The sequence below is a fragment of the Gastrolobium bilobum genome, unplaced genomic scaffold (assembly GCF_033153095.1).
Source record: "Gastrolobium bilobum isolate Gb01-03AN ecotype WA unplaced genomic scaffold, APGP_CSIRO_Gbil_v1 utg2408, whole genome shotgun sequence".
NCBI classification, from domain to species: domain Eukaryota; kingdom Viridiplantae; phylum Streptophyta; class Magnoliopsida; order Fabales; family Fabaceae; genus Gastrolobium; species Gastrolobium bilobum.
Genome location: NW_026899693.1, coordinates 395,032 through 467,120, shown reverse-complemented (window position 1 = coordinate 467,120; position 72,089 = coordinate 395,032). Strand labels below are relative to the sequence as shown.

General features: G+C 32.4%; 4 protein-coding genes across 5 annotated transcripts; 2 read left to right on the top strand and 2 right to left on the bottom strand.

Moving 5' to 3' along the window:
• Positions 1-11,278: 11,278 nt before the first annotated feature.
• On the top strand, positions 11,279-13,892 carry LOC133292656 (auxin response factor 18-like). The gene is made up of 2 exons (XM_061491102.1): positions 11,279-12,352; positions 13,149-13,892. Exons 1-2 carry the CDS (start codon positions 11,279-11,281, stop codon positions 13,890-13,892), a joined length of 1,818 nt encoding a protein of 605 aa, XP_061347086.1.
• Positions 13,893-21,487: 7,595 nt separating this feature from the next.
• LOC133292608 (uncharacterized) lies at positions 21,488-31,074 on the top strand. Of its 2 annotated transcripts, XM_061491031.1 has the most exons (18): positions 21,553-21,619; positions 22,013-22,231; positions 22,514-22,580; positions 23,492-23,675; positions 24,152-24,204; positions 25,656-25,744; positions 26,683-26,919; positions 27,146-27,210; positions 28,190-28,250; positions 28,329-28,446; positions 28,525-28,606; positions 28,706-28,778; positions 28,928-28,989; positions 29,320-29,415; positions 29,825-29,979; positions 30,056-30,152; positions 30,380-30,457; positions 30,548-31,074. In XM_061491031.1, exons 1-18 carry the CDS (start codon positions 21,613-21,615, stop codon positions 30,656-30,658), a joined length of 1,854 nt encoding a protein of 617 aa, XP_061347015.1. In that variant the 5' UTR covers positions 21,553-21,612; the 3' UTR covers positions 30,659-31,074. The 2 variants fall into 2 exon arrangements, with proteins under 2 accessions (XP_061347016.1, XP_061347015.1); XM_061491032.1 differs by lacking the exon at positions 22,013-22,231 and having other exon boundaries at positions 21,488-21,619; positions 30,548-31,066.
• Positions 31,075-31,172: 98 nt separating this feature from the next.
• Positions 31,173-33,434, bottom strand: LOC133292609 (GCN5-related N-acetyltransferase 4, chloroplastic). Its single transcript, XM_061491033.1, has 3 exons — positions 33,163-33,434; positions 32,329-32,725; positions 31,173-31,668 (listed from the first exon to the last, which is right to left on the bottom strand). The coding sequence occupies exons 1-3, from the start codon at positions 33,317-33,319 to the stop codon at positions 31,371-31,373; spliced, it is 852 nt and encodes a 283-aa protein (XP_061347017.1). The 5' UTR covers positions 33,320-33,434; the 3' UTR covers positions 31,173-31,370.
• Positions 33,435-34,799: 1,365 nt separating this feature from the next.
• Positions 34,800-53,588, bottom strand: LOC133292626 (uncharacterized). Its single transcript, XM_061491053.1, has 14 exons — positions 53,442-53,588; positions 52,620-52,981; positions 51,235-51,473; positions 50,189-50,345; positions 48,241-48,318; positions 46,664-46,738; positions 46,432-46,551; positions 44,238-44,402; positions 43,536-44,058; positions 43,300-43,456; positions 39,710-39,819; positions 38,048-38,160; positions 35,713-36,070; positions 34,800-35,406 (listed from the first exon to the last, which is right to left on the bottom strand). Exons 2-14 carry the CDS (start codon positions 52,953-52,955, stop codon positions 35,105-35,107), a joined length of 2,733 nt encoding a protein of 910 aa, XP_061347037.1. The 5' UTR covers positions 52,956-52,981; positions 53,442-53,588; the 3' UTR covers positions 34,800-35,104.
• Positions 53,589-72,089: the final 18,501 nt, after the last annotated feature.

Here is a 72,089-nt window from a genome sequence, read left to right as displayed (position 1 = left end):
TTTTTTATTTTATTTTTAGAACAAAAAATAAAAAAACCTGTTTGATAAGATCTATTTTGTAAAAATAGTTCTAAAAAGTATAACTATGTTTTAATTTTTAGAATTAAATTAAGAGAACTTATAAAAATTGTTTTTGTTTTATGTTTTGACTTTTAATTTTCAAAATAAAAAAAGGATTCGCTTTTTCTACGGTCAGTGTAGATAACTTATATACATTGAGCTCAAAACGACGCCCAAAATGACGTCGTTTTGAGGCGAAAATCAAGGTATTTTTATAATTATAATTTATTTTAGGGTTATAATAGTCTTTTTAATTATAATTTTTTTATCCAAAATGACGTCGTTTTGGGAGTGAATGTAGATAACTGATCTATATTCATTATATAAACATTAAAACAATAAAAAAAATACAAAATTATGTATAAAAAATACAAAAAACACATGTTTTATTAACTATTCTCCAAAACAGTCTTAAGAACAAAAAAAAAATGAAAAACAATCAAACAAGCCCATAATTTCTAATTTAAATTCTAAAACATTGTATTGAGAAATTATCTAGTAGAGGTGTCAAAATGTGCTGAAGCCCGCGGGTCAAATTTTTTTCTTAATCAAAATTTTTATTACTTAAAAATCAAAAAATTATATAAATTCAAGTATTTATAAATGTAAAATAAATTATAAACATAATATAGTTAAAAATTATTGTGAATTTGATGGAGAATATAAGAGAAAGTGAAATATGAAAGAAAAAAAATTAAAGTGTAGAAAAAAATCAAAGAAAGAATAAGACAAGAACAAGTATGAGCTCTTGAAAGTAAGGAAATATTATCATATTATGAATTTATCAAGTACCACTTTTTCCATCCAAGATATGTACTTATATAGGACTCTAAATATAATTAGGGGAATAATTACAATTCTACGCAGTGTGATGATTGTAGAATACATTAAACATTATAAAAAAAAAGTCATATATTATGAACAATGTTAAAAGTCTTCCATAATATTTTACAATGCTCTCCTTTTGACGTGTTTTATAATTCAATACACTATTGATATAATGGTTATAGAATACATCATAAATCATAAAAAATAAAGAATCGCATATTATGAATTATGTGAAAAGTACTCTATCATACATGTGGAAGATTTATAACATTGTATTCAGTTACTCGCACAATTTCTAATTCAAATTCTAAAACATTGTATTCAGTCACTCTCTAGGCCATATATCTTTTGGGCCATAATGGGGCTCCCATTGCCGAAATGTGCTCTGGCAAGGAATGATTTTGCCGAAACGTCCAAAAGGGAACATATTTTTCCTAAAAAGTTTATAAAAATCAACAAAAATGTTGAAATCGATACCCAACCAAAAATACTATGGCTTAAGCATCTTCGGGGTCTAATTCTGTGGAAACGTCTGTCAGCCAATAATGAAACGCCTATGAAATTTTACTAATTAAAATCTTGCTTGAGAGAAAATCACTATATTTTCTTTACTAAATTTTCTCTCAAAACTTAAATAGAAACAATTTTATGTTAGAATTATTATTTTTAGATTACCAAAAAAAAAATATTTTTAAATAAAAAAGAAACTTAAGTTAATAAAATAATGGATAAAAAACTGATTTTCAAAAATGAAATGAAAAAGAATAGAACAAAAGGAGCCTGTTCAGGCTGAGGAAACATTTTTTGGTTTCAGTTTCGGTTTCATATTTTTGAAAATTTTAGAAACAGTTTGATTGATATACTTTTTACTATAATTAAAAAATTGCTACCACCTTTTCAATTTCCTTCTTCCAGAATCGATGGAAAAATCCTTTTTGTGGTTTTCAGATTTTGTCGAATTTTAAGAAATGTTGCCCAAAAAACAGTTCCTTAAAATTCAAATAAGCACCTTTTTAAACATGAAAAAACACAAACCAAAGAAGCTATATAATAGTATATAGGTTTTATACATATCATGTTGCATGACATTCTTAGTGTCATGTTACTCTCACATGACAAATGAGACCCACATTGTTTTTTTTTTTTTTCCTTTTTGAATGAGACCCACATCAAATGTATTAGAGTAACATGACACTAAAAATATCCTACAACGTAAGATATGTAAAACCCATAATATATATTGCTCTAATGTTTCGAGGAAATCATGGACCACCATGCTTGAATAGCCCAAAACAATGTAGTAACCAGACCATTATAAAGTCCAATATAATTAGATTAACACAACTCCAATTAAACAGAAAAGGTTAATCATGATTGGGAGATCGAACCAGTTCAGTCCATTTCTATCTCCAACTCAATTAAAGGCCCAATAATCATGGCTAATGCAGTCCAAACAAGCTGCTCATATACATTAGAGTCCATGGCCACTGTCCAATTTGACATTCTAATTTTATTTTTAATACAATTTTATCACCTTGGACCTTTTTTTTTTTTTTTTTTTTGCTATTTGGTTGTCATCTCCTATTTTTACGAGTTAATGTGTATGCTACTAAGGTCAGGTCTAGTCTATTATCCCCCTTAAACTTAAATACTTAATTAATTATAAACTGTCACCTGAGATGGATTTGATAAAAAAATATAAACGACACTAGGATTATTCAAAAACAATTAGAAGATCGAAAGATCAAGAAAAATATATTAATATATAAATACTATATTCCCATTTAATATTTTTGTTAATTTTAATTAAATTTGGTTTACTTAGCATGTTTTTGTCTTATTAACTGGTAGTTTAGGTTATTTATGTAATATTAGGGTTTGGAGTGTGGTAAAAAGGAACAACTTCAGTACTTTAAAAGTAAGATTAGCCAATCTCAAAAGAGAGAGAGAGAGAGAGATTAGACTTTATATTCCAATGGTATGAAAAACATCGCAAAAAAAAGCCATATATATTGCTGAAATAAATTCCAAAAATTATAACTATAAACAAAATTCGAAGGGGAAGGATATTGTAACAACCCAAGTTGTGTTACTACCATGTTACTATCAATCAATCTCACTGTTATATCAATTATGTTGATCCAACGGTTATATTTATTTTCACCTTTGTATGGTTATGATTTTTCATATTTAAACATAGGGAATCATAACCATACAAAGGTGGAAATAAATATAAAGTATTAAATTTGGAAAAACATGACCATACAAAGATAAAAATAAATATAATCATTGGATTAACATAATCAATCTAACGGTGAGATTGATTGGTAGTAACTTGATAATAACACATCTTGATTGTTACAATATCATTCCCCAAACTCGAATACATATATATTTACAAGCCGGACTAAGCTGAAGTAAAGGATTTAATCCTCCATAGAATATAATAACTTGTCACTTTTCCCGATTTAAAGAACAGAGAAGCGAGAGCGACGGCCACGGCCAAAGGATTGGCACTGGAGGAGCCTCCGGCGGCGTATTATCACGTGCAGCATTAATCAACCATTCATGGTCATCATTGCATGAAGATTTCATTCAATATTATTGGCTACTCCCCCCTCCTCGTTCTCATTAATTTATTAATCTATGCATGTATGCCATGGCTAAAACCTTTGTACGTCACTCTAAAGTACATAATTTAAAACACAACTAATTAAGGTTGAGTTGTGTATCAACTTTTTAACCCCTACACAGCTAAGGTTTAGTTGGATGGAACCATAATTGGGATTCTATTCAATTTTATTTTAAAAAGAAACATTTTTAAAGTGGAGGCTAAAATTTTATAACTGAGGTGAGGATGCTAAACAAAAAAACAAATAACCTACAAGAACTATTTGCATGGAGAATGAATTTTATTATGTGTAAATATCATATGATTTTCTTTCTTTATATATATTCACAAATTAATGTTGATAGAGCGTTATTTATTTAATGTTTGTAAGAAAAAAAGATAGATATAAATTTTTAACATTAATTTTTTTATCCAATACTTTCGGTATTCAAAAGTCGCTTTAGATTCATTAATTCAAGCCGAGCAAAATAGCAAAATACTTTCGATGTTTATGTAAACTTAAAAAAAAAAACAAATCTTTAGTACCCGAACTGTAGATATTGGTGGTAGAAACATTGTTTGGTGCATGATCAAGATGAAAATAAAAGAAAATTATATTAATTAATTTTTTTGGAAATATTTCATCGGTTCATCGTTTCGCGATTAGTTCGATTCGGGGCGGGTCCAGGATTAAGGCTTTAAACCCCTCCAAAAGGTGGTACTGGGGAGATTCGAAAATTATATTAATTAATTGACTCTCATCTACGAAAATATCTTTAATATTCCCTTGATATAGAGAACAATTAATACTTTATTTACTAAAAATGGGAAAACTAATATACATAATATATTTATTCAGCTCAGTGCTCGCCTCTTTTATGGTTAATGTTACATCTGTCCCACTTTTTACAACTTAAAATAAAGAGTAAACACCTTTTTTAGTCCCTGGCAATATCTACGAAGTCTTTTTCAGTTCCTAGCAATAAAAAAGGACCAAATTGGTCTCTGAAAGTACAAGAAAAGGGCCACTCTAAATATTTGGGAGTTGACATAAGGACTAACATGACTCTTTTTTTTGTAATTTCAGGGATCAATTTGGTCCTTTTTTATTGTCAGGGACTAAAAATGACTTCATAGATATTGATAGAGACTAAAAAGGGTGCTTACTCTAAAATAAAATAAATGAGCAGTGAAAATATGCTCTTACCTATATCAAAGGCAGACTTGAATCCTTTGCTTCCTTATCGTTTCAGGTTCATTAAAACTAAAAATGGGTCAACAATTAAAGTTTGTTGTACACCAATTTGATGCTATTTGATTATCTCTTGGTCTTTTTGGGTTCATCCCTTCTGGTTGTAGTGCTTTTCTCTAAATATTGTTCCAGTGGTTGCAATTTAATATACAATTGAACATAAAATATAAAAATGAAGAAAAAGATCAATGTTCAAACCAATAAAATTTAATTAAACTAATCCGACAATGCTTGATCTCATTTTAATTTATTTATCCCATTTAATTTTTGGTCCAAATGCTATTATATTTTAGTTCATATATATATCAAATGGAAAATCTGTCTGTCTTTTCGCCCTCTTGTGAATGTGGTGCAATCAATATAACTCTATAATATTATTTGCTTCAATAGCTAAAATATTATTATCAATTCAAAAAAATCAGTTTTAAGTATATTTTTAGGGTTTGTTTTTTTTAAAGTTACTTTAGATAACTTTATCTAATGTTCATCGAAACGACGTCGTTTTGAGACAAAAATTATGGTATTTTTGTAATTTTAATTTATTTCAGAGTTATAAAAATCTTTATCATTTTAATTTTTAAATTTTTCAACGCCAAAATAACATCGTTTCGATGAATATTAGGCAAAGTTGTCTAAAGTAACATTGTATACTTTTTTTCCTATATTTTTATTGCACAATTCTTCTACATTTTTCAATATTACACACTACAAGAAAAAGTGTTCAACGTATATATTAAAAAAAAATAGTTTCGTGTTCCTCTTGTAATTAATTTTTGTTTTTATATTTTATTATCTTATTAGTTCAAATATATGATTGAAATTCATTATCTAATCAAAGTATTTGAAAAAAAATATCTATTAAATTTTAGTCAAATATTTTATCTTAACCCTTAAATCTATGTAATAATCTTTTTCACTTTTCTCTTTCTTTCATGTTGCTTCGGTTTCTTTCTTGATGGCATTAGAATACACATAGGTAGTAACAGGTAATGCTATATTTTGTTGCACAAGTTATGGCAAATCATTACATGAAAGCGTAGTTGGTATTAGGTAAAATTATGAGGAGCGCATCTACAGTGGACCGGGGGCGGATGGTCCCTTCCAGAAATGAAAAATAAAAGGAGATAGAGATAAAAATATACGAAAAGAGAGGGGTATAAAATTATTATTTTTTACCCAAAAAGGAAAACGACCACAATTTTTTTTTATACTCTTGGAGTATATTAAAAAAAATCCAATTATGAGATATACATCCTTTGGTGATCATAGCATAGCATGTAGGGTGTAAATGAATTAGATCACTCTACGGCCTAGCCTATATTAGGTGAGACTTGATCTATTACAAATAGTAAAATAGAAAAAGCTTGGATTTTTAAAAAAAATTATTTAGAAAATAGGCTATAGGTTTTTTTTTACATCTATGAGCTTACAGGTCGACCTATGTCATATTATTTATTTTAAATAAAATGAATAAAGTTATTATTTTAATAATTTTGAATAATAAAGCAATATTATTTTTGTGATTCTTTTAATTATTGAATGTTTAATGGGAAAAACTATTCTCATGTTACATGATATAAATTTTTCTTCCTACATATCCTTCGATAACTGTGTCATTTTTTTTTTTCAAGTGATGGAGCTCACAAGTTTGTCTTTATGACATGAGATAACTTATCTCCTTTAATATGAGATTAATAAAACTCTTGTTTAATAAGCTTAAACAGGCTAACAGGTCTAGATTAAGACTTTTATTTTTTACATATAGATCAGACCATGTTTGTAATTTAGCGTCTACATAAACTAACATGTCATATCCGACCTAATATTTTTAACACAAATCTAACTTATTTGAGTGAAATCCTAACCTAATTTATTTACATAGCTAATAACATGCCACTTTTACAAATTGAGCATAGCCTGCCTACATTTTCCCATGATATCTTAAACAAGTTCCACTATTAAAAAAAGCATTGTCCCTTTTTTCCCACTTTTTTTTGGGGGAAACAAAGCAGCATCGTTGTCTTTATAACCAGACCCACTCGAGTTACAAACCGTATACATTTTGTCTCTTCTCCAAGCAACTGTAGTTGGTGTGTCTTACGAACATTGTAGGCTTTCAACGTCCTCATACTGTACCTCATTTTTAGTACCGTAATCTACAAACATCAAAATCAGTATAATTAATGCCTGCAATTCATGGTTAGTAACCTGAATCTGTAGTTTAGATATTTTTTAACCCATTTTCATTTTATAAATCTCACAGCACTAACTTTTAAAAATGATAGAATATCCAGCTGTTAAAACTTGTTTATCGATTTATTATCGTTAAGAATAACGAACACATTAGATGCATCTTTAAATTTTAAGTTTGAAAACAAAAAAAATTATAAAATCAAAATAATAAAAAAAGTGAAAAAAATAATTTATTTTGGACCTGCTACACAAAATCCAGCTCATTGGCCGATTGATAAAGTTCACACAAAGGGTTATACTTATTTTCCTATTCGGTGATCATTAAGGAAGCGTTTGGTTGAAGAAATTTTTTTGGAATAGTAGAAAAATATTATAGATAAAGAAATGATTGGAAAGATAGATAAAGTGAGATAGGTAGAAAAATGTAAAAAAAAATTGTTTGGTGGGAAAAAACTTTACTGGGAAAATTAGGTAACTTTATGAAATCAACAGTGCATTAAAAGTCAGATAACCGGTTTTTCGAAAAATTCCACCTTCAAATTGGGTTTATAAACAGTGCGGATATCTATGTTTCTCATAAATCCATACAAATTGGATAGATGGATTTTTGGTAAAAATACGTTGAAACAAACATGGTGTTTTTAAAAGCCATACTTGAGAAACATAGATATCCGCTGAAAAGCTCTCAACCAAACACCATATAAGAAAATATCATACATAACATCTGATTCAATCATACTTGTATGTTTTATAATTAGCTTATTAGATTTATGAATAAAATGAAAATAATATTCAGAACTTATTCAATCATATTAATGTATAAGTGTGTAATTATATAATCTATTGTCATCTTATCCCTACATATATATATTATTATAATATGAACTTGTCTTGTACTAAAAAAATCACAAGTGCGACAACCTAGCAGTGGTGTTGACTATTTTCCATGTTAATTAAGTCTTGTCACGCTCCTCATCTTATGGGTTTCCCCAAATCATGCTTAGGGCCAAAGAGTGAGAGCCTCGGGCACCATGAAGTTGACTATGGTTAATGCATCACTTTTGACTCGCCTTAATTTCAGCACTGCCTCATCAAAACAAGGGTGTTTTCCATATCTCTAGATATTTCCTCCGGTTTTTAATGATAATTTTAACTAGATATGAACAAAAATATATACCTGCATTTAATTTAATTATTTTTTATTAAAATATTATCATTACTCTAATGATTTTTTAAAATTCAAAAAATATTAATTAATGCTTTACGAGATAAGATACAAAAAGTAATTAGGGCTGAGTTAATGGGGTTAGATATGTGTTCGATTCCCGCTGAATGGATTCTTGGGGAGGGGACTGAACCTTTAGCCATCACTGTTCCCCCGTACTCCGGATTAGTCCCATAGCCGGCTCAAAGAGTCGAAGCTCGTGGGGATACCGGAGGGAGCCAACTCGTCTCAAAGAGATAATTAGGATTGGGTAACTCCAAAAAAAAAAAATAATAATAAAAAATTGAGCGGGGTATTTTTTTTAAGGATATGAATAATTTAAAATTCTTTTAAATCATTTTTTAATAATTTACCTAAGTACTAAGTCAAGAAGCATTTAGTACTTTTTATGTTTTCATTTTTTCATTTGATTTTTCTTTGGCAAAAATATGTACCACAGTCATTTTAGTTAAAATTATTATTATTATTTAATATTTAAATTAAAAAAATATCTCACTTTCTCCCATAATAATTTATTAATTTCTATCATGTAACTGTTTTTCTTATCATAAAACACTCTAATTTTAATTAAAATAATATAATTTTATATACTTTAAAAGGACAAATATTATTCTTTATTTTATTATGTTGTAAGAAAATTATTAAATTTTTTTTTATAAAGATATAACAAAACTCTTAAAATTTGTATCCTTAGATAGAAAAATATGAAAAAATAAATAAATTTTTTAATATGTTAAATAAGGATTGGTGTTTGTTCTTCAAAAAATATATAAAATTATGTCATTTTAAGTGAGAGAAAAAAATACGTAATGAAAATCATAAGAAAGAAAGTGAGTGATTTTTTTAATTTAAATTTTATATAAAAAGCATCAATTTTAACTAAAATGATCATCTTTAAAATTAGGACAACTATTTTTCTTTAAATAATGCTTGTTTTATTTAATATTTTGATTTTTGATTTTTCAACTAATACCTTAAGACACTTGTTAGAAAGCTTACGTTTTAATCAGCATTATGTAATCAATCGCCTTGGTAATATTAAATGTAAGTACACAACTTCTCGGATGTTTCTGTTCTCTGATGTTTGCTGACATGCTGTAATATAGTTTTCTCGTGTCCCGTGGGAGGAGGTGCGTCCCTTTTGACCTCATAATTACTCTTTATTGCAAATTGTAAGTTTCTCCTATTCTTTGATAAGTGTTACCATTAAATATAAGTACTAATATTAACATTTGGAACTTAAATTTATATGTTAATTACATTTGCACGTGGTTTCTTTTCGTGGTAGGAGCGTGTGATTTATTATTCCATCCTTGTAGTTATCTGTACTTCACAAAATAAGCAAGTGCATCATTATTTATTATACAATCGAAGTTCCAAGTTGTATTTTTTTTTTTTCTGTTTAATGTTTGATGTGTTATTTTATTTGTTAGTAATTGCTGGAACGTAAGCATGATATTTCCAAAACAATGTCAACGACAAAACTAAAAATGAAAAAAAAAAAAAATCATAACAAAAACAAGGGTTCGATGAAATTAAATAATACTCGGTTTGTATAAATTAAATAATACTAATTTACTATGTTTTAACGATTTGAATGTAAAATATGCTATAGCTGTTAAAAAAAATTATTCACACCAACTTTAGTGTAATAATTTTAAAATTTCACAACTTGCAATCATCAAGTTCTAAAAGTTTATGTACTATCTTGACGTATTCTTGAGTAACACCGCGAGTTATCAATCTGTTTTTATTAAAAAAAAAATAAAAAATTGCGATGAAATTTACTAGAGATTTTTGGTTTGTACCCAATTTAGTATTTTTTTTTATTTTTTGAATAAATTATTTCAATATTTTTTATAATGGTATTAAATATAGTCCTTTTAAAAGACATAATTTGTGTCATTCTAGTCAGTTTATACTATGTCTTATCCGTAAAACATAATTATTCTACGAAAAATTATTTTATTTTCTCTTCAGTCACTGTGAAAAGTGAAAAAAATAAAATTTTCGTATTATAACTATGTGTTACTGATCAAATATAGTGTAAAGCTACTAAAATGAGACCAGTTGTGTCCTTTAAAAGGATATTTACTTAACCCATAAAATTAATTTATATTATTATTCAATCTATATGAATAATATATATATATATATATATATATATAAATTTTTTTAATTTAAATTAGAAGATAATAAACAATTTGATAATAATAATAAATAAAAATAAGGAAAATTCCTTATTATATTTTTACAAACATTTCTATTTACACCGACTCTATCAATTTGTAACCATTTTTTTTTATCAAATAATAAGATGATAAGGAAAAAAATTGTAACTATAAGCTCTTTCTATAAAAATTAAAGATATATTTTTTTGGTGAATAAAATTTACGATATATTAATTAAGGGGTTAATATTTTTTATATTATTAAAAATAATTTTATTCCACATAATATAAAAGGGTGAGACTCAATTTTTTCATTTTTTCTTTTTCTATTCACATGTGCCATGACCCATATGAAGGCAACAATTTTATATGTGTATAAAACATGAAAAATATTAATCACTTTAATTAATTTATTTCAAAATTATGTGTCTTGTGAACTGTAATGTTGATTTTGAGTTTGTTGATGTCTGTCAAATTCACATTCTGGTCGGCAAGACAGAGAACCTTAGACGCGTGAGAGAGAACAGTGTGTGTCTTTATGTGCTTAAAACTTGGAACTCTCTCTCTCTCTCTCTCTCTCTCTCTCTCTCGCACTCACCAAATCTTCATTTGTCTTCCACATCACTCTCACTCTCTCCCCTTTTTCTCATCCACCAATCAACACTCTCACTTTCCCCTCTTTGTAACTTCTTCTTCTTCTTCTTTTTCTCTGTACAACCATCACATTCTGATCACCTTCTTCTTCTTCTTCTTCTCTCATTGATACCCGGCAATTAACCCTTTTCTCCTTTTGCAATTCTATCCTTTCTATTTGGCTTCACCACAAAAAGATACCTCATTTCCTTCAAATCTTTTCTGGGTTATCTCAAAATTCACCTGTTGTGGTTCATCAATTTTAAGAATCAGAAAAGCAAGGTTTTTTCTTCTTCTTACATTGAGATGTTTGTGGTTATGGATTCCATGGAGAAGAGCACAGAAAGGTGCTTAGATTCTCAACTATGGCATGCCTGTGCTGGTGCCATGGTTCAAATGCCACCTCTCAACACAAAAGTCTTCTACTTTCCTCAGGGCCACGCTGAGCACGCCCATGGGAAAGTAGATTTTGGACAAAACCGTGTTCCACCACTCATCCCTTGCAGGGTCTCTGCTATGAAATACCTTGCTGACCCTGACACAGATGAGGTCTACGTGAAAATGAGGTTGACCCCTTTGAGAGAACATGAATTGGATTTTGAAGATGATTGTTTCATGGGGAACAGTGGAACGGAGGGTCAAGAAAAACCTACCTCCTTTTCCAAGACACTGACACAATCTGATGCCAACAATGGAGGAGGCTTCTCTGTGCCTCGTTACTGTGCAGAGACAATCTTCCCAAAGTTGGATTATTCTGCAGAACCTCCAATCCAAACCATCATTGCTAAGGATGTGCATGGACAGTGCTGGAAGTTTAGGCATATCTATAGAGGGACACCGAGGAGGCATCTTTTGACCACTGGATGGAGCAATTTTGTGAACCAGAAGAAGCTTGTTGCTGGGGATTCTATTGTGTTTCTGAGGGCAGATAATGGAGATCTTTGTGTTGGGATAAGGAGGGCTAAGAAGGGGATTGGTGGTGGGATTGAGTTCTCTTCTGGTTGGAACCAGATAGCCCCTATGTTTGGTGGGGGTTCTGGTTTCTTGTGTGGGAATGAGAACAAGTTTGTTAGTAGAAAAGGTGGTGATGAGTTTATGTTAAAAGTGGCAGCTGAATCTGTTGTTGAGGCTGTAACTTGTGCTGTTAATGGCAGGCCTTTTGAGGTTGTGTACTACCCAAGGGCTAGCACCCCTGAGTTTTTTGTTAAGGCTTCTTCTGTGAGGGTTGCAATGCAAACACAATGGTGTTCTGGGATGAGATTCAAAATGCCCTTTGAAACTGAGGATTCTTCTAGGATCAGCTGGTTCATGGGAACCATATCTTCTGTTCAGGTTGCAGATCCCATTCGTTGGCCAGATTCTCCTTGGCGTCTTCTGCAGGTACACACTCAAGTTTAGATTTTCATTTATTGCCCCCCAAGATTCAATAGCTTGAATTTCGTTATTTGGTGATTTCCTTTAACTATTATTGTAATATATTCAGATTCCCTTCCTCAACTTCCCTTTGTTCAGAGGCTAATAAGTTTATTCTCTGCAGAATACTGCTTTTGACTTTAATTGTTAACTATTTCTTGGGTTTCTTATGTCACTTTTTTTCCCCATCATCTAAATAGTTTGTTTATAGTGTATTGTTCAATGCTTCAAAAAGATGGAACAGGGTTTACTGTTTGTCAGATTGGGATGATTTTTCTGATACAAAATTTTTGTTTATCTTCCTCATTTTTTGTGGCCTTCCCTATTAAATATAAATAGTTACTGCATGATATTGACTTCTGGTGATAAGCTATAAAGCAACAATTAAATTTACCGTATATTTGTTGCTATAAATAGAATTTTTAATGTTTTGGGTTCGTTTGATGAAAAGAATAACGGTTAATGGTATTAACTGTTGAACTACAATAAAGTAGCAAAGCATCATTTCAAGTGTCTGTTTAGTGCTGACAATTGTGCCTGCTAAGTACCTAAGTTGCTTGAATTGGGTACTGTTCTTGACAGAGTTATTGAGTGGGACTCTTGATTGAATTTTGATTATGGAAGGTCAAAGAACCTTTTAGCAGTACTATGGCTGCATATTTTTTCTTAAATTTTTTTAGTTGGTGCCTATTTGGCTTCAAGTTTGCTTAAAATAATATATCTAGATTGTTCTAAATATCTTCTCTGTGATATCATGTTTCAGGTGGTGTGGGATGAACCAGATTTGCTTCAAAATGTCAAGTGTGTAAACCCTTGGTTGGTTGAACTAGTCTCAACCATACCCTCTTTCCATCTCTCTCCATTCTCACCTCCAAGAAAGAAACAACGGTTTCTACAGGACCCATATTTTCACCTCATAAACCAAATTCCTATGCCATCATTCTCCAGCAATCTTCACAATTATACTAACTCTCTATGTAACATTCAAGACAATGATAGTTCTGCAGGCATACAGGGAGCCAGGCATGCTCAATTAGGACTAACTCCATCTGATCTTCCCTTCAACAAGCTGCAACCAGACATGCTTTTTGGTGGGTTCTCAAGGCTTGAGGAACATGAAGCCCAACCTGTTACTGTTAGGCCTCCTTGTGGAACCTACAATAGCAGCACTAAGAACAATGTTGATATATCTTGCTTGTTGACTGTGGGAAATCCTGGCCTGAGTTTCAAGGAATCCAATGAAGCTAAAGGACCCCACATCTTGTTATTTGGAAAACTCATTCGCACTGAGCAGAAGAGTTCAAACAATTGCTCTGCTAGTACAACTGCTAATAGTGTATCTGAAGGGACTTCCCTGAAGACATCAAATGCTTCTGATGGCATAGGTTCTGCTTTGAATCAAAATAGTTCAGTTGATAATTCTTCTGATGGAGGGTCTCCCTGGTACAAGGATCAACACAAGTCTGATCTTGGAACCGAAAACGTTAACACATTATGTATGGCTTAAGAACAAAGAGGCTAACTATTCTTGCAGATTTTAGTAGCACTAGTATTTCATTTGTTGTATAGTTGCTGAATTTCCTTAGGAATAATTCTATTTATGTGCAAGTTAACAAAAATATTCCTCATTTGGTTCAGAAAAATATTTTATAAAATAATAACTATTATGTTCTACATCTGAATAATCGCTTTGATGAAATGAACTAAGGGGGTAATATTTTCGTTAACTTGCACTTGACTGAATTTTTCTATCCTGGTTGATTTCTTTAAGATATTGAGGGAGAATCCCTCATCCAATTATGGGATGATGTAATGTAACTCATGAATTTCTATCAGGGAATATTATCCTAGACATTGTCTTTGTTTCTTGATTCAATATTAAAGTTTCTCTAACTTCTTAACGTGAGCTTTAACCGAAAATCAATTATTCCTCTCCTTGCCGACTCTTTTACTATGTCAAAAGATGGGAGTTCTTAAACAAAGTAGTGCTACTACGAAAACTGAGGGCTGCAACAGTCAATAACATTATAAATGTCATTATTGTAGTCTGACAAGTTCAAGTGAAACAAGATGTATTTAAATGGGATGAAGAATATCTTAGACAGGTGTAAGATATATTTAGCTGCTTTAATTTTATAATTACATGAATTGATGGATACAAATAAATTAATGACAATTCTTATACTGATATAAAAATATCCGTCCTATTTAATAAAGGGCCCTAGTAATGTAAATAGTGGCTAGCTTTCACTATGCAAAAACAAAAAATGGTCACCTATTTCCTATGTAGTACAGATATCGACACGTGACACGACACTCTGATACGTTAATTCTAAAAAATGTTAGATTTCGACACGTTAGGACACGTTTTGATATTAAATAATATTTTTAATTTATGTAGTGTATATTATATTTAATATTCAATAATTTAACAAAAAAGTAATTCTAAACTTATAATATTCATAAATTTTACAAAGAAACATAACATATCCCAAATATTTATATTAAATTCAATAAAATGATAATCGTAATCCAACGAATCTAATAGTTAGAACTAAAAACTCAATGTAAATCAACTTTTGAACCTTTTTTTGAATTTCTATAACGCGTGTTGGAGTGTCGGAGAGTGTCACAGTGTCGGACACAACACGTCAGAGTTTTTAAAGTGTCGGTGCTTCATAACCTATTACTATAAAATTTTCAGTAGTTCAGGATCATTAAGCACTGGGTTATTTTTTTAAAAGATTTGGGATTTAAATAAAAATATAAATGAGTAAAGTGGAAGAATTTTTTTTCATTTCCAGAAAAGGACTATCTAATTGTTGGTATTCTTGTAACACCGAAAATATTTTCCAATTATTACTATCCATTTTTATAGTTGCCGTAGGAGACAGTCAACTATTCAGCAACTGCTGTCCCAAATAAAACAAATAACTTTTTTTCTTCTTCGAATTTCAAAGAGGTATGGCCCACGTATTGGTGATCTCAGGGTCGGAGGGATACACATACACTGCAAACGAAGTTTTCTAGGACAATGGAGCATTAAGACAAAGGATATCAATTTTGAATATAAGATGGGGCATACAGAGATTGGGTGAATAAGTGAATATCTTATTAAGTTGAAGTTGATAATAACAATGCAGGCAACATCATCAGACTCAGTCACTTTAGTTCTTAAGGATTTAGCTATCAACTATATAGCAGGGTTTCAAGTGGGCAACAACTACTACTTCTTGTAGACTCCGTTGGCCGTTACACCCACAATTGGACAATCAACCGTGTGCCCTAGTAGGAAGGTATCTAGTTTGAGAAGATTCTCCACAAATCCTTGTCCCCCCAAAAAAATTAAAATAAAATGATGGTGCTATATAATAACAACTACCAAATATTGCCAACATCAATATTATGTTAGGTATGAATAAAAAGAAAGACAGTTAGTTGTCTCTTGTGATGATTTTTACTCAGTTGATTTGTATGTTCACAAGGTAGCATGTTAAAAACATTAGTAAATGAAACAAAACAAAAAAGCATCAGAGTTTAATTTTAATGCTAAGCGTGAATTTATTTTATATCATTATTCAGTAGCATCATTGAAGGAGTTTAAATCTATAATTATCTTCTTTTGTGCTATAAAAAAAAGTTAATTTAACTAATCAAAAAATCAACTTCATTAACTTTATTGTTTGTGATGCACTAGGGGATTCAGTGATTCGCAATCACAGATCTAATAAATGCAAGCTTTTTCAACAAAGCAACATTGCCAGAATTGGCTACACAACTACTGCCTCCATTGTTGTCAACGTTAAGTACTTTCCATGACCATTATTGTAATTGGATTCCCCTCCACACAGTTCATTCCCTTCTCAACATGGATGACACATGCCATTACCCAATTCCTACAATAGTGGTTGTGCATGGTTGAAAGATTAGCTTCTGATTATAAGCCAAGGAAGATATTTATGTGTTGAAGTCGTTAAGTGTGAAAGCGAAGTATATATGTGAATTTCATTAATAATAAAATTCAATCTATTCAGGATAATGTGAACTCAAAGCTTCATCTATATATATATGAAGAAAATATGCACGTGATTTTTTTATTTCTATGGTTTTTTGACAAAAAAGTTTAGATGGAGGGAAGGTTTTCTAATTCCAAAGGTAGGACAGGTCTTACTATTGAATGTCCACCAATCAATTATAAGTTTCATTTTTGCACATGGCTTAATTAATTACGTCCATCAACAATAATGTATTAATATACATGACAATTTGAATTAAAAGTAACATCTTAACTGGTAAATAATATAAGGCGACGTCCTAAAATATTTTCGTCTAGCTAGTAGCTAATAAAAATCATATAACATGTACACTTTTATTAAGAATAAATTACCTGGTATTGTAAAAATGTCATAAGAATTAGACCAAACTTGGTTATATAAATCAAGGATTTAATAATCTATTTATATTTGAATTATTTCACCTATACTAATTAATTGTGATCATATTGTAAGGAATATCTTTGTAAATATTTAAATCTCGAGAGTTAAATTAGTCAAAATGCACACAAGTTTATCTAAACATTTACTATAATAAAAAAAAATTAGAGCAATTACAAGGATATTAAAGTTGGCTTGGGATATTTTAGTTAATGAAATTTAAATTCATTTAAATTATATTTTTATATTTGAAAATTCACTTTCACTATTGATTAACACAACTGTTCAAGAGATTTAATATAAAAATCATTGATTGATCCTTCACTTACTGCCATAAGCTTTTAGGTGATATGGTTACTTTTTCACATAATATCAAAGCGAAGAAAAAATCATTGATTGAGCCTTCACTTACTTACTTAAGCACTTAGATGATACAATTTGTAAAGAATCAATTCAACTTAAAAGATTAAGCTAATAGATAAGACTACATTAATAATTTTATATATCTCTAATGATTTTATATTTCTCTAACACAATTGTTACAAATGTAGATGATAAATTCATAAAATAAAATAAAATTAAGCAATAGTTTTTAATATGGTTAATGTAAAGAATACAATTGGTATGTACCAATGGCTCGACCAATTATCCTGCAAACACGTACACATTTTATGGTTATGTAAGAAAGTTGTTCTTAAAAAATGGAAACAAAGCAAAGAAGAAGAAGAAGCAGCATACACATGACGCTACAATAAATGCTAACGCAACTAAAAGCTACTCTTGCGCCTAAGGAATCGCGGGGACGAATAGCTTTGTAATCCACATTCCGATCCCCAAGTATGCCGCAGTTACAGGAATAGAGTAAATGATCCCTTGGGATCTCAGTTATATCTTTTTTTCTTTTTCTTTTTTGCTAACACGAAGTTCAGATTATTATGACCAGTCAGTCATGTTAATTTATATATAAAAATGTGTGTGTGTTTGTGTGTGAAACGTTATTATTATAATATAAACAGCTCAAAAAGTGATATACATACAAAGGTCAAGAAACACAGCTCAATTCAGCTATTTCATTCCTCCAACAACGGCACAAGTTGTGTTTTTGTGTTGGACAAAGATTATGTACACTTGTTTAATACTTTAATATGAAGTTATAAGGTTTGCATGTGAATGTTAATGCTGATTTATTATAAGGGCTGGAATTAGTTGGCTAAACCTGCCATGTTAATTATTTTTGGGATCCCGAGGGGTTTCAAGGACATCTTCACAAGTCAACTAAAGATATCAGATTTCCCACATTGGGATTGGTGATTGTCAATTGTCAATTGTCAATTTCAACTGGTTCTATATCTGCTCGATCAAGTATTCATTTTTAATTGATAAAAAAAATAAAATAAAATAAAATAGTATAGACATGGAACATCGAAATGAACAAGCTGTTCATATTGGTTAAGTCATAAGTAGGCACCCCAAAAATAAAAGTCAAAAGTAACAGTTTCAAACATGGATGTGAATTTGCTCTAGGTTGTCATCTGGCTGTGGAGTTGACTGTCTGTAAGCAATTAATTCAGAGATAGAATTGTGAATATAACTCATATGAAGAACTTCAATTCTTGCAAAACTGGCTTGATGCAATTTTTTCTACGCTGACTTGAGAAGTTCAAAGTATGATCCAGAGTTTAATTCATCTTCTATAAGTTACATTATCAATAAATGACCGATAAAATTATTAGAATGCTTTAAAAAGTTTACTTGCAATAAAATATCAGTATTGATTTTTTTAAATAAATGATATCATATAATAATAAATTAACAATGCATATCTAACACAAAATAAATATCCTTAAAGAAGTCTATGACCTTAATACTTATTGGACTATGGGCTAAGCCAACGGTAAATTATCACTAATAAAAGATAAATATTTGCTTTAAAGTCTTTGTTTGTCACGGTAATATGAGAGATAGACAACAGTGATGTGAAATTTATCTCTATCCCTAAAATGTTACCGTTATTACTCGTTTTTAGAATTGTCGGTCCATAAAATACGAATACACGAAAAATAAACACAACATAAAATTTTTGGAGGTTAACATGATACGACACAAACTACATGCAAACTATGAGTCAAAACAATAATTGACCAAAAAAATTAAAAAAATGTGTCAAAATTTTAAAAATAATTAAAAAAACACGGGTCGACATGAATTTAACACTATACGACACGACACAAATTTTTGCAGGTCATTTTTTTCAACATGAATTTTCGTATCGTGTCGCGAGTCGACCCGCTTGTCATAACCTGTTTTGACATCCCTACTCGTTTTTGTTTTTTGTTTTTTTGGGCAGGTGATTTTTCCTTAGCTCATTAATGGGCTTCATATGTAAACGGAGCCCAAAAAGTCAAATTGGTCAGGGTGCATTATCTTAAGTCCAAGATTGTTGTTTACCTAAAAAAGTCCATGATTGCCATCTGGGCTGGCCTTTTGTTTGACATCGATATGTATTCTTTACCAAAGCAGGAGCAGCCCAAGAGTTCACAGGCCATGGGCCTCAACAAGTGGAAGCAAAATATAAGACTTAAGTGGCGTTTGACGCAAGGTAAAACAGCATAAAAAGGTTATGTTTCAACTGCCAAAAAAAAAAGTTATGTTTCATTTTTTCTTGATTTTATTTCTTTTAATGAAATTAAAATGCAAGTTTTTTTATTCTTATGTCCCATTCTATTCTATTTTCAAAATGTACCAAACAAAGAATATAATTTATAAAATTTAATCCGCATGGCCATTTCAATTCCTAACCGTTTATTTATTAATGGACCATTGAGAGAGCATCATCTTATGTCTTATGTTAATATGATCATGTTGTGTGCTAAAATATTATTCATCCATTATTTTTATTAATAAATCATTGATCAAGAATTGAAATGACCATTTTCTCTTCTTTGTTTTATTATATTCGTAATTATATTTTATTAAACTCATAATTATGATATATTTAAAGAAAAGTTGGACAAAGGAAGCAAACAATATAAAAAAGGAAATATCTATTTGATCATACCAAATACAATATGGAATAGCCAAAGTGTATTGAGTCAAATCACACACGGTTGAAGTGAGAAAGATTTTAGGTAATTTATATTATGGACTGGTGAATGTTGATGTTGATGATGATAAGACTTTGGTTCTCCTTCGGCGCGGTGAGCTTGACTGGGGATATCTGCAATGACACTCCGACGCTCAAGTCAGTATCAATGTCAGATTTATGTGTATTTTTAATGAATTATATGATAATACCTGGGCATGTACCCTCTGTTTATATAGTGGTTCTGATGTTACCTTAGAAAGACGGTATGACCTCTGATTGGCTGTTCAAGGGCTGCAGGTTCTGATAATGCCTTAATAGCCTTATCTCTTGATGTCAGTCTACCTTGATAAAGTGGTGGCAAGCTGGATCTGTCTTCTGTTTACTTGTTCAAAGGCGCGGTGGACCTTTATTAGTTCTTGAGCTTGCTTCCCTATCTCTGAAGTTATGTAAAAAGGAGGTTACATGTGCGATGGTGGCCTCGCGCCATATTATGCGCGATATAAGCCATCGCGCCCCACTCTGGGCCTTTGTTATATGTATTTGAGCTTCGGATGGATCTATCATATTTTATCTCAATCACTATTTAAATTACTTATGTTAATTTATTATGGAAAATATGATTAAATTATAAAAACAGACGAGAAGATAACCTTAGACATAATCCATGCAAATGACGGAACAAGTCCAAGTTGGTCTATCCCTAATATGAGAAGCCACCAGCTTTGTCCTATATTGTACAAACTGGCCTTCGAATGTTCTTGGATATTCTCAATTCTCAACTGCAAACAAAAGACAAATAGAGATAAGTGCAGTCTAATGCATCAATACAAAAGTCCCATGCAGGTCTACCATTTCAAGTCAAACAAATACGAATTCAGTTCACGAATAAAAAATAACCTGAAAGTTGAAATCCTAAACAAAAATAAAATGAAAAAGAAAAAGTGTTTATTCTTTTAAATGGCATAACTTGTGTCATTTCACTCTTATAAAGAGATGAGACCTACACTTTTATATTTTTTGTTAACTCTTTTTTCTCCTTTATCTATCTCTTTCTCTCTATCTTAAAATGACATAACTTTATATCCTTTAAAATAAAATGATACACACTTTTTCCAAATAAAAATGAAGAACACAAATAAGAATAAAGAATCAACCAAATGTCTGGCATACTTAGAAGGGTTTTATAAGAGTTATGTCGTAGAAATAATGAGGTGTAATGTTATAGAGATTCGTTTTGCGTGCTTTAATTTTTTTTTTTTTTGTTTTAAAAAGTACGGGCCCCACAATATAGTATGTGTGTAAGAAATCTTTTTGTGTCATGTTAAAGGACAAACTACAACATTAGGGTATTTCAAGAAGGAAACTTTTCGTATTTCAAGATTAGGGTAAATGTTGAGGAGAAGGTGGATCGTAATTTCATTGGCTTGAGCGCATACTATTAAAAATTCAATAAATTCGATGCATAATCATCCTGTTAATAACACGAAGTGTTACATTATCCGACAAAAATAAGGTTGTGACAATCACGTGGGTGTAAGTGTAACACGTGCAAGAGTTGTAGCATGGTTGAGTTGGTGGAAGGAAGGTTGTAGAAAAAAGTAAAAACAAAACATAGTTAGGCACAACACAACCACACCACACCAACTCACTCTAGTTGTTCCACTTTCCATCTCAACTTCTCCGTCAACTCACTCTGCAACTTGGATCACATGGCAGGTCAATTTCCATTTCCTTTCTTTCTTCCCTTCTTAACTTTGCCATCTCTATTCTATTTGTGCCTTCAATCACATGCTATGATTGTTAAAATTATGTTTTCTTTTTTCCCCATTTTTCGTTCCCGTATAACATATTTTTCTTAAAAAATAAATCTTATCATTTAAGAAGGGTTTAAAAGACTAATCATTGTTAAAGGAATGATAAAAGCCATTTTGATTGAAAAATTGTTGAAATTGGAAGTGTTGGGGGGTGCTACTGCTGCTAGAAGTTTCATGAAATGAGAGAAAGATAGCATTGATGGAAAAATTGTTAGATAGGAAAATGAGAGAAAGAAAGAGATTTTATGAAGCTGGAAATGTGGAATCTGATAAAGGTGTAAATGTTTATATGCAGCAACATCAGGGAAGATTGTCCAAAATGTTTTTGTGTCACAACAGTGCTACCAACAGAATAGAAAGTTCGGTTCACAGAGTCGAAGGGACTATTTTGACCCTTATATGCGCAACTTGCTTCCCTCTCCACTAGGGAAGTTGGCATGGAATGGCATGCAATTGCGCACTTTATCAAAACCCCTGAATGATTTTATTATCCAGAGAAATATTCACTGCAATGGTCTGTTCTTGACTCCCATTATACAGGTTGATATTATGAAGTGAAAAATAAAATAATAAAAAAATCATGTATTTTAAACACATTCAAAATATTGCTCTCTTCCACCCTTCCTTCCCAAGCTTTTTACACGAACAACATGTACTAATATATCAGTAGTTGTATATAGGCATTCATTTCATATGTATTCAAACAGAATTGGTTTTATTCTTTACCTTTTTGCAGCTTTTAACTACTTCATTTCCTAATGGATGTTTTTGTCTTCCGTTTGGACCTTTGTTGCAGCTTCTGCATCTGCTACTGCAGTACCATATCTAGACAAGGTTGATTTTCTAAGGCTTCAAAATGGCAGGTCAGAACCACTTGACTACTAGCAGGCTAATAAGTTTACATTGCTAACTATTCTAATCCTCCAGTGGCATATTTTTTCTTGTTTGTTTTCCGCTTTTCTTTATCTTATTTTACCATGATTGACAATCTTCATCTTAATAGAAATTTGCTCGTGCCTTGTGGTTTTCCATAACTTATTTTGCTCAAAGGATGGTGTGTCTCTGTTATATATGTAGAGAAAGAGAAAGACTGAGTGAAAAAGGAAACAAATATACTCCGTAAAAGTTCTCATTGGTAAAAGTGGAAACAAGCTGGACATGGCATAAAGTATAAACCTCTTTGCTTCTTTCCTTCCCAATACCTTGTTAATCACTGTACCCAATCTATATGGTGCATGATAGCATTTAGACAAAAGAGTTGATAAAATAAAACAAATCGTATTCTACTTTATTCTGAAGAATGTACTTTCTTTACCACTAAACACAAAATTAAAAGATTAACCATTTCATGGACAATTCATTGATAATGGCGTTATAGGGCCTGTTTGATTGTGTTATGGATTTTTGTTTTGAAAGTTAAAAACCAAAACAGAAAACAAAAACAACCCAGACATGTTCTCTAAATTTGATTCTAAAAACAAAAAAAACAGTTACAGCTTTTTATTTTTGTTTTACAAAACAGGCCTTACCAAACGGGTTTTTTTTGTTCTGAAAATCAAAAAACTGTTTTTGAAAACTGATTTCAATCAAGCCCATAATCTTTTTGCTTTCACTGCAATAATGACTGTATATAGTAGAGAGTAATTTTAGGAAAGCGTTCAGCTGCATAAGCCCATCCTTTGTTCCTTTTTATTTAGATGGTCAGCATGTATTGGTTCTTACTTCCTGCATGCTAAACTTGGGTATAACTTATAAATGATATTGATTTAAACAGTGACATACGCGGTGTGGCTGTTGATGGTGTTGAGGGAGAGCCATTGAACCTCGCTGAACCTGTTGCTGAAGCAATAGGAGCTGCTTTTGCTGCATGGTTAGGGGAGAAAAAGAAAGCAGATGCTTCTCAGAATTTGAGAGTTTCTATTGGCCATGATTCCCGAATATCAGCCAAATTATTGCAGGTCTATATCATTCCTTATATCATTTGGTTAAGTTTTTTTACAGTCTACCTTTAATATATAAAAAGGCTTTGTTTACTGTGTGTAAATTTTATAATGGTTTTGAAACTAAATACAATTTAATAGAAGTCCATTGCCTTAATGAAATGCATACTTTTTGATAGCATGAAAGTTGGAATGAACAATATGAATTTGAAAATCTGTTGCTTTATATTACTAGAAGTCAATCTTTTGGATTGAAACTTGAAAGAGGTTGGACACTTCATTCTAACTTTTATTTCCTTCTTTGGAGACTTTGCATAACAGAAACTTAATTTTATTTTTCAAAGATTTTGTAATTTGAAGTGAATGGAAAGTATTCATAAAAGGATCTTTCTATAAAACTTTCCTAGTTTGAGAGCATGCATGTATTTAAATAGCTTGCTATTTGATCCTTTGTCTATAGCTGACTACTTGGTTATCAACTTATCAAATTTCAGAATGCGATTTCTCGAGGTCTTGCTAGTGCTGGACTAGAAGTTATCCAATATGGGTGGGTGATATTTATGATTTTAGCATCAATTATTTATATGTTTTTGATTTGCACGAGGACTTGTAAAGTCATTGGTTTTGAACCCTAATTACAACAGTCACCTGGCCAAACAGATGCCTTTAATTTGACTCTGATTTTTAAGATCTATGTATTCTACCATGGGTTATTAATCTCATCAAATATAGCATAAAGTTTTGGTTTGAAGGTGGAAACTTTGGCATCATCCGTGTATGGTTTAAATAAATTTTGTTCTAGTGTTATAGTTTTATTAAAATGTAGTATTTAATGTAATTATTTATTTATGTATTTATTATTATTATTTTTTTTGAAGTTGAATCTTGTGAACAAGGGAGAAATTATTGAAGAAGGTGAACAATGAGCACTTAGCATAGGGAATGGATCCTCTCATGTTAAAATTTTGAAAGTCATGTGAAAATTTTGTTTCTTTTACTCTCTTTATCTTTATAAGCATTGAATAGGCAGGGTCTTATTAAAATTTGTGAATATTTATAAAGTGAAAGATACAAAAATTTTCACATGACAAGGTCATGTGAAATTTAACATGATACGTTCCATTCCAACTTAGTATATTAGAATTAGAATTAGATTTTGAGGATGGTAGTGGTGATGGGTTTACTTTAATTGTCGAGAAAAACTAAAATTGGTAAGGTACATGCTAGATATTACATTGGGTTTGTACTGGAGTGTAATTTGTTTTTAAATTGGTGAGGTGTTATTTGTTTCTCAGTTGGAAAGTTTTTCACCTGGGGATAGGAGATTTGAGTCTACAACTAAAGAAAAAAACTTGAAACGGTCTACTATATTAGGAGAAGTGGGAAAATGGAAATCTAAATCAAAATAGAAAATCTGCATTGGTTTGGGGTTGGCATTTCTACTCTTCGTATTAGTTTTATAGATGTCATACACGGAAAATAAAATTTATTTGATGATTATTTTTGTGAGCAAATGGTCTGTAACTCTGTATCTCTCTGGAAATATTTGTTGATATATGTGGAAAGAGTTTTTGATTGGAAGTATACTTGCTTGATTACAACAATTTTAGACAAATATGTGCCGGGTAATTGGACAAATATTGGGTCATTTTGAATTTGCTTCTAGATTATTGTTGAGCCTGTTTTTCACTTAACTATTTGGTTATAGCTCATGTCTAATCACCTCCATATGGAAAACTCTTGAGTTTATAATCTAAGACTATTAAACGGTTACTGTTATTTTCATACTATATGATTATTGGTAATGCTGAAGTTTAGCTGTCTCTTGATTGGATCTTTTGTTGATAGCCATTTGATTAATTCAGTGGGTCAAATATGATACTACTTCCTTGTGTTTCTGTTTTAGTAAATGTGACATTCATTTGACATTACTGTGGATACTTACTATCCTGACTATTTTGATGGCCTGATGAATAAATACTATTGTTATCTTTATAGATTAGCATCAACACCAGCCATGTTCAATAGCACACTCACGAAAGATGAAGCATTTTTGTGTCCTGTTGATGGGGCTATTATGATAACAGGTACATTATGAAGTTGTAGCTAAATGACATTATTCTAACCTTTAAAACGTCGTAGTTGTTGAAAATCTTGTCTTAATTTCATCCTAGAAGCTATAGCTTTTTTGTTTAACATGCTGTTTTATGCAAAAGCTCTCTTAGATTGATTTGTAGTAGACCATGGCCATAATGATGAGATCAATTTCTATACACTAAATTGCTTCATATTTAACCTCCTCGAGTCTCTTTATGCTGAATTAAGTGATATTAATCACAATTTGGGAAAGTTGAGCTGAATTGGGCCATGTTGGAATTTATTTTTAACTTAACAAAATTCAAAATTTCTCAAACTTTCTGTGTAATTTGAGCATAACTTGTGAATATCCTATTGATGTCGTCTTGGTCTTTTTGGAAATTTGACAAATTTACAACTTCCCAACGCAAAGTTATGCTAAAAATACATATATTGTTTGAGAAATTTTGAATTTTGCTTAGTTAAACAAAAAATTTCAACATGTTCCAATTGAGCTCAATTTCCCTAAATTAGCATCAATCAGTTAAGCATAAAAGAGTCTCAAAGAGGTTAAGTATAAGGCAATTTAGTGTATAAAAATTGGTCTCATCACATAGCACAGCCTCCTGATTAAAACTGTAGTGAATCATGGAGAATGTGGCTAGCAGGGATCAAACACAACCAATTTGCACATGAAAGCTGACATAGTATGTCAAGGAACTTTCTATACCAAAATCTTAAGTTGTTAGGTTGAGTGGTTCTCTCTTTTAGCTGTACATTGTTCATGTATTGTTTATTATTTCTTGTTTGTTGATGTCCATCGGTTGTGAATGAAAATTTTAAGTGAATTTCAATTTGATTCTGATAATTATAAAATTAATTTGATGGATAAATAAATGTGGATACTAATTCATCTATTAAATTTTAATTGTCTCATTCTGGTGAGTAGCGAGTCATCTGCCTTTCAACCGGAATGGATTCAAGTTTTTCACCAATGATGGTGGGCTTGGGAAGGCTGACATCAAAGATATCTTAGAGCGAGCTGCAGACATATACAATCAATTTACAGAAGAAAGTTTAATGAATTCAGAGAGAAAGGCTTCATTATCTATTAAGAGAGTTGATTACATGACTGTGTATACATCTGATCTAGTAAAGGCAGTTCGCGTAGCAGCTGGAAACATAGGTATGACTTCGCTGAAGTGTTGTTATGATAATCAATATATTTGGAGATATAATTAATGAGCTGTTCTTTAAATGAAGGGGAACAAACAAGGGAATTGTAATTGAAAGACGTGATGTCTTTATGATTCATTTTTTCTTGTAGAATATATAGTTCTTCCTTTTGTCTTTGATTTTCTGAATGTTTTGATCTTGTTTGCTAATTTTTGTATTGCATTGACTGTCCACAGAGAAGCCATTAGAGGGTTTCCATATAGTTGTTGATGCAGGCAACGGAGCAGGAGGATTTTTTGCAGTAAGTGGCCATTATAATCTCCTTAACTTTTTTTCTTAAATAAATTTTTAGTACAAGGCATTTTCACTTGACCTATCTATCAAAAAGATTATGTATCAGTATACCAGAGGAACAAAATCTTAATTGATTTTTGTTTGGTAAGAAATGAAAAATCTCAAGTGTTAGCAACTCTTTTCTTCAACTTAATAATTACGTAAAAATTGACTTTTAGATATAGATTCATGTGTTTTTATTATATCGCAACACCATGTGAAGTGCAGTATCTGTACTTAGAGTTGAACAGTGTTGCCCTATATTAAGACAGTTCTAGTTAATTTAATTATGTATGTGTTTGATCTTTCTGTAAAACATAAGTTACAAGTATATGATTTACAAACCTTCAATAGACCAAATTATAAAACTAAAATGCACACTATTTGAAACTGATCTAGAACGGAGAACCTATAGTGGAATATATCTATTGGGAATGTTTTATGAACTTCGATATTTTCTACTATCGAGATCTGGAACTAGGGTTCATGATTTTGGCAAGGAATCTTAGAAGTGAAACCAGCTGAACAAATATTTTATGGTGGATTTTTATATTATGAATTTAAATAATATATCTTCTGAAATGTTTTAAGAATAGAGCTTTTGCTCTGGAATTTTTCTAAACTTTCACGTTTGTGTGTACTGGGAAAGACCAATCAGTCATAAACTAATGAATTAATTGCAAAAGTTATTCAACTCTAGACCAAAGTAATTATGTTCTACTAGTCAAATTGAATAAGGTACTGCACTTGAGAATATTAACTAAGATCCAATTTAAACAGCTATCTGGCTCCCTTTCCCATGCTGCATCAAGTTTCCTTCAGTCAGACATAAAATTTTTGTCTGTAATTTGGAATCATACAGAATTTTAGAACATGTTTTCTGGTTAAGGTTTTTGGCTCTTGCATCAAGCTTGATATTGGATTTTTTTTTTTTGGTCAATAATCAGGAGAAGGTTCTGGAACCTCTGGGGGCAATAACTTCTGGTAGTCAATTTTTGGAGCCAGATGGTAATAACTTTATTTTGAGGAATGATTTCAGCTGGGTGTGGTACTTGGACTTTGAATAACAATGGCTTCTGTATTCAGGTTTGTTTCCAAATCATATCCCCAATCCTGAGGACAAGACAGCAATGAAAGCTATAACCCAGGCAGTCCTTGATAACAAAGCTGATCTTGGAATTATCTTTGATACTGATGTGGACAGGTAAGGATCTTCTTACTAATCCGTTTCACTGACATGCCTACTGTTTTAATTTTTAAAAAATCAATCACTTTCATCTAGATCTGCTGCTGTGGATTCCACTGGCCGTGAATTCAACCGGAATCGTTTGATTGCCTTAATGGCAGCTATTGTTCTTGAAGAAGTAAGGCTCTTATTTTTAGCTATCTTAGACCTAGTTTTTTAACATTACACTTCTCTGTATAATGCCTCTTAAATCTTTTCTTTCTCTCATTTTCCCTAGCATCCTGGAACAACTATTGTCACTGACAGTGTGACTTCTGATGGCCTTACCACTTTTATTGAGAAGAAACTTGGTATGGAGGAATCTAAACTGGCATGATCTTTGGTCTATACTTCTCCCTTAAAGAGATAATGATAGGTTATAAGAATTCAATTTGAAGTGAAAATTACTTTGAGTTCAGAAATATAGTGTTAATAACTTGCTAATGCTATATTTTCTCAGGTGGCAAACACCATCGGTTCAAAAGAGGCTACAAAAATGTCATCGATGAAGCTATTCGTTTGGTATGATGAATACTTGCCTATAATTAAATAATTTTTACATTTTTGTTAGTTAACCAATGAAAGCCTTTCATCTGAATGATTGACTGTACCATGATTTCAAATTCTAAATGAGTCCTATTAGTAGGACTTGTCCCATCAAACTCTCACCACTCGTTGATCAGTGGATGAATTGCAAAACAGCAGCAGTTTGACAGAAGTTATGCATAATAAAATACTTGGCTTCTGTCATGTATATTTCATTTTGTTTCTTTTGATAATTTTGTAACTTTTAAATTTCCTGTTTTCACAATATGTTAAATATTTGACCTATGGAAGCAATATTGCTGACAGAACTCTGTTGGCGAGGAGTCACATTTAGCAATTGAAACCAGTGGACATGGAGCTCTTAAGGAGAATCATTGGCTTGACGATGGTGCATACCTAATGGTAGGCTTTTCCTGTAGTCATATAGGGTAAAACAAATAATCGCCAAATTAATCATTCTCTGATAATCATTTCTTTTCTTATGACATTAATATACTTATTCAGGGACTGTTTAAATGACCACTTAAGCTGTTAAGAAAGAGTGCCGAATGATATTTTACACTAATATGATCTTAAAGCTCAGCAAGTTTCGAACATGGACAAAGCATATATGCACCTCTACTTTGCACCAAACTGTCCTTAACCTGACACTACCTTGTATTAGAATGTGAATATAGAACCAGGCTGTAGATTCAAAGAATAAATCGTTGAGTCAGAGGTTCTGGTGTTATGTTAAAAACTGCTTAAACTAAAAGCATAAGCTAAGCAAGGTCACAAGATTAGTTTTAATATGTGACCATGTATTTTGCAGGTGAAGATCTTAAATAAACTTGCTTCTGCAAGAGCTTTAGGAATGGGGGGTGGAAGCAAGGTTTTGACTAATCTAATTGAAGGACTCCAGGAACCAGCTTTTGCTGTAGAATTAAGATTAAAGATAAACCAAAACCATCCAGATCTTAAAGGAGGGTACGTCAGTATATAAACTGTTTGCATGCATCCATATGTTTATGTTATGAATTCACTGACATGCCAGAGCTTTCAGATCTTTTCGGGAATATGGAGAAGCTGTGCTGAAGCAATTGGAGAACTCAATTGGCTCTGATCCAAGCCTGAAAAAGGCTCCTGTAAACTTTGAAGGGGTATGCATGGCCCTGCTCATTCCTAGATTTTAAGCCTGTTTAATTAGCATTGACCATAAATTTTTCAGTGAGAAACTATTGAAACAATTATGACTAACACATTTCCTGAATTGGAAATAGCATACAATACGAGACCAGTGTGCAAATTTCTGACCTGCAAAGATTGGTTTACTGTTCTTTTGTTTCCAATATAATTTATAGCTTGACTGATCTAAATATTCAATCAGGTCCGAGTTTCTGGCTATGGTGGATGGTTCCTTCTTAGACTATCACTTCATGATCCTGTTCTTCCCCTTAACATTGAGGTAAAAGGTCCTCACAGCTCGTGTTGGATTTTCTGTATGCAATATTAAAACATTGCAACTAATTCAAAATGAAAATACTCGTTACTGCAGGCACCAAGTAATGACGATGCTGTGAAGCTTGGACTTGCTGTGCTTGCAGCTGTAAAGGAGTTTGCAGGTTTAGACACATCAGCCTTGAACAAATTTGTGGGAGCATCATAATTTGATGCTTCATACGAGAATTTAGTTGGATGCTGGAAATGCTTTTGCTTCTATTTTTGCATTATAAAAGGAGGGTTCTCTTTACCCACTTCAGCAGCAAGTAGGGGTGAATCAAAGCACACAGTCCTAGTGAACCAGAATTACCACCATATGAGGTGTCAAGAGTATGGTCAGTTGTCCATGATTAGAAATATTAGAGATCTCTACTATAGAATTTTAGTGACATCCCATTTGAGAGCTATGTCATCAGTATCTGTGGTGTAATTTTGTTGTGCTTTGCATTGAGTATTATTGACTGTCTTCTGATAATGCCTTTGGACTCATAGGCTCACTGGCAGGATGTGTGCATGTGGCCTTTCTATCTATCTTTACAAGAAAAATGAGAAAATATAGAAATTTAAAAAGAAAAAATGGAATGACAATTTGTGTGCTGAATAGAAAATTAATGAATAAGATGTGTACCATACAAATTTTTAATTCGATAAGGAGTTGAAAATTGCTCGGCTATTCTTACTCCATTTCTGTTCATAGCTGTTTATCTGTTTGCACTGAGATACAAAAGAATGCCAGTAACTATACAAAAGGTTCTCAAGTGATTTTTCATCCAATTCCTTGGTTTACTTATATACACATTTTAGTAACAAACGGTCCCCTCCTGGTACATTTCTTTTTCTTGAAATCCATTTATGTTTTACAACGTAAATATTTCCTCCTAATTAGATTTAGAAGCTGCTGAGTTGTTGAGAAGCTTCATCATAAAGTTAAACTTAATATCCGGTGAGGTCTTTGGTTGAGGCCAAGTAGCTCCTTCTGGAACCTTGATACATTTGAAACCTTGGCTTTGATATAATTTTGTTGCCACGGGATTTCTGAAATCACAGTGCAATGCAATAGCACGACAGCCCCAACTTCTGGCCTGTGATTCTGCCTTAGCTACCAATTGTTTAGCTATTCCCTTCCGCCTATATTTTTCCCGGACAGCCACATTTGATATGTATGCAATTCCAGTCCTACAATAACATTTTTTCAAAAAAAAAATAAATAAATTTATAGCCATCAGCAAGGATTCATCAGTAAAATGAAATGTAAACCAAGAATATTATAATAACACCCTTCTACATAATTAGAAAAGTCAGAACTTAACCTCTTTGAAGGGTAACGGAGGGTTCAATGTAAGGCATCAAATAAGATTTTTGGCACATCTAGTTTAAAGGCAAGTGACTCTTACCAAGGTGATCAATCTGAAAGGACCCGAGCTTCAATTTTAAACAAGTGAAAGGCTAAAAATTAACCAAGAATAAACTGTGGATGTGAATTGAAAGAACATTGTAATAAGTTATTTTTACAACATAATACAAATGACAGACAAGTTTTATGTCATATGGGGATGTCATATGGTTATTAATTAGTTTGAGACTTAACTGGACATGCTAGGTGTATTATTTAACAGAACAAGTCTTTATGAAAATATCCAGTATTTTTTTTTTTTTGGTGTTTGGAGTAGAAAAAACTTTTCAGAAATCATTTTCATCAACTTGGTGCAGAAAACATTTTCCAGATTACAATTATTTTGTTTGGTGTAACAGTCAATATAGATAAAATTAATGTCATAAACCTAAAGACACATAAGTCGTCACTAATCCAAGTTCCAGAAGCAAGCTTTAACTCACCTTCTCTGTCGCAATGGCCCCTTTCTAGGTAGAAAATCTGCAACGGTATCAACTGTTAATATACCAGCCACATATCCCTTGTTGAGGCTGAATTTCCCATCAAAACCACCAATCTTGAAATCTTCACTTCCAAATAAGAAAGTTTCACAAAGTGTGCTGCCAATAACAGCAACCAAACAGGTTCTTTTGCAACCATTTGGTACAGAGAATCCAGCTAACATAGCCACCAATCTGTCCATCCTCAGCACAAAATCTAATGGGAAGGAATATTCAGGGAAGAAGGAACTGCAATGAGTCTCTGCCACTTCCCAACAGTCCTCTATCCTTGCCTCTCTCACAATAATTTCAGGAGACACAGTTGGGAACAAATCAACAACTTGACTGGCTCTGCATAATCCTACATCCAAACACCACACAGCTTTAGTTCCTAGCAAAGTTAACTCAAAAGTCCATTATTTTTTTATTTTTTTACAATCATGCCTCCATGCATCTATCCATTTTCCCAACATTTTTCTCTTGCTAATCTTCCTAGTAGGACAAGTTGACCACGGAGTTCAAATTTCTCAGACATCATCGGATTTCCAAGACTTGGATAAACTTCAAGTGGCCAGCCATTAATCCAATTCATCTAATAACAACTAAAGGGTTTGACACAGATGTGCAAATAAAACAAATTCAACAACCCATTTTACTGAATTCCTTGAAGAGAAAATAACTAACAGAAAAAGAAGAAAAAAGTTAAAATATGCATAACCCATCATCAGTGTAACTAAGTTTTGAACCTAAAAAGAACAGCCAACCAAATATGCAACAAAAAAAGAAAAAAAAAGGTACCTGATTGGGAGAGAGAAAGGAAAGAGAATTCATGAGAGGGAGGTGAAACCCAATATGGGAAAGTGGTTGACTTCTTAAAATTAATATTAAAAGGTGAGATTTTTGAGGTGTTTATAGGAGTTGGAGATACAGAGGTTCCCAGAGGAATTGACCGCATTTCGTGGAGGGTTGTCTTGGTCTCTCTACTCACTCAAAAGAATCCTAAGATTCTTCATGACATGAGAAGTGCAAGAACTTTGATTAACTAAGCTTACAAATTGATTTTGTTTACAAGTTTGATTAAGTTACAATCATTTCCAAATTTGTGGGGTCATCTGACACCGACAGCCAAAGAGACCAGACTTAAATCTAAATGCATTGAATCTCCATCCATGCCTATATAGATTTTTTCCTATTCCTGTCTGTTACTAGGAATTTTTTTTTTATTTGTTCTGGGTACAAAATTTTTGTTTCAATTTAATTTTGTTCAGAAGCATGATTTATGTTACTTGAACATTTTTAATAAAGATTATTTCAAGAGGTATAATTTATCATAAAAAAGTTATTTGTGTGCTTGGTTTATATAGTAAAGAAACAAGAACTTTTACGTGAAATGACACTACTATATTTACATCCAAAATTAATCATCCTAGCCATATTTAAATAAACGAGATTCCAAATTTGAATGAGTTAAAAGAAAAAAAGCTCCATATCATGTGCTCCTGCGTTTTTTTTTTTTTTTTTTTTTTTTCTGGTTTTTCATTTAGTTAATTAGAAACAACCCATATGTAGCGTGGAAGTAGAAAGACCTTGCATTTCTTACCCGATCTGAATAGTGACAAACCTTGCCATCCATTGCCTATTCTCAGTGCTCATAAAACAAAACAAACTAGAGTATATTTATTACGACACAGTAATTTTATTCAATACAAAATAGAAGTCCATTACCGTGATTTTCTTCATAGAAATTAATCTTTTATAGGTTCATATTTTGATAGTCATACAGTTTTTTTTTTTTTTTTTTTTTTTGAGTAGAACTTAGGGTATCTTCCGGCAAAAAATAACTATCAAGTGTGCCCAACTTTATAAGTTTTTTTTTTTTTTTTTTTTTTTGTTAATTTAAATTATAAAGAGGCAGCATATCTGAAATCTTGTGCTACGTTAAATGTTTTTTTCACATAGGGTAAAGTCAAAATATTAAACTCAACTTCGGTAGATGGCGTGAAAAGCAATTTGGAATGCTATCTTTAACTTTTAGTCTCACATTCTTTTACTATGAAATTAATTCTTTCTCACGATACTAAAATTTGGGTCTGAATAAATAGTTCAATAAGTACTAACATAACAGAGCTTACAGCAAAAGCATATTTACAAAGAAATGTTTATTTAGGGATGTGTTTGTTTAGGCTTTAAATTTTTTATGATATAACCGTTTTCATAATTTTTTCAAAATTACTATTTTAAATTTTCAAGAAAAGTATTACAATGAATTGTTTAAAGTCTTTTATTTTTTAAAATTATCTAATTGATATAAAAAAAATTTAAACATTTTTAAATTAATAAAACAATTTTGCTTACAAAATTATACAAAGAAACCCGTCAAAAATGATACCATTGGGCTAACACGGCCTAAATAAATAAATGTGCCAGAAGTCCAAATTCTATTTCATCCCATAATTAAAGGCGTTAAACACATGATCATCGACAATTAAATATACTTGAATTTTACAAGAAGCAGGACAAAAATGGTATTAAAGAATCAGAACCCCTATGATATTGACTGCTTATACTAAAAGATTGTTTAACATGTCACAGTTTTGGGAAGGGTTTAAAGCCTTAATCATGAACTTGCCCCGAATCGGATTAGTTGCGAAGCGATGAACCGATTGGAATATTTCCAAAAAAAACATGTCACAGTTTTGGTCATAACTCCATCTAGAAATCAAGGATACAGTTAAAGTACCTAAAAATTAACAGGAAGATTTGTCAAGAAAGCCAAGGTTTGAGGAGAGGTAGACTTGCCAAACAAAGAACACCAAAGAGGAAGCTTCTTAAGAACTCGTTCAGTTATTGGTGTTAATCTGTTCACATCAGTCCTAAGTTTCAGAAGAGGACTATCAGTGTTATGAGTTGAACCTGACCTCCAGTAAAGAGTCAGATCAAACAATGTTGGTGCATTCTTTCCACCAGAAAACTGAATCATGTGCCAACCATCCACACTACTCTTTTTGTCAACTGAAATTAATTCTTCAGAGTTCCTTGCATCTGAGGTTGAACATAGAGTGAAAAACACAACTTCAGGCTTTAAAACATATCATAATAAATATAAACATTAGGATAGTTAGTGCCTTAATCTAATAGCTAAGCTTTTAGGATAGTTAGTTCATGACTATATATATATGACTGAACTTTGGGTTGGCCTATTTTTTGACAATCAGATGATTAAACTATTGGTCGTGATAGCATCATTTAGTAACACAATTACAAACCAAAAAAGGAAAAAAGTTAATGGATGAAGAGTTATACATATCGACAAACAATGAATATGCTTGTTAACAAAAAAATCAGTACCTTTAAACTGGAAATCTTCTATTTCTTCTGTATTGATTGCAAGAACCCAACGGATAGAACCCTTTGTATTGATTGAAACTTGTGTAATTCTTCCATTTCCTTTAGCATCGCTTTCGACATGCATTGTAGGAATATCTGTGTTGCTCCAGCCACTTACAGTGTCCTTATAGGTCCAACAACCATATTTGACCGAGAAAGACACAAAATCAACTGTTTTGTCTTTACCACATACAAAACCTTCATTAATCTGTTCTACCTCCTTGTTCAAATTTCCAGGAGTAGTAGAAGATAAAGATACATATGATACAGGATTCTGCCTTTCATCAAGTCTTCCTGTTGCATCCACAACATGTACAACCTGAAGGTACAGAGAGAATTCATTATATTTGTTTCTCTGTTAGAAATTGTTGAAATTTGGTTATGATAGGGAAGGAGGAAGACAGACCAAAAAAAACACACCAGAATAATAATATTATATTGTTATGGTGTGTAATAAATGTACTACAAAATACAGACCCAATAGTCCTATTTATACTAATAATTAGGTCAAGCCCAACCCCACTAATAAAATAAGACTACTAACTCTAATTAAATGAGAAAATAAATCAGGGAATATAATGAATGGCAAACAATTCATACGATTGTTTCCTCAAGCAGATGACTGATTGATTCCAAAACCACAATATATTCTAAAGAGCTTCTAAGATATTCTAAATTATTCTAAGATTCATATTGACAGTAATCAACTTAAGATCATGAAGAATCATCATTCCTCAAGAAATTGCAGAATACGTAATCACTAGTCTTAGGTACAAAGGCCAAACAGTTCAGTGGTAAGTTAAGCAGCATTAAGACCCTAAAAATAGATATAGAACTGGGAGTATGGGATCTGATGACATTCCAAAATTAGAAAGCAGCGGTGCAAGTGTGCAAAATGGACCTACATCATATGCAGAAAAATCATATAACTGGCACCTTCGACTTTGAGACAGCAAAAAATATATAATCTGCAATTAAAATTTCAAGAATGGGATCTGGATGCAACCTGATCATTTCCAACATCAAATACTCAAACATAACCTATCTTTTTTGACCTAGTTTCCCCCAACCCCAATGGCGGGTGTTACCGTATTTGTCATGCTCATGTTCATTCCCTGTATTCTTTGGTATTGAAACACCACTGGAATGAGTATGAACTTGGAATTTCAGAAAGAAAACAGTATCTACCATGTTACTACAAATAGTGATTAAGTGAAGCAATATTTTTTTACTTTCAGATAAGCATATAATTTTCAAATTTTAATGAAGTGCCAGATGTGGTTGCTCCAAGGGCAGTAGAAGTAATGACACATGCATCAAGTAACAGGTTTCAACAACAGGATAGATAAACTAACAATGACAGGAGATTGTAATAAACACAGTCAGAGCAATTTTGGTACTAAAGACGTGTGAAAGATTTAGATGTGGCATGGATGAGGTAGGCGGGGGTTTGGTAGATGTGGCTGAGAGAGATACGATGACCATGAAATGGCAACAATTTCGTGGTAAGTATTTGAGAAACTACGATTTTCACGTGAAATGTTATGCTTAACTTAATGAAATTTGTCAAATATAAAAACTATGTTTTATGATTTTACCTCTGAAAATCTGTTTCATGGGAAGGACATGAGAAGAAGAGAAAGTAAGTTAATAACTATACTAAACTGTTCACACACAGACCAGGAATTACTTAAGACATCCACAATCGCATAAATCATAGAAAACTAGTGACAGAAGATAGACATACAAAATACTACAAACCAGGACAGCTATGTGTGTATTATTATTAAGTACAATAAGTGTGATATGGATGTGCCACAAAATACATTTGTAGGGGTGTATTGCAGCTTCCAATTACCAATGCTGAGTTAGCAACAATTTAGAAGGGAATTAGTAAGAAGGGAATCAGGCGGTTAGAGTCGCACCATCTTACGGGACTGGTTATTAATAGCAAGGGGGAATCATTTGGAGGCATCTTGGAAAGTTGGGACTCTTGGGAGAGAACCAAATCCTCTCGAATTGTTCTGGATATCAGTGTTTGTATTTTGTTAATTTCCAATCTTTTAGCTTTTGTTGTTCTGTAATTTCCCTTTCCATTTCTTGTAATTTTCCTTGAAGTATTTTGATCTGTAACTAGCTATCTTCAATTACCAGTATTCTAATTTTTCATATCAGTAATACAAGTTTCCATTTCCATTCAGAAAATCTCAGTTACTGTTGTTAATTTTCAGGTTATGGATTTGAGGTCTCTATCAAAGTGATTGTAGTGGCAAAAGACGTGCAAATGGAAACTTACATTCACAGCTCTGGCAGTGTCTTCAGAAAATGGTGGAACAACACCTGATAATACAATTGCAAGTGACAAACTAAACAGCACCAAAGTAGCTAGGATGATTGCCCTTTTCGCACCTGTACCAAATTACCAATTTAGCAAAAGGCAACAATACTGAATATGACATATTTTGAAAGTATATTCATTTATGTTTTACAAGATATATCAGTTAGTTATACTTCAAACTTACAAACTTGATAATACCTCAATAACAAACAATTAAGTCTAAGCACCCTTGATTATAGACTCAATAAAGCATACAACCAGTTCGCAAGAAACTAAGACAATTATGCCACCCTCAATCTAGCTCACTTTCATCTGCAAAGTTAAATATTAACAAAAAATTGATGAGTGTGGACATGTCCTTTGCATTGATAAAGTGAGATGTTAGAGAAGTATGATATAAAACCATCACCAATAATGTGACATTCACTTAATTGCTCAAGCTTTTGGGTTGAATTGGTTCTTTACATGATATCAAAGCCTCTGTGACCAAGCGGTCACGAGTTCGATTCTTATTGCCCCCCATTATACTAATAAATAATTAAATATTATGGAGTTTCTTTGCACGGATAGGTAGACCTGTACATTGTTCACCCTTCAAGCCCAATGAGATCATGTGTGAAGGGGCATATTAGAGAAGTATGATATAAAACCATTACCATTAATGTGATATTCACTTAATAGCTTAAACTTTTAGATTGAATTGATTTTTTACATGAGGCAGTTAAGTGGTAGTGTTATGAGTGGGCGAGGAGCAGGAAGGGATTGAAAGGTTACACAGAAAAAGGCCAGGGACAAACAAGACAAAATACATAGATCAACCAATGTCTCATAACTCGAAGCAAGTAAAATTGCTAATGATAAAATATAAGGAAACTTTACTGTTAAATCTTTGTAACCAGAAGAAATTCCATAACCACAGTAATATTACATGGGCATTCTAATTATAATTTTGAGTAAATGTCTACTTTGGTCCTCCAAAGATGTAAAAGACATCACATTGGCTAATGATTTTATTTAGTAAAAATTTTCATGATAAATTTAAGATTGTTACTTATATATCTAAATTTATATTTATTTTCTTCAATTCAAAATCATAGATCTAAACAATATAATTGAAATTTAACTAAGAATTCCATGTCTTAAACCTTTGTAAGATCCCAAACAGAAAGTTATGATTTTGAACCAATCACATTTTTGGATAATTTGGAATTCAAATCATAATTCTGCATAGTAATTATAATTCAGTGGTTCTAGAGGGACCATGGTGATCAAAGCAAGAAAATTTGCATGGTCCTAAGTTTCGCAGTACATATTTTTAACAGGATGTTATAGGTCAAGAGTGCAACTCAAACTAATCTTTGACCAGGTTCATCTCAATTTAATTATTTAACATATGGTACCATCAATTCTCTGTCACCATCTCTCCCTCCCACCCAACCAAAAAGAAAAAACCAGTTACACTCCAGGTCTAAATTTTACAAAGCTCAAACAACATGTTGTATGACAGGATAATTTCTTTGAAAATTGGCATCCACAAAAACCGAGCAATTAGCATTCCATTATCACAAATAATATTAGGATTTCAATGTTACTTGCAAAATAGCTATATGGTAAACAAACCTGAAAGATGGACATATGAAAGAAGATACACAAAGGTCAAAGACAAGAGAACAGCAATAAAGGCAGCAATCACAAAATTTCCCAGCCATTCAGGAGTACTACCAGGATTCCTGCACACACCAGTAAAGAAAAGTAAATTAGATTTCGACAGTACTAAAAGTGAAAATTGACCTTTATGCGACAAAATGGATGGTGAAAATAGTGGTAATGAGTACAATGAAAATGGCAATTGTTGAATATCATAGATACAAGAGGAAATGATAGTAATCCTTGTTGTATTAAACTACACAACATTGGTGCTATTATATAGCAAACCAATTGAAGAATACAAAGAGACACACTCAATGTGGGACTTCTACACTATTAATACTAACACTCTTAACACTCCCCCTCAAGCTGTAGCATATAAATCATATGCTACAAGCTTGATACATAAATAATACTCTCATTAGGAACCAAAAACAACAATGCTACATCAACGAAATGAAATGACTAAGTACAACAAATCAACTGGAATGACCATCAGTGTGAAGAGCTGATAAAGAGACAGTGCTGGAATGGACATCAGAGCATGGACGGTGCCGGAATTATCATCGGCAAAGACAACTGAGCTAACCAGGACATCAGCATCAAGATCCCTCTCAAACATTTTATTTAACAGTTGGTGAGCAGCCGTGGTTTCCCCTTAACTATGCTACAAGCTTATTACAAGAAAGACCAAGTAACATAACATCAAAATAAATCTCCTAAATGAGAAACCAAAAATCAACAATGTGCTAAAAATGGCGTCGAAATGAACATCAACATGGAAGATGCCGGAATGATCATCGGCAAAGACAATTTTGCTGGAATGACCATCAGCAACATGGACGGTGCTCCCCCTCAAGAGGAACTTCTAAACAGTGCCCGAATTATCATCGGCAAAGACAATTGTGCTGGAATGACCATCAGCAACATGAACAGTGCTTCCCCTCAAGAGGAACTTCTAAACAGTGCCAGAATTATCATCGACAAAGACAATTGTGCTCGAATGACCATCAGCAACATGGACAGTGCTCCCCCTTAATAGGAACTTCTAAACAGTGCCAGAATTATCATCAACGGAGACAACATCAGCAACTTGGACAGTGCTCCCCCTCAAGATGGATGATGAATAGTATAAATACTCCATCTTGGGAAGAAAGAAGATTAAAGAAAAACAAAGCTTCGCAGAATCGGAAAAGTCGCCGGAGACGGCGGTGGGTCGTTGGAAAAGTCGTCAGAGACAGTGGTGGATCGCCGAAAAAGTCGCCGGAAAGTCATCGGAAAAGTCACCGGAAAAGTCGCCGGAGACGGCTGTCAACGGTGGACGACGCGGTCAACGGTGGTCAGTCAACGACAACGGTGGTCAACCCAACAACGTCCCAAGGATCATTCTTTTCTGATGTGACAGATCAGTCTAAGTTGCAGCCACAAAGCATACTAAGAAAAACCCGAAAAAGAAATAGCAACGGGAATTCCTCAAGGAGGGTGATATCTCTCTATAACCATATTGAAATTATAGAACTAAGTTAAACGGATTAAGATTCCTCTTGTTAGGCTCTAGATACCATGTTAAGAACCTTGAGGTCATCATCCCAAAAGCTAGCTCAAAGGGTGGGAGTGCCCAAGGTCTTATAAACTCCACATTAGTTGCTCTTCAACCAATGTGGGACTATATATCTCAACACGCCCCCTCATGCAAGAGCCCTCTTGGCTTGAAGCGTGAATTATGCAACAGGCTCAATCTTTGGTTTACCTTTTTTGTGCTTCCACTTTAAAGTGGGGGGCGGTGAGGATCGAACCTCAAGCTCTGATACCATGTTGAATATCATAGATACAAGAGGAAATGATAGTAATCTTTGTTGTATTAAACTACACAACATTGGTGCTATTATATAGCAAACCAATTGAAGAATACAAAGAGACACACTCAATGTGGGACTTCTACACTATTAACACTAACACTCTTAACAGCAACAATAGTGACAGTGGTGGTGAAGGGCAGGCAACTGAGTCAAGGTGGCAATGATAGCGGAAACAGAGTAAAGATAGCTACGCTGGCAATGATGATAGTAGAATGGTAATGGGGCCAGAAGGATAGAAGCAGCAGTAACTGGAAGTTTCTCAAAAACATGATTGGATAACAAATATTTCTCTCTAATTACACTTTGACCACAGGAAAAATAGGCAAGTTCCTAATCCTGGAAGCAGGCGGAGATAGGAGGCTGAAGGAAAACTAGAGGAAAACAAACAGAGGACACGCAAAAACCATGGGATGAATAAAATGATGAATGGTGTCCGGAATAATGAACATAGCCACCAAAAAGCAAAAACTAGAGCAAGGTGAAAACAGAGAACGATGCAATAGAAAGAAGTTTCATACGTGAGAAACTTTATAGGCAAAAACAATGGCAGACACAGTTCATAGATGGTACGGCTATAATGCCATGTTGAGATTTTCGGGATTTAATGGAAAAGAGGAAAGAGAATATTCTACTAAGGAGACACTGAATAGTTGTTATATGTGATGTTAATAGATAACATTGACCTTATACCCCTATTTATACTAATAATCTAGGTCAGGTACAAGTGTAGTATAACTAGCACAACCCAGCCCAATAACACACCTAATATAATATGGCACTCCTAACTCAAATGATGATATTAATATTCTAGCAATTCCCGTTGGACTTGAATTTGGCATTCATATAAAATTACCCGATTGTATTTTTTCTTGATTAGTATACAGTTACATCTTTATCTTGATTTTCTTCTTTTTCGACGACGAGGGGAAACTTCCAAGAAATTTTATTTTATAACAACAAATGCAAGTATATGGCCTCCCTACATAATTATAAAATTACTACTAAGAAATGAATACAGAAATTTCATTATGAAATTTGGCTTCATCATGTATCATAGAATACATTAAAAGGTAAAACATTTTCAGATCCTTCAGGATCTTTTTTTGCTTTTGATGTTCTAGTCATATCCTGAAATTAGCTACCGCAGACAGACCATTGAAGAATACAAATACATAAATTAAAACAGGCAGCAACGCTCACAATGTACGAGAAAAGAAAATGACAACATGATATGGATATGGGCATTAAGGGGCCTAAGCCACTTAAAGTCTATACTAGGAGGGTTAATTAAATTTAAGTTAGTTATTATGTTGATTTTATGTTGGTTATTTATGTGTGTTGGATGACATTTTCTAACAGTTATTATTTTATGTGTTGGTTATGGGTAGTTATTATGCCTTGTAATAAGAGGGCTTATCCTCAATTAGGGAAGTATGTGATTAAAGAAGTCTAGGCTGAGAATAAATTCTCAGAGAAGGAGATTACTCCTTGAAGAGGGAATCCCCTCTATTGTTGTTGTACTCTTTAAAGTAATAAATAGTGTGAATATTCAGTAGTGCCTATTGTTATTTTATTTTTCTGGGGATTTTGTGTGAAAATAATCCAGGGATACAACACAACATTAACAAATTTCTAAGCAATAGACACGGCTCATATACAGGTCAGTCCATGTATACTGATTAAGGGGGGAAAGAAAAGATTTACCTATCAAGTCGAACCATACCCCCTATGATGGTAGCAGCCAGCCGAATAAAAGTGCCAGCAGAAATTAAAATTGGTGTGGCTAACCCTAGAATAAGGGTTGCCAGTTTGAGCGGCTTTGGTAACCTGCCTGGGGATAGCGTAGCTTCAAAAAAGCCATCTGGATATTTCAACCAAAATTTAGTAATAGGCAACAAAAGTTGTTCTAACAATGACAAAGATAAGGTAGTGATAGTTACATGCAAATGCCGGAGAAACTAACCAAACAAGAGCCAAGTAAGAAGACCCAATTTTGAAATAGTTTCCCAAAGTGAGAAGAATAAGCCACTGAAAGGATCCAGCTTTATAGAGCCATCTTTCAGCCTCCAAATTGACAACGTCAGCTTGAATAATAGGGGGCAATTGCCTTCTCTTTGATTGTACATTCATAAGATATTTCTTAAGTAGAAGATAACCCAAATGTTGACCAGTCAATGCTCCAAGAAAAGCTGGTGCACCAAATAATCCAACCACTAACCACGGGCTTGAAACATACGGAACTGGTGATGAAGATATCAAAGGTAGAAGAAAAGCAACAAGGAAGGAGAAACTTAAGGCAAACACCCACATAAGGAGAACACTCAAACACGACAAGGCCAACGAAGCTGCAGCCGGTGTACCACCCATTACCAATGATGTAGTCCATATTAGAAGTGACTGCATTATCACTGAATTGTGGAGCATATTAGCAAACTTTTGACGGTATACAACCATATAAGTTCCCTGAAAAGATCAGACAGTTACCATATATCAGAGCCTAAAATTACGAAGGCAGCATAGCAAGCTACAATGACCCAGTTCATATGGAAAATAATACATTACATACACAATAAAGCAAAGAATGGTGGAATATGGTTGACATAATCAAGAAGACCAACACAGTTTTTGCAGCTTTTAATTACCAAAATGTCAAAATATATAGCATTGTTATTGCTCATATCTTCCCCTGCTTCTGTTGAATTGACTTCGGGAAAATGTGAAGATGCACCAATATGAAGCAGGAAAGCAAGCATATTTTCCCCCAGATGTTGAAGAGATCCTTTCTTCAGAAGCTCTAATTTGTCATTCTGCACAAGGAAAAACATTACATTATCATTAGATAAGAAAATATTTAAATAAAGCCTTTTGTTAGTGTTAGAGAAACATGGTATAAAACTATTAGTGTGACCTTCACTTAACAGCTTAAGCTTTTTGGATTGAATTAGTTCTTGACAAGTTATCAAAATCTCTGTGACCAAGTGGTCACGAGTTCAATTATATTAATAAATAATTAAATATTGTGGAGTTTCTTAACATCAGATGGGTGGGCCTGTGCATTGTCTCCCCTTCAAGCCCAATGCGCTCTTGTTGTGAGAGAGCATGTTAGAGAAATATAATATAAAATCATTAATGCGACATTCACTTAATAGCTTAAGTTTTTGCTTGAATTGATTCATGACATTTACCATGAAGCATCTTTCTACTTCCACCACCACCTTATGTCATTTAACATTGCAACCAATAGTCAATAAATTGTAGGCAATGGTATAGTTGTCAAACCTAAAATGTCCCGCGCTATAAAATAATATTAACTCGAACTATTTTAGTAACAATTATTTGTAGTAACTTAGTCAACTGCAAGACATAATACACCTTCACTTATCAGGGGGTTACTTTTCTTCTTATGTTCCTCTTTCACAAGTTAATGTTGGCATATTTACCCAATTTCTTACTTCAGCACCGGCATAGTTTCTGTAAACTAACTAATAGATTGCAAGGAAAACACTATTCACACTAGAGAAATGGGGGGAAATTTCAAAGCAAATCTTGCAAGGCCAAAAAGACCATATCAAGGGATGGTAAGCCATCTGTTCATCATACATATTTTTTGCAGTATACCCATCTAGCTTTTATAGTAAAAGTTAGATACGAAAAATTGCAGATTTTTTTTGCAGCTAGGATGCTGATTACAAACTTCAAATATTATTTATTTGCTCTGAAAGAATAATCGTATATTACTACACTAGAAGAAGCACTGAGAATTAAATGACTAGTTCTCCTTAGAGAGAACAGATCTATTAAAATAATATGCCAGTAAAATGACATTCAACTTCCAATATAATAATTTTAATTATTTAGAATAAATAATATTCAGATTTTTAAGTGCAAAGAATATGTTATAAACAATCAATGTGCAATACTGATCATACAGATGCACACCAACATCCTCACTAGATGACCCACTGGGCCAGTAACTTCTCTAGGAGATCCAAATAAATAAAATCAAAGGAATAATTTCAAGGATTCTCTCTATTGCAACATGATCCTAAAACAGCATGCATCTACCATCCTCAAACCTTAAAGATGCCAGCAGTGCATTAACATGCCTTCAACTCCAATACCCTTCAGTGACCTAAAACCATAAAATAAGAGCTACATATTTTCAAATAGTTGTCGTATCTTCAACACTACTAACAAAAAGAGTATTTTACGTAATTGGGTTGCAGCAGAAGGTCAATCTACATGAGGTCTTTCACTTCGCTCTTCATATATCTTCTCTCATGCACAAGAGGACTTTCAAGTAGGGCAACACAAGGTTGACCAAAGCCCACACATGAAAATCACCTGCCAAACAAAAGTATACCTCCCATATGCTACCTTGTCAAAAAAATCCCTTATCAATCTTTCAAATCAATTCTTCCAAACTGCAGCCAAAAATGGGTTCCCATTCTGCTTCCACCTTCCAATACACCAAAGCACAACTGTAGTCCACAATTTAGGCTTTAGCACTAGAACAAACACCCGAGCAAAATAAGATGGCTCATTTCTATAATATGTTCTTGCTATGTAATCCAAAGTCCAAACCATCTTAAGTCCAGTAAATAAGGAAAGTCTAGGTCTAAAACTAAAACTTATGGGCAATGACAAGATACTGTCTTACTACTTCAAATCCAGTCAAACTACAGGACTCAATTTGTTATTGCATGGAGAGCTCTCTTAAAGAATTGCTTTGTTAAATCTCATTCTCTCAACCAACACAATATGAATTTCCATGTTTAGCTAGAACAAAAAGCAATCCAATTATTTTTCTAAAATGGTGTAAGGACAGAAGGAAACCTTGGTATGATATACAGCAGTATTATCTAGATATGCAAAATCAAGCCCAGAAAGGCCTGCAACCTCTTTGTACACTTGGAAATCTGTGGCAGATTTTATGGCCCCCGAAGAAAAAAGATCCTGCAGCATAAATATTGGTTAATTTGAGTGATTGTTTAAAAAAATATTGAAAATAAAAATCATTGATAAAAAAACTGGTATAGAACAAACTGCAATGAGGAAACCTACAAACCTGTGCGATACTTTGACCAGATGGATATTTTGCTACTAAAGCAAAGTTCTCAATAGCCCATGGATGAGGACCAGCCTACTAAATGCAAAGCCATTATTAGCAAGAGGCATGAACTTATTATCATAATTAACAAACGAACTCCAGAAAGAATAAGATTTGGATGTCAAATAGCTACATAACATTTCTATTTTTAGAGTCTTAGTTGAAGACTGAACAATAATTTTTAATGTGAAATACACTTTTTTCCCTCATTTTGGAGGGGAAGGCAATCAAGATTGAATGTAACACATGATGAACCAACATAAAAAATAGAATACTTATCAGCGGAAGAACAAAAATTATTTTTTCACTTCGCTTTATTAGCAAAATCAAGTGAAAATGAGCAGTTGTTGACAAAATCAAGTCTACAAATTATAGAAAAGGGAAACAGCAAAGCCATTAAAAGTTCTAATTAAGATAAACTCATCTAAGAATGAAGAATCTAGGAAGTTCTGAATAAGACTACATACGAAACCATGCAGCCCAAGTCTTTGAAAAACAACTTTATTTCCAACAGAACTAACATGGTATGAACAATTTTGTCATTTATTTTCAATATATTTGTTTTAATAAAAAAACATTCATTTTCGAAATGACATAACAAGTAGAAGTGACAGGTGGTAATACCTTTTTTATGAAATAAGGCATCTAATTAAAGGAAACAAGGAAGTGAAAAAGCCTCTTACACTATTTCCCATAAAAAAACCTGAGACAAGCTTGCTCAATTTAAATACTACCTTTAATTGAATCCATTAGTCGAGTTTCTTAGCCCTATTTAACATCATCTCATAGCTTAAGCTCAAAATAACTCCCAAGGAAAATACAATCAAGTTACTTAAAATATGCAAGTTTGGATGGAAAAATGCAGAAACCAGAAATGATCTTTTAAAAACTTTGGTTTCATATTTGTTAAAGATGTTCCGGCTTATTTCGGTATGAACGATTTAAAGCTTACTTTTTAAAAACCTCAATCAAGTGATGTACATGAATAACCAAAAAAAAAGAAAAAAAGATAATATGAATAAGAACAGGCATAGTTGCTCAAGCCATGCAACTTACTGTGCAGTTCACGCAGTCAAATTTTATTTTAAATCTTAAATTGTTGATGATTTTGATATAAAGGACTTACAGGGAGTCAACAATCAACTCTTCTAAAAACCTAAGTTGTTAGGTGAAGGCACAAGATTAATTTTACTTCTAACATATCCCTTCAAGCAAGAGCTTTTTGGGTTGAAGCATGGACAATACACAAGCTAACTTTACCTTGTGCTGAAATTCACCTTTTATTTAAAAGAATGAAGGAAGCGAAAATTGAACTAGGGACCATTTGGTCATAAAGTCTCTGGAAACCATGAGTTTTACCAACAAAGGCAGAAGATTGGTTTTGTTCTTAACACAACGAAAATCTCTTCATAATGATCCAACTGAGACAACTATGACACCATTAACATGTGATCTATAGGCAAAAGTAGAGAAGCAATTTGCAAACAATGGAAATTAGAACTTCATTAAAATTTAATAGCGATCTATAGCCACACCTGAAAAATACTAGACTTCCCTCCAACGCCCATAGCCTCCAGATCAATAGCCATACCAACAGTTTTACTCCAAGGATGCTGCATTAAAAATCTCTTTTATTGATAAGAGGGTTGTTATATAACAATAGTGTTTCAGATACCAATAAGAAAATCACTCCAACATTCAGAGCAGCTTGAGAGAACTTGCAATTCTAACAGATAATAAAAAAGAACAAAAAATAACACATTTCAGACATAATGTAGAAAGTACAAACTCTTTAGCATCGATCCTTCAATGCAGTAAGTCCAAATTCCCCAGAGGAGAACGAATGCAGTAGATCGACAATTACAGTCAATCAAATCTTATCTAAACATGCATCCTAAAGATTAAACCTTGAATTTTTTATTTTTTTTTGGATAAAATAAATTCATTAAGAAGATAACAACACTACAAGGAATTTGGAGGATGAGGGATCCTGCTTAATGAAAATGAAAAGTTAGAGAACATCAATAAAGCAAAGCTGGCCAATCCCTCTTGCCTCTGCATATATGTTAGGGAAACCACTTAAACAGACCATGATCTTTACACCAAATAGAAATCAAATGCCAAAATGCAAGCGTTATGCTCCAAACCAATGCACCAAATAGCATCATGGATTCCACATGACATTGCCATAAAAATTTAGCCTCTTTAACCCTTAAACAACATTAAATTTCTATATTGATAGTTTGTGCTCTTCATGCATGAGCAAATTCATAATAACAATAACTTTGCAATCTAGCCACAGTAAACCCACCAGAAACTGACCTTCACAACAGAGGTTGAAAAATATTTGCAAACCAATACACAGAAATACATTATGTTCTAGATTTGGTATTGTTGGCAGGAAAATTGCAATAATACTAGTACAGAAAATTAAAACATCAAAACATGTAAAAAGCAAAGAAAAACACAGGTTGAATTATTATCTGATAGTAACAGATGAGCCATATTCTCTAATAGATAAACATAAGACATGACAAAACATTTTGTGCTTTTTTTTAACTTTTTGTTTATTTTAATTTGTATTACTTATAAATGAAAATGATTTGACAAGTTTTGCATGCTTCTAAAATGTTTATAAAAAAATTCCAGATTAAGATGCTTGGTTCATTTGAAAATATATTATAGGAATTATTTTCAAAGAATAGTGATAACTTTTCAATAAACTTAATATCAATATTTTTCATTAAAATTTTGGTATTATAAAATATATTAAAATAATTTAGTATGCAATTTATTCTGCATTATATTTCAATGTTTTTTTGGAAAAATTCAAAGTATAGTTTTTTTAACTGAGAACAAAAAATGCAACGAATCTTAAATCTTAATATGAACTAAATTAAAATAGTATATTTTTCATTAACTTTAGATATATCTTTCAAACAAGTAAAAAATAAAATAAAATCACATTAAAAAATAGTAGCCTTGTTGATGTATGATCCATGTCATATAGATGAGGTAGATAACATGTCAACAATTTAAAACCGTTTTTTAATAATTGATAAATATATTATAAGGAAACAATCAAGAAAAGAAAGAATATACATCTAGGAGGAGAAGAAATCCCCCAAATTACAAGACTTAAGTTTTAAAGATGTTATTGCCACATGCATCTTTTTAAATATTGATAAAAAAGGGGAATTACGTTTTAATTATTATGAAATTATTTTTTATGAAAACAAATTATAAAGTTATTGTCCTAAGTAGACAACAAAACGGTGGAAGGGTTCAAATTGAAAATTGAGATGTGGTCCATGAACTTCTTTCTAATAGATTTATCCCTTAAATATTTATAATTTATATTTCTTCGAATCCCAACATCAGTCTTATAAGCAGTGAAAAAATATCACATCTTCAAACTAGCTGAGAAACAAGCAAGAAAACAAATTAATTAATTTAAGGATGCATTAACAAATATTTCCTTACCTGGGTTATGAAGCTATGAGCACCATTAAGACCCTCCTCCTCGCCAGTATTAAATAAGAATATAACAGCTTTCTTCAATCCATGAGCCCACTGAGAAATTCCACGAGCAAGTTCCAGCATAACACCCACACATGAACTGCAATCTCCAGCCCCTTCTCTGATAAATCAATGCTATATGTTTAGAAGCAAATTATATAGTGCCTTCAATGCAGACTCTCAACAAATCATTATTTCCTATTAATGCATAGCTCAAATGTACAAGCGTAAGCTTTAAAATAATCCAGTTTATTACAACCAAAATTTTAAACATCTCTGTCAGTGCTATGATCTACATGTTTGATGCTAACTAATCAATCAATGAAGCGAGCATTCTCAATAGGAGATTATACAACTCATGATAGGTGTGAGAATCTCATTAAATAATATTAATAATAATAATAATAATAAGAAGAAGAAGAAGAAGAAGAAATCCATTATCTGATTCTGAACCATACTGCATCTGACAGCAAGATGTGTATTCACTGAATTGTGGTACCTATACATTTGGAAAATACTTAAAAATACTCCTATTTCAGCAGCATTATTGTTCCAATTGCCCATCTGTGCATTAGTTTCAAGTTAATGTTACAGCAGGAAGCAATATCTTCTCTTACAGATCAAAGAATTGAACATTCCTTTATTTAGAGCCACTAATGTGAGGACATTTAAAACAAAACACACATAAAAATATGTATATATTTAATCTTTCTCTTTGAAAATCAGGGCTCCAAAAAAACTCCCCACCATGAAACCATTTCCCACCCTCCTGCAGGATGGAGAAAAATGAAAATTTTCACCAAACATACAGTTCTATACTAGTGGTCCATCATAGATAGACAATTACATACACACATTCTCACCTCCATGTGCCACATATTTATGTCAGTAAATTGGATTACAATGATAAATGCATCCCAATAATCTGTAAATGTCATATTAAAAACAAAGACAAAAATAATGATTGCTTAAAACAGAAGTATGGGAGCAAATAGATGAAGAAAACATACGTTGAAAAAACAGTATCAATATGAGAAGAGACCAGAATAGTATGCTCTCTTGCTTCAGATATATATTTTGGCAAGATTCTTACTACGACATGATTCAGATCCGAATAAACAAGTGTTTTCCCTGTAAATAAGCCACTGACCAGACGATTTGCACCAGACTTTGCATGAAAAAGATCCACTTCAACATCCACCTCCCAGTGAGCTGTTTTCTTAATATTTTCACATGCTGTCAAAACATACTGCAGTTGGTAGCATGTTAAAATAAATGTATAATTAACAGAGAATGGACTAATAAATTACTACAATCAGTTGGATTGCTTGTTGTTACTCCCCTTAGTCACCGAGTAAAATCAGTAATTTCAGGAATGGAATAGATGCCAATCCCATTTAAAATGGCATAGCATATTTTTCATTTTCAAGCTTTTCGTTCGGAGTTCTGACTCATACTAGCCCAGAATGTTAGTGGTAGTAAAGTTCAGATCAATCTACTAGTCCATTTGCTTTTAAGTAAACCAAACATAAGATAGCTTAAAAAGTCTGATTCATGACACAAAAAAGTCCTAGCTATCTTTGATAAGATATCAAAGAAAAACGTGGTTAAGTATTAATCCCAACTCAACTTTCAATACAGAGAATCCAGCATTAGTCTCTTTAACTAAGTACTAATACAGAATGTGTAGATAAGAATATATTAAGGAAACTTTTCCTAGCTTTAAGACACTGAACACTTCAGCCAAAAAAAAAAAAACCACTCCCCATGAAACCCCGACTAGCGAGGATAGGGATAGAGGAAATCCTTGTAAAATGTCACAAGTAACAAAGAGTTAAATTTCTATATATTAAAATCATAAAGATTCTTAAATCACCAACAGTTATTAGATAACTTACCAACAGGATCAACAAATTATTTTCTTATTCACATTTAAGATATAATATGAGCCAAGCGATCTAAATTGTGCTGATCCTTGCACTGCAGTTCACACATATAATAATCTACAATTATGAACTCAAAAATTCTACATAAAGGATGTTTATATCCAGAATATAAGCACGTCCTGATTCATTTCTGAGACAATTTAATTACAGCATAACAGAGACCCAGAAAGGAACAATGAATTGATTGACAGGTTTCCTCTTATTTATTTCTTTTGGGAGAAATTTCATGTAGTCCACTACTCATAATTCTTGAGTTCCAATGAATCAATGAAAAGCAATACATATATACCCTTAATTAAGTTCACTAATCTCCCTTTGTAAACAACATAAAAGATAATGGAATATGAACTTGTCCAAATCAACATAAAACATAACATTTAGTCATGGAGTCAGACAGAATGCAACAAAACTATGAAGAAAAAAACAAATAACAAAGTTGAGGACCCAACCTGCAGGGCAAGATGCAGAGCTTCAGAACCGACAGGATGAGGGCCCACCTCAGTCAAGGCCTTGACATGCTTGAAAGCTTCAATCTCCGAGAAACCCCTCTTGCCAGCCTCTTCTGCAGTAAGAGGCAGAGGCATGCTCTGAAACTGGTAATCATAAATGGCTGAACAGCAATAAGTGATAATCAGGAACAAAGCCAGCCACACAAAAGAAGACCTCCTTGGGTTTCCAACATGAAAATCGGTGAGGATTTCAGCATCATTAGTAGACTTCTCAGTTGCTTCACCACTGCTTGACCCTTTAGATACTGCTGAAGCAGTTTCACGCCTCTGCCTCATTTTAAGCAAACTCTAAGAGCAATAACCTGCTCAAGAGAGTGAAAAAACAAACGCCAAATTATCAATGCCATGTTACAAGTCAACAGCTTCTCTCAAAGGAAATTAGGATGGCAAATACTTATTCATTGATCAATTAAATAAAAAAACAAATCTCAGATGGGGTTCACAAACTAAACTAAACCAAATTGTATAAGAAAAATACAAGTTTTGCTAACAAACCTGAATGCAACTTTTAGGTGAATGAGATTATCCAATTGAACAAACCCAAGACAAGTGCATAATTTTGAAACCCAGAAAAAAAATAATTTAAAACAAAAAAAGACAAACTTGATCACATTTATAGGTTTATCTCCAAATCCAAATTATACCCATTATTACCGAAGGAATTAGGCAAACAAACAAGGTCACCATTATAAGAAACATAATCTATAGCGTCATTTAGATTCAGGAAGGAAGGAAGAAAGAAAACATGATACGAGTGAGAACCTGTGTGTATATGTGAGGAGTGAATTGGAGGGAAGAAAATTGAATAAGAAAAAGAAGTAAAAGTGGTGGGTGGTTTGGAGATGGCGAAATTCACAACTAGTAGATCGTTTGACCGATAGAGTAGCAGTGAGAGACTGAGAGTATGGAAACATGCGTAGTGCGTACTGTTGAAGAGAAACATAGGACTTAGATTTAAAGGTGACCTCTATCTGATCAAACTTCAATTAAATTTTCTAGATTAACCCAAACTAGTCTTTTCTTTATCCTTATCTGTTCTTTTTTTAATTTAGTTTTAGTGACTTTTTTTATCCAATTCATTTTATTTTGGTTCAAGCACAGTCGTGGAATTCTCCAATCACTGATTTATAAATGATTGAAACTCGAGATATTTTAGTCTTTAGCTTTTGAACTTATATTTAATGATATATTATCACATTATTTAATACATTTGATATTTTATAGGGAGGAATCATAGTGAAATTAAAAATTATTACGCTCATCTCACTCGTTAATTTTTATCAATTTAATAGATATAATTTATTAAATTGAATATATTAATTAATTATTAATTCTTAATAAACCGCTCAAATGGTGAGTCAAATTTTTAAGTTTTATAACTATGTCAAATAATCTTACCGGTATTTTAGAATAATTTTTAAGTTAAAAATTTATATAATTACCAAATAATTTGTTGTTATTTTTTTAACGTTTAAGTATCTTTAAGGTTAAAAATATTACGTCTAATTAATTTATCAAATAATAGAAAAGTATTTTATTTTTTTAAGTTTTAGTTTTTTAAGTTTTTATTTTTGACTTTAACTTAAATTGCTTTTAAGTTTAAAAAAAAAAACTACGTCAAATTAATTAATCAAATAATAGCATATCATTATATTGAATATTTGAGGTTTCTTTGGAATGATTTCCTGTTTTAAGTTTTTAAAACTTGTTTAGAATATTATATAAGAATGGTTATATTTAGGGAAATGTGTTTATTCTTCTATAGAATACATAATTTTTTTATTTTAATAAAACTAATAGTAACTGTTATATAATGAAGAATCATTAATGTGAGAGAAAGTGAAAGATTATTAATAGAGTTTTTTAATTTAAATATTAAATAAAACAAGTATTTTTTGTTAAAATGACATAAATCTATATTTTTTTAAAGAATAGATATTTTTCTCTTTATTTAAAACTTGTTTTAGAAATATTTTTAAAAAAAGAGAAAAAAAATGATTGGATGAATAATTTTTAAAACCCTAACAAAAAATAGACAACTTGTTTTTTTTTTTTTTTTGGAAAAAACGACCCTAAAATTAGAACGTATCTGCTTCTCTTATTGGAGTGTTTCCATTAGTGAAATTAGAACGTAAGATTGTTGAAATTAATTTTTTTTCTATTTTGAAAAATTATAAATTTATTTTTTAAGAGATTAACTCATTTTATTTTAACATTAATGAACTTTCTAAATAATTTTTCTTTTTCTGCAACCTCTAGCGTTGCCAATGATTATTTTCTATTGATTTTGACACTTAAAAAAATAAAATAAAAATTAGGCGATGCCCAAAGCTGATAGTAAAAAGTAACTAAAACTTTATTTTGTTTTTTTTATCTGAAATTCTAACATCGATAATAATAGTGTATTAAAAAACAATAATTTTTTTTGGATAATTTTATAAACAATTATTTGTACACAGTAACTGCAAATGAAAAATGTATTTGAGAAACCTATTCATAATTAAGTTTGTTTATATTTTTCATCTCTTGAGTGAGAAGATTGTATTTTATCCTAAAATATTTACAATTATTGCAAGTATTTTTTATTTTTTAGATACAAATAAAAATTGAACACACAACCTAATACAACCTATCAAAATTTCTCAGCATTGTCAATCCCAGTGGCTCTTATTGCACGTATCTTAAGGAGGAGATTATTTATTGTGGTTCGGAACCACAATTTTTTAGGTAGTCTCTTAGTGTAAATGAAAGAGTAAATTGAAAAAGAGAGAAAATAACAGGAATAAAAATAAAAATAAAAAATCGATATTCACCAGGTTATTAGATGATCCTGGACCACAAAAAAAATTTCCCTTAAAAAGATTAAAAATATCAGCATTCGGCAAAAAAGCGAATTTTTTTATTATGATCCAGGCCCATTTTACTGTTTCATGGTCCTTTTTCAAAAAGGATAAATTTTATCTCATTTATACCATTTTCTTTTTTCTAAATTCCTCCCCCATCCTTTTTTTTCTTTTTATATTTAGTAAAGGAGCTTGTGCTCCCGGACCGCAGCAAACATGCTCCAAAAAAGCTATTTGTTCTAGAGAAGGGCCTTCCGGCACGCTGGGAATCTCCATGACATTTGGGCTACAAACTTTTAATTTAACCCATGATGTACCCTACACACGATCCAGCCCAATTTCCTATGTCTCAGCTTCATATAGTATCTGCTTTGGGCCTGGGATTTAGCATCCTTAAGAATAATTACTCATCTCTGTCCCATCCCCACGTGATCACCTCATGTCAAATTCTATTGAAATTATTTAAAAGAATTGTAACTTTCTTGAAAATGTTTATAAAATAATGCACTATGTGTTTTGCAATGATGCATGCAGTATTCCCCGGCTAAAAAAGAATAACACGAGAGAATAATGTTCTCATCTCTTATATTATTTTAATCAAGGTTCACATGTGTTCCCACTTCCCAGCACAGCGGATCCCATAAGTTTTAGATGAGGATCAAGACAACCCTATGAGTTATTTCATGTCCTTGCATAACATGGACATATTCTTAAAAGAAATATGTTGAGTGTTTATTATTAAAAATGGTGTATGTCTTATGGGAGACGTTTGGCTTTCCATTAATATTATCAGATATGGACATAGTATAGGAAATAACAAATTCAGGGATGAAGAGGATGTTGTGTCTTTTTAATTTTGTCTAGACATATCGGTGCAATGAGACAATTTCTTGCTCAAGGAATGGGGAAGAGGGATTTCTATGACACTAGTAAATACCCAATTTTACTTTATGATCCTAAAAAACTGAGACTAGTTTAGCGCAAAAACTGTTGATAGTATACAAAATTTTTATTGTGGCCCCTTAGTGATATTAATATGGTAACAATGAACCTCTTGCCTCGCAGAGCCTACTGCTGCCTTGAATATTAACAATTTGAACATACAATAAAAGAAACCATTAATTGGAGGATTATACTTGTCAAGTCTCCATTATGAAATTTGTGAAAGGCAGATCAAGCCTAGTCAGTAACCCTTGGAGCTTTCAAGACTCACCAGTAGTCATTTGAGGCTTTAAGAGCTTGTTAAAATTGGGTGGAGAACATGCATATCTTCCTTTTCAACTCATGAGCATTATGAGTCCCTTAACCATTTCATCACGCTTTATAATCTGGAAACAAGTGAATCATGAGAACGTTTTAATTGAGTTGTATATGTATTTTTAAAGTGCATGAAGGGATCCCTGCAAGTAGAATGAGCAGCAAGCAACATTCCTTTAGCAAACCCAAATTCTTCCCATTATAACAATTAGACAGTGAAATAATGCAGGGAGAAAATATTTTTATAAGAAATAATGCAGTGGGACATACATAAATAGAAATGTGATTGTTCAAGTTGTGCACGAGGATGTCCACCTTCCATGTGATGCGTCCTGCAAGTTATGAATTTGAATGTGCACATCTCAAGTCGCTATACACGCTAGCTTTTGCACGGTTGTACATAATTTCTATGGGCGACTTGAATATACACACCTTTTCCAAATCTCATTATATTATTTGGTAAAATATTTTATTTTTAAATCAATAAAATAAAATATTTCCTTTTCATATTAAATGGGTCAAAAGATTTTTATTTTTATTTTTTTGCTGAACAATACATGCAGAGTTTTATGAATTTTGGCTTTTGAGATTATGACATATATATTTGGTAGATATGCTGGCAGCAGGGACAGAACCAGCCCTTAATTTTGTAGCCTGGAGGAGTTGAGGCAATAGCTGCACTGCGCTTCATTGTTGTTTGAGGGTTTCCAAATTCAAACCATGGAAGTACTAGTCTAGTCCCACATCTTGATAAACCAACAAATTGGTTTGGACCATGGCATGAGAGGTCAAAGACTTAGCAAGTTAGGCATGGCTAGGAAACAATGTATAGTGGATCCTAGAATGCCATGTATAATTTGTATGTAGTATTGGATGATGGTCCATAGTCATGGATGGGAATGGGACCATGTTGTGGCTCAGGTTTGGCCTGACTCACACTATCTGATTGATAAACTGGCATTACAAGGCTACAGATGGTACAGACAAAACTATTAGTGACAGATATGTACTCATCAATTGGTTGGCTATAGTGAGTGGTGATAATCCAGCAGGTGGGCCTAGTGGTGGTGCAGTTCAAGAACTTCAATCCATCATGCTATGCTTGCCTAAGTTTTGCACATAAGCTTGTGACGATGGATGAGTAGCCCTACTTTAGACACCATAAAGAAGCCTCTGCAACCTTGCACCTGTTGGAAATTGCTGGATTCCATTAATCAAAATTGAAATTACACAAACCAACACAAAAGTAAATTAGAACAAATAAGAATAAAACGTAGTATTGGCTATTAACACAGACACGAGGGAAACAACCAAAGTAAAACAGTGTAGTTAGTTCTTTTTTTTCGGTCAACACTTATCCGTGACAATAATGCATGAGGTTATATTCTGCTTTCCGTGTCTCTCTTTGTTTCCTATTGAATATTGGAGAAAATAAGAAACATGAAACTCATGTGTCAAAAGAAAATGGTCTAATCAAGGATTTCAAACCGACTCTCCCTCATACGATCAAAGGAAAAATCTTTCACTTGTATAGGTCTCTAAAACAAGTGTTATTGATCAGAATTAGGTCTCTAAAACCTTTCCCAAAGCTCTTTTTTCTTGTCGTCGATGTTTCTTGCTTAATTCGAAGTTCCATTTAATGAATAATTTGCCAGTTTTTTTAGTTATTAAAAATACTTATTACTTGAGATAGCTCGCTAAAGCAAAATTATTCTAGAGGTAAACAAATTCAAAGGGGCATTTGGGAAACTCGTGAATTCAAATGATATCATGATTCATTAATATGATGAACTGCTTTAATTTCTTAATGATATAATGATTTTACTGAATCAAATTCAATAACTTTATGCCGATGCAACTCAATCTTACTAATTGACCCTAACTTCAATAATTTCTTTCGATTCACATAAGTGAAATCTTCTGAGCAATCTTATAGTACTGTGTAAGGTAGTATTGCAAATTACAAGTCAATTGTGCAGCGATTTGAGATAATGTATTTTTATAAGAACTATATATAATAATTGGCTATATGGAAATTGACAGATTTTACTAATTTTATTGGTCAATGTTGAATAAACGTTAAATGTGGAGTTATGTGTCAGTTTAATTTTTAATGGGTTTAATTCAGCAATCAATTTAGTTTTTAATGGGTTTAATTCAGCAAACGTTAAATGTCAGTTTTATGTTTTTAAGTTTCTGAAATTATGTGAGTTTATTGTGATGTTAAGTGTCTTTATTGTAGAGTTACAAGTTTTGTAATTTAAAAATCTATTGTTTGAATGTAAAAGTTACGACTTCTGCCTTAGTAAAAATCCTTCGTTTTACTCTTCTCCTAACAAATTGGTATCAGAGCTATGGAAAGGGGGAGTGATATGGCACTACCTAAGTTGACGAAGGAGAACTACGAGAATTGGAGCATCCAGATGAAGGCTCTTCTCGGATCCCAGGACGCTTGGGAGAATGTTCAAGCAGGTTTTGTAGAACCACAGGATACTGGAGGCTATTCGGCGGCTCAAACTAAAGCGTTGAAAGAGACGCATGCAAAAGACAAGCTGGCGTTATTCATGCTCTTCCGAGCTGTAGACGAATCCGGGTTCGAGAATATAGCAAATTGTGAGACCTCAAAGGCAGCCTGGGACATCTTGGCAAATGTCTATAGAGGAGCTAACCGGGTTAAACAAGTCCGGCTTCAAACCCTTCGTGCCGAGTTGGAGGGAATGAAGATGAAGGACACAGAAGGAGTATCCGGGTTCGTTGCCCGGGTTCAAGGAATTGTGAACCAGTTGAAACGGAATGGAGAAGATATACCTGACACCAGAGTGGTGGAGAAAATCTTGAGATCTTTGACAGACCAGTTCGAAAACGTGGTTTGTGCGATAGAGGAGTCCAAGGATCTGTCTACACTCACCATTGACGAGTTGGCGGGTTCCCTTGAAGCGCATGAACAAAGAAAGAAAAAGAAGGAGGAAACTCTTGAGCAGGTACTTCAGACCAAAGCAACAATTAAAGATGAGAAGATGCTCTATTCTCAAAGTTTCCGAGGTAGAGGACGTGGCCGCAGTGGACGAGGTACTAGCCGTGGTGGTAGAGGTCGAGGCCGAAGTCAAGAAGTGTATGGTGATGAGGTAGGACAGTCAAATCAACAAAACTGGAGAGGACGAGGACGAGGTCGACGAGGAGGTCGGTCACATTATTCAAACATCGAGTGTCACAAATGTGGAAAGTTTGGTCACTATGCGAAAGATTGTAACTCGGACAAGTGTTACAACTGTGGCAAAGTCGGACATTTCGCAAGAGAATGCAGAGAGGAGAAAAAAGTGGAGGAGACGTCCAACCTAGCCACAGAAGGCGAGATGAAGGATGGTGTCTTGTTAATGACACACAGTGAAGGAAGTCCTGACGATGACATGGAGTGGTATCTTGACACGGGTGCGAGCAACCACATGTGCGGACATAAACACTTCTTCAAGGAGATGATAAAAGTGGAAACCGGACATGTTTCGTTCGGGGATGCCTCAAAGGTTGAGGTAAAAGGCCGAGGTACGATCTGTTTCCTACAAAAGGACGGGTTAATTGGCTCAATTCGAGATGTGTACTATGTACCCGACCTAAAAAGCAATATTTTAAGCATGGGTCAACTGATGGAGAAAGGTTACTCGGTTATTATGAAAGACCGGGTATTGTATTTGAAAGATGAGCAAGGTCGGATGATAGTCCGAGTTCAAATGGGTAAGAATCGTATGTATAAACTAAATTTGAAATGTGTACAGGTTGAATGTTTACAAGCCGAGGTAGAAGATAAGGCGTCACTTTGGCATCTCCGGTTTGGTCACCTACATTATGGTGGTCTAACCAAGTTGGCAGAGAAAAAGATGGTGGACGGGTTACCTGACATAAACTTTGAAGGAAAGTTTTGTGAGAGTTGTGTACTTGGCAAGCATGCCAGGACCACGTTTCAGAAGATGGCAAGATTCCGGGCTAATCAACCTCTGGAACTAATACATACCGACTTGTGTGGACCCATCAATCCGGGTTCCTTCAGCGGTAAGAAGTATTTTATTTCCTTTATTGATGATTTCTCACGGAAAACTTGGGTTTACTTTCTGAAGGAGAAGTCCGAGGTGTTTGATGTGTTCAAAAAGTTCAAGGTGATGATTGAGAAAGCAACAGGAAGCTATATCAAATCGGTGCGGTCTGACAGAGGTGGGGAATATACCTCAACAGCGTTTATGTCGTTCTGTGAGGAACAGGGGATAAGGAGGTTTCTAACAGCACCATACTCACCACAACAGAATGGCGCACCATACTCACCACAACAGAATGGCGTGGCTGAAAGGAAGAACCGGACTATTCTTGACATGGTTCGGTCAATGCTGAAGAACAAAAGGATGCCGAAGGAGTTTTGGGCGGAAGCTGTGCAGTGTGCTGTGTATGTGCAGAACCGATGTCCACATTCAAGCTTGGATGACAAAACACCACAGGAAGCATGGAGCGGTCAAAAGCCTTCAGTGGCTCATCTCAGAGTTTTTGGTAGTGTGGCCTATGCACACATACCGGACCAGCTTAGAACCAAGCTCGAGGATAAAAGCAAGAAATATGTTTTTATTGGATATGATGAAAAAACAAAGGGGTATAAGCTGTTTGACCCCATCAACAAGAAAGTCATAGTGAGCAGAGATGTAAAGCTCAATGAAGCAAATGAGTGGGACTGGAGCAATTCATCTGAGATAAACTTTGAAGACGGAATCACAACACAAATTATCAACCCGGCAAGTCCTGAAGTTTCTGATGATGAAGACGAGGTACGACAACCCAGGATGCGGAGCATACAAGACATATATGAGTCAACAAGTGAGGTACATTTTGTTTGTCTTCTTGCAGATTCTGAAAATATAAGCTTTGAAGAAGCCATCCGAGATAAGAAATGGCAAGACGCCATGGATGAGGAGATAGAAGCCATTGACCGAAATAACACATGGGAGTTAGCCGAGCTACCAAAAGGAAGTCGGCCCATTGGAGTGAAGTGGGTGTTCAAGAAGAAGATGAATGCTCAAGGGGAGATAGAACGATATAAAGCTCGGCTAGTTGCAAAAGGTTATAAGCAGAAGGCTGGAATTGACTATGACGAGGTGTTTGCCCCTGTTACAAGGATGGAGACAATTCGGCTACTCATCTCACAGGCTGCTCAATACAGATGGCCAATACATCAAATGGATGTAAAGTCGGCATTCCTGAATGGTGTTCTTGAAGAAGAAGTTTATGTGGAACAACCGCCGGGCTACATGAAGGCAGGAGAAGAGAAGAAGGTGCTGAGATTGAAGAAAACACTTTACGGGTTGAAGCAAGCACCACGAGCATGGAATGCTCGTATTGACAAATATTTCAAGGAGAATGGACTTGAACAGTGTCCATATGAACATGCTGTTTATGTCAAGAAAAATGGAGGAGACTTGTTAATTGTGGCTCTTTATGTTGACGACCTCATTTTTATGGGAAACAATGTCAAGATGATACAAGAGTTCAAGAGCACAATGACAAGAGAGTTCGAAATGACAGATCTCGGTTTTATGAAGTTCTTTCTCGGTTTGGAAGTAAAACAAAATGAGAAGGGAATTTTCGTGTCACATGAGGCTTATGCAAAAAAGATTTTGAAAAAGTACAAGATGGAAGATTGCAACCCGGTTTCAACACCAATGGAACCCGGTTCAAAACTTTCTAAGTTTGATGGAGGAGACTGTGTTGATGCAAGCAAGTACAGAAGTTTGGTGGGAAGCCTACGCTATCTCACATGCACGAGGTCGGATATCTCGTTGAGTGTCGGCATAGTAAGTCGGTTCATGGAGGAGCCAAGATACACACATTGGAAGGCGGTAAAGAGAATTCTGAGGTATGTTCAAGGTACAGTTTCACACGGGTTACATTACTCGAGCTCGGCAAAATACAAGTTGATTGGATATTCTGACAGTGATTGGTGTGGAGACGTAGATGATCGAAAGAGCACGGCTGGTTATGTGTTTTTCATGGGCAACACGGCATTCACTTGGATTTCAAAGAAGCAACCTATTGTGACACTGTCGACATGTGAAGCTGAATATGTAGCTGCATCTTGGTGTGTTTGTCATGCAATGTGGCTCAGGAATTTGCTAAGCAAGCTGGAGGAAAAACAAGTCGGCCAAACTGTGATCCGAATTGACAATAAGTCGGCTATAGAGCTAGCCAAGAACCCGGTAAATCATGAAAGAAGCAAGCATATTGACGTCCGATTTCACTTCATCCGGGATCAAGTAAAGGAAGGAAATGTGGAGCTAACACACGTGACCAGTCAAGAGCAAGTCGCGGATATCTTCACGAAACCACTACCGACGGTACTCCTTGACAACTACAAGAAATTGATCGGCATGAAGGATGGCAGAAACATTTAAGTTTACGTGGGAGTTTTGTTGAATAAACGTTAAATGTGGAGTTATGTGTCAGTTTAATTTTTAATGGGTTTAATTCAGCAATCAATTTAGTTTTTAATGGGTTTAATTCAGCAAACGTTAAATGTCAGTTTTATGTTTTTAAGTTTCTGAAATTATGTGAGTTTATTGTGATGTTAAGTGTCTTTATTGTAGAGTTACAAGTTTTGTAATTTAAAAATCTATTGTTTGAATATAAAAGTTACGACTTCTGCCTTAGTAAAAATCCTTTGTTTTACCCTTCTCCTAAGAGTCAAGTGATACAAATAGCATGTTGTGTGATTTAAAAGTAGAAAAATGAGTTTTGTCTGAGTGTTTTGTTAAACTTGTTTTATATCGACATTATGATATACTATCATTAATTTTTTTTAATGATATGATATCATATAATTCGATCATAACAAAAAATGAATCATGGGTGGGTGGATGTAACCAAAACTGAATTGAACCCAAAAAAGAAATTCAAAGAATTGAGACAGTCAATAAAGGGCAGCGACCGACTTTTGAAGTAATAGTGAGCAGCAAACGGTCACAATGGCAGTGACACTGTGACAGTAACAATGAAGGCGGTGATTTTGATGGGACGTGATTTACACGTGGCGATATTGCTTGATTAGGCCATTCACTGTACACATAGCACACTCATTGTGTTGCTCCTTCTAATTGGTTGGGTGACTCTTCTGTCACTAGTTAAAATTATTCTTTATTACACTCTCTCGCGCTTAATATTGTTGGTTTGCTATATTATTAAAGAGTTTTATATTATTCTGTCACATGTTATATGAGAATTGAAATCTTATATTTTAGAAATAAAAAGCATGTAGAACTTATATATTAGAAAAAATTATGTAGAGGATCCACGTTAGCACAAAAATTGAAGGGTATGTAACAAGATTTTAATTCTCATGTTGAATGAGAATTATAAAACTCATTATTAATTCTTCTTCTTAATAGTGCTTAAATAATTTTAAGGTTTAGATTTTTTATGTTGTAAGAGAAAATTTTCTCATGCTATAAATATATTTTGTGTGAGACTCACATCGATTAAAAAAAAGAAAAAGAAAATAATACACAAAATTGAATAGTCACTGATAGAAGAAAACAATTTTTCTATAACATGAAAAAGTGTTTTTCATAATATTATAAAGGATTTTGCGTTTGTCATGTTGCGTGACAAATACAAAGTTTCCTACACATACATCGATATTTGTGTTGTATTTTTTTATTATTTTAAACATGGTGGACTCCACACTTATTGTCTCTGTAGAATGACAAGAGGATTGTCCTACAACATGATACTTATTTTTCCTATTATAAATGGGATTGCGGAAATAGATTCTCGATGTGTCATTTGAAATAATAAAGTTACGTTAAGTGATCTCAGTTATATATTAATATTTAAGGAAAAATGATTTGTCCTTTTAAATTATATAATTGATATCTTTTTAACAATTTATACTTATATACTAATGATAATATATAATTATAATATTAACATTGTATTTTCTATTTTTACTTTTATTTTTATTTTTATTTTTATGAAGTACTAAGTTTGCCCTAAGATGCGTCACTATTAAGCAGATTTGTGAGGGTAACATAGCTCAAACCTTGCTCCTTCCCGTGTCATATAATTTATGCATAGGTTGCTCTTTTTTTTAGTACAATTATGCATAGTTTGCTTTGCCTTAACGTATGGATGAATTCCGCAGCCCCCTCCCTCTGCCGCAAACTTCGCATTTCGAGGATGATGGACCAAAACATGTGGAGGTTATTCATTATAATTTTTTGAAAAAACTATTTATATTTTTATTGCAGAAATTTTTTCTGCAACACTCGTATAAGAGTGAGTGATTTTATTTTGAAAAGAATAAAGAGAATATTTAGTGAGATCCATTTAGTTTTATGTAAACATAGCAAAGATAATATTTATGTAGCAAACACAGAAATGTTAAACATTTTTTTAATAGATTTTCTTATGTTAATAAATTCTTATGTCTATTTTTGTCTTTAATAATGATAATTGGACCCCAAATCCACTTCCAAAAATTTGGAAGTAGGTCCTCAAAATTTTACATGATATGTTCATGTAAAATTTTTATATTTATCTCCTTTTTTACATGTATTAAATAGAGCAGATTGAAATATCTTTAACGAAAAAGAGATAAATATAAAAATTTCATATGATATTAAATTTTAATAGAGAGAATAAATTCCCTAGTTTTTTAACCAGATGGATTGCTTCTTTGGAATTTGATTCACGCACAACCTTCTTAGTGCCTGTTTGAATAAGTTTATGAAATTTTTTTTTTTTATGCGTTGCTTATTTTAGAAAAGCTAAACCTAAAGCTATTTAATTTTTTTTTAGAAAAAATTGGGTATTAAAAAAAATATTTAACTATTGACTTATATATTTTTTTAAATTAAAATTTTAATTTATAAAAAAACAGTTTTTTGAATTTTTATGTGACTTATGCTTCTTCTTTTTTTAAAGCAGATATCTAAATAGACATAGTAGTGAAAGTGCTGGGAAAAATAATTTTTGGCTAAAAAAAACTAGTGCCCTCATTCCAAGTTATTTCCAGTTGAGTCCGAGTTGAAATTTCAAATCACTCCTCTAATCCAGCTTGCCCTGTGTACACGAATTTATTTCTTCGTAAAATTAAGTTATTTTTCCATTTTATTTGTTTTTAATTATATTTTTCTTTGCTGTTAACTACAAACAGTGGCGGACCCAGAAGAAATTGTTTATGTCCGCACATTTAGTGGTGGGGGTTCGGGGACAGCGGCTCCGAATTTTTTTTTGTAAAGACAGTTTAGATTAACGCTTTATATACAAAGTTATGAATTCGTTCATAATCTAGTTGCTTACATAACAAGCTGCAGATAATTGTTTGACCAATTATTTTCCCTTTTAAACCTTACCAATCCTCCAAAACAAATATGAGAATATACTCCAGTATATCCATACATCATTATTCTATTTTATAGTGGTGAATAAAAAAGTCAACACTACATGTACGTTGCTTTAATCATCTCTGTACGTTGCTATGTTGCTAACTAATATAAGTGTAACTACTCTTTTTGGTTGCTAACAAAAAATTTAGTCCCTACTTTAATTCCTTACAAAAAAAATCAATGACTTGGTCCCTATAAAATTCAAAGTGGACACATTTTAGTCCTTTTGAATGACTAATATTGTAGATCTTTTTTGAATTTGTAAGAGACTACGATTTTAACTAAATTGATCCACAAGAGAATAAAGTGGAGATCGTATTTTTTATTAAGGATTTAAAAAGATATTTATTCATAATATAAATATTGAATCAAGTGACAAATAAGAACCTGCAATAATATTTTTTTTTCAATATTTATGTCCGCGTTTACGGATATTTGTGACCACCTGCGTCCGCCACCGGCTACAAACAACGACGGTTGAACTGCACGCACCTTTTCTCTCTTCCACACGTGTTTGAAATCATTCTTATATAAATCTATTGAGTGACTTTGTATTTAAGAAAAATTTAAAAAAGAATTGGAAACAAAATTATGCTAGTTTTATTAAATAAATATAAACTTTATATTAAAGTTTTATTTTGAGCCTGTTTGATACCTCTCTTGCTAAAAGTTATTTTTTAATTAAAGGTAAAAAAAAGAGCTTTAAAAATAAAATTACAAGCTATTTGATGATTATATAAATTTTTTAACTTAAAAGCTATTTATTTAAAAAAAACACATATATAAAAAAAAACTAATACAACTTAAGAAAATCTCCTCTTAAAAGTTTTTGATTTTTGATTTTTTTCTTCGGTATTAAAAAAAGCTACTTTCATTATAAGAGCTTTTTTAAAAATCTATTGACATATCTTCTACTTATAAGGAGAAGAAAAATTAAAAACAAAAACAAAAACCTTTCAAAGAGACACTTTAAGTCATCAAGTTTCTTTAATTTTGTTTTCAATAAAAAAGCACCAAAAACTCTTAATCTTGATTGTTGATTATATTTATATATAATGATTCTGATTTATTAGATATTTGAACCGTTAGATGCAAGTAAATCAATGATCAAAATTTGGTATAAAACATCTTATTCTTACCCTTGTATAAGAATAATGTGCTTATATATATATATATATATATATATATATGTATGTATGTATATATATATATATATATATTAAATGTTACATTAACTTTTTTCTAGTAAAAAAATATTACATTAATTTAATTTATGCATTAAATGATTAAGATAATATTAATTTTATATTTTAAAGGAGTTTAATTTAATGTATTATTAATGTAAAACTTGTACACTGTATATTATGAAATATCGTATTAAAACTTTATTTAATAATTTTAATTCTATTAATTACATAAGATGTATCTCAAACTCAGTAAATAACAGTATATTTATCGGAAAATAATGTGAATATTTTTATTAATAGTATATGAAAATTAAATGTTTTAAAAAAACCAAGTGCTTTGCATTATTTTTAGCCACATACAATTTGTTGTTTTTTTTAATGATTACCAAATGAACGTCCGTCGCGGTCATAATGACTAAAAAACTTAATGTGCTTATCCGTTATCCCTTCTAATAGAAGCAATAAAAAGATAATTAAGGAATAAAAAATACAAAGATAATAAGCTCCCTTAACTGCCAGGCTTGACATTATCATGTCGCAGAGCCATTTTAAGGAAATTTTTGGTACTCAAACTAAGAAATAAGAATAATTTTTCGGTAAAATAAAGAATGTTTACAATCTAGTTGTAGTAATTCAAGAACTTAATAAACTAAATCAACTTATGAGCTTCCAAGGATCAAAGCAAGTCGAATCATGATTTATGGTTTGGCTCAATTCCAGACCGAGAGTCTAGACCATAATTTGTCTCTTTCGTCGAAATAGTTTGTCTGGCACTAAAAAATTTACTGAAAAAATTCTACTGAAGAATGATTATTTAATCATGTTGGTGGCACTAGCTAGCTTTCCCTACATCCGTTCACTTATTCAGCCATGTTGGCGGCACTAGCATATCGATTACTTTTTTTATAATGAACGGATCCGTAATTCCCGGAGAAAATTGAGATAATATTTAGGAAAACGCATTTGTGATGTTACATGACAAATAAATAGTTGTTATGTTAAGAAAAAGATAAATTATATAATATTAAAAAGTGAGATGACTCATTATTCAATAAATTTATCTTGTCTTTTTCTTGACATAACAACTATTCATTTGTCATGTACAATTTTCTAATAATTATCTTAAACAATTGTTCTTATAAATAATTTACATTCCACGTCACATATTAATTATGTTAAAGATATAACGTGCAAATAAACTTGACAAGCATCTCACATCACGTACTACACTATGCGTTAGAAAAATATAAAACAACTTTATCCCAATGAATTATTAAATTTAGGTCTCTTTAATGACTTTTTCGAACTTCAGGATATATATAGGTACTGCATTGTTGCACCATGCACCTTTGGTTCAAAATTATTTTATAAGTCAAGGAAGTTGATAAATATTGCCATAAATTAAATAAATATATGGTTGAGGACAAACACTCTGGTAAAGGTCAAAGAGGGTGGGTTTCTGTTGGGCAATGTTTATGATAAAGGTTCAAAGTGCTTTGCTGGCTCACCGGCCAGTGCCCAATCAGTATGTGTTGTCTGTGATTTTTTGAAAGTTTAAACACAAAATAGCTATTAAAATGATGGGAAAAATATTTATCATTTTAAATGACGTAAAATTATTTCATTTTAAGAAAAAGATACACATAAGAAAATATTTTTTTATTTAAAATTTAAATTAAAAAAAAATGACTCACTTTCTCTCTTATAATTTCTATTTTTTGTGACTATCTCTCTTTTAAAATGACATAACTTATGCCATTTAAAATTTAAAATGACAAACAACAAATTCTAAAATGATAATATATACTGTGCGTAATGCAAACTGCAAAGGTCCTAAAGACACGTGTCCTTGGACGGCTTACCCATTATTATTTTTATTATTATTATTATTGGCACTTTTAGGATTTAGTGGCTGAAATTGTCAAATAAATATCACTTTCTGCTGGAGGCCTGCAGAAGTGTCTTATATATATGGTAAAATAATCAAGAAGAAGTATATAAATTAATTTAAAGGTTATATTTATAATCTCTTTTTGTTTATAATTTTTTATAATTAAATCTTAATTATTAATTTCTGTTAATTTAATAGTTATAATTTATTAGGTCATATTTATTAATTAATTATTAATTATTAATAAATTATAATCATCAAATTAACAAAAATCAATGATTAAATTTGATCGTAAGGAAATGTAAAGGAAAAGAAGTTATATAACATTTCTCTTAACTTAATTAAAGAAATAGCTGGACTGATGTTGATATGTAAAAGATGAATAAGAAGACAAACAAAAGTTTGGAATCTAGTGGGACTAATAATATTTTTGTGTTAATAGAGTTGCCATTTTGTATCTACTGTAGCAGATTTGCTTGTTAATTTTCCTAAGCAGTGTTTGTCATCTTAAACAGTGGCTCCACGGCACATCTTAATTTGAGAAGTCTAAAATATAATATATTTACATTATTTTATAAATTTTGCACCAGTTAATGAGGAAGTATTTTTTAATTAGTAGTGTACATTATGTGATTTATGATATATTAATTAATTACTATAAAACTGTTGTATAATTAATCAATTTACAAATTCTAGAACAAAATAATGATACGTAAATTATTTCTTTAGGAGGTGAGGAACCAATTCAACCCAAAAACTTAAGTTGTTAGGTAAGAACTTCTTTAATTGTTTATATTATTCTCTAACCTCCCAAGTATTATCGAGAGGTTTAAAACCTTAGTTCTGGAACTATCTCGAATCGAACTAGTCGTAAAACAATAAACCGATTGAAAGATTTTTCAAAAAAAAATATATATACCTTTATATACAAATATTTACTTTTCAAGAGTAAGTGTGTGCTAATCTAATAATCTATGTTTAAAAAATTAAAAATTAATGTTGCTAGAGCCACCCGAGAGATTCTATTGGTTTTCTCACTTACCGATTAAGCTTTTTTCGTTTTCAAATGACAAAGATGGCCAATTTAGAGCTAAACAAAGAGAATACATTCTTTACCTATATCTTTTCCTTTGAATCCAATAATTTTATCAAAGCAGTCCCTACAAGTATAGGATGAGGCATATTCATATTGACAAGTCACTGGGGGTCTACCTCGCTGCAGTTAGGCAAATTCTTTTGTGTTGAGCTGAATGGAGAATCTTTGCACGTTGATATGCTTGCGGCTATATAACATCAATCACTCTCATGAAAAAAAGATTGAAAAAAAAAAAAAAACATAAAGATGCAAGTATATATGCGTAACATCAAAGTTTGAGGGTTTCTTAGTTGTAATCTGGTTGGCTTGAGTTGGTGTATGGACAGTATGGTTACAGTTCTTATCATATAGATTTTATGGCTGTGTAGTTTTCTCTTAATTTATTAACTGGTACATATGTAATCTGTTGTGCATGGTGATGGTATATCACATAGTCTCATTTGGAATTGCAAATTATGTATATCAGGAAACAATTTGACACATATTATATAGGGTTCGCTTTTTCTGCAGTTACTGTAGATAAATTATCTGCAGTATCCCAATACGACGTTGTTTTAGAGTAGAAATTATAATGTTTTTGTAATTTTAATTTATTTCAGGGTTATTATAGTCTTTATAATTATAATTTTCTAATCTTTTAATTCCAAAACGACGTCGTTTTAGAAGTAATTACAGATAGGGGTGTTCGCGGTCTGGATTGGATCGGTTTTGAAGCAAAAAACCATCCGATCCAATTCCTTCGGTTTGGTCATTACATCATCCGATCGGTTTGAATTTTTTTTCAAATCCGATCCAATCCGATCCAATTTTTTTCGGTTTGGATTGGATCGGTTTTCGGTTTTTTGAAAAGTCAAAAAAACAGAACTTATAAGAATTATTTTTAGAAAAATGAGTAGTATTATTTGTCATGGATCCTTTGTATTGGTAGTAGCAGAAAATTTTGACAATACCGTAGTAATAAGTCTTCCAAAATCACTAATAAAAAAAATTATTGATCGATGTTCTAATAAAAAAAGTAATGAATTCTTTTACAGAAATCACTGTTTTACTACTTATAAATTATAAGGGCTGCAAAAGTGGCCACTATGAACAGTGGCCAAAACACAGCTGCTACAAAAAACTTAACCATGTATACTAGATTAACGAAAGTAATCCAGAAATTCCATAACATAGTAAACTTAAAACATAAAACTGGATTCTTCTTATCCATACATAGATCATTGGCATGAATACTACATTAACAAAAAAAAAAATTGGTAGAAAATAAGTTTGGATCGGTTTGGATTGGATCGGTTTTCAACATCCAAACCGAAAACCGATCCAATCCAGTAAATATTTGCGGTTATTTTCGGTTTTCGGTTTTTCGGTTTTCGGTTATTTCGGTTTTTGGTTTTTCGGTTCGGTTTTTGCGGTTTGGATCGGTTTATGAACACCCCTAATTACAGATAACTAATTTGCATTAACTGCAGAAATATTTTTTTTTGTATTATACATGCACTTCGCTGAAAATTAACTTTGAAAGTATCTTAGGAGATCAGCTTAAAACTTGGGCATTCTAGAACTTGTTTCCTGTTATAATAATTGTTCTTTCTCATATACTAACTACAAATATAACTGATAAAATGATACAAAAACACTCTATTTAGAATCACTAGTTAAAAATTTAAAAATATGGCAAAAAAGAGAGAGAAAAAAAAAACAAAGATTCTCTCGGCCTTTTGAA

Bases quoted from the DNA above. Each gene is read 5' to 3' on its own strand.
- LOC133292656 (XM_061491102.1), top strand. From the start codon at position 11,279: ATGTTTGTGGTTATGGATTCCATGGAGAAGAGCACAGAAAGGTGCTTA. The intron at 12,353-13,148 runs GTACACACTCAA...ATCATGTTTCAG, and splicing joins CTCCTTGGCGTCTTCTGCAG to GTGGTGTGGGATGAACCAGA.
- LOC133292608 (XM_061491031.1), top strand. The intron at 24,205-25,655 runs GTGGGTGATATT...TTATCTTTATAG, and splicing joins CTAGAAGTTATCCAATATGG to ATTAGCATCAACACCAGCCA. The intron at 28,447-28,524 runs GTAAGGATCTTC...ACTTTCATCTAG, and splicing joins TTTGATACTGATGTGGACAG to ATCTGCTGCTGTGGATTCCA.
- LOC133292609 (XM_061491033.1), bottom strand. From the start codon at position 33,319: ATGCGGTCAATTCCTCTGGGAACCTCTGTATCTCCAACTCCTATAAAC. The intron at 32,726-33,162 runs GTACCTTTTTTT...GTTTGGATGTAG, and splicing joins CCTTTCTCTCTCCCAATCAG to GATTATGCAGAGCCAGTCAA. The intron at 31,669-32,328 runs GTGAGTTAAAGC...ATGTTATTGTAG, and splicing joins GGGCCATTGCGACAGAGAAG to GACTGGAATTGCATACATAT.
- LOC133292626 (XM_061491053.1), bottom strand. From the start codon at position 52,955: ATGAGGCAGAGGCGTGAAACTGCTTCAGCAGTATCTAAAGGGTCAAGC. The intron at 46,552-46,663 runs GTTTGTAGGTTT...TTTATGCTGCAG, and splicing joins CTGGTCAAAGTATCGCACAG to GATCTTTTTTCTTCGGGGGC. The intron at 43,457-43,535 runs GTAACTATCACT...TGAAATATCCAG, and splicing joins AGTTTCTCCGGCATTTGCAT to ATGGCTTTTTTGAAGCTACG.